This window comes from Stenella coeruleoalba, assembly GCF_951394435.1.
Source record: "Stenella coeruleoalba genome assembly, chromosome: 4".
NCBI lineage: Eukaryota > Metazoa > Chordata > Mammalia > Artiodactyla > Delphinidae > Stenella > Stenella coeruleoalba.
This window is the reverse complement of record NC_137149.1, coordinates 136,031,965-136,104,053: the sequence shown is the minus strand read 5'-3', so window position 1 is coordinate 136,104,053 and position 72,089 is coordinate 136,031,965.

Here is a 72,089-nt window from a genome sequence, read left to right as displayed (position 1 = left end):
TGTAACTGAAATGACTTATGGGAATTATTTGTTTGAAGTTCTCTTAAAAGTCATTGTCTTACTTTCTTATCATGAACATGAAAAAAATTCCAAATTGGCTTTTGCTTCAACCTGAATCTATTGAAGAGTATCTTCCCACCTATCCTCCCTGTAAGTTGTGAAACTAAAAAAAAAAAAAATAATGATGATTTAAAACAATAAATAAAAGAATCATTTTCAGAACTTAGGACATTTATTAGTATTCTGAATAGGGTTAAGCGCTATGTTTTAACTTTGGGAAAAATAAGTGAAGAGTTCTGATGTTCACATGAAATAATATAATCAGGTGTTAAATAATAAAAAAAAGAAATTCTTTTGGAGCTTTTCACAGAGAGATGATCCAGGCCGAACATGCATTCCCAGCGATGCATTCCCAGCGTGGTTCGCCTGTTTCACGTGGTTCACCGAGATCCACGTGACTGCCTGACATCCTACTACCATGGCACAGAGTCCCAAATGAAACTGTATGGGTCACTTGCAGGCCATTTTAAGTAAACAATAAAAAATGTAAAACAAATGGCCATAAAGACTTCAGAACACTCATGAGGGGAATAGGATGAATTATTTTAAATAGACTCCCTATATTATCCATCCCTGTCAGGGGATAGCTTCTCAAACCATATTGTTGCCTATAACTTCCGTCTCTCAAAAAAATGAAGAAATGGGGGCTTCCCTGGTGGCGCAGTGGTTGAGAATCTGCCTGCTAATGCAGGGGACCCGGGTTCGCGCCCTGGTCTGGGAGGATTCCACATGACGTGAAGCAACTAGGCCCATGAGCCATAACTACTGAGCCTGCGCATCTGGAGCCTGTGCTCCGCAACAAGAGAGGCTGCGATAGTGAGAGGCCCATGCACCGCGATGAAGAGTGGCCCCCCCTTGCCACAACTAGAGAAAGCCCTCGCACAGAAACGAAGACCCAACACAGCAAAAATAAATAAATTAATTAATAAACTTAAAAAAAATGAAGGAATAAAGAGGCTTAACTATGAAAACTGGCATACTGACACACTTTGGAGTAGCCAACTTGGAAGCAGACCCTCCAGCCCTAGTCAAGCTTTCAGATGACTCTGGTCCCTGCTGTTAGCTTGACTGCTTCCTCATGAAAGATTCTGTTAGACCCAACCAACTAAGCTCATCCATGATACCTGATCTTCAGAACCTGTATAAACATATTGTTTACAAATGTTATAAAATGTTTTTGTTTTAAGCTGCTAAATTTTGGGGTAACTTGTTATGCAGCAATAGATAACTAATGCAATAACACTATTTTTGGAGGGTAGAGAAGGCATAGGATTCCAGGAAATGCAATCGATGTGTGTGTGTGTGTGTGTGTGTGTGTGTGTGTGTGTGTGTAAAAGAGAGTCACATAAAGAACAACCATAGATATAAACAGAAGAGGAGAGAGAGAATAGGAGCTTTGCAATATATATTTATTTTCTTTTCAGATTGTCCCTGGAATTTACAATCATTATTCTGTAACAACATATCCCATCGTTGACCAAAACCACTGCACAGATTCTAAAACTGTTTTGAAAAGCCACAAAATTATGTGAAAGTTAAGTGAAGCCCTGTGTCCAAATATTCACTGCATAAAGTATTGTTTCCAGGAGGGCCTCTGAGGAAGGGTCAATATTTTAAAGAGAAGGATGAGTGAGCAATGTAACATGGATCCATTTATCAGTTTAGCTGGTACTGCCTGGTCAGCAGAGGATGGAACACACCACAAGGACATCACAACACTAGGGAAGATGGGGACTGCACTTTTGAATGAGATCCTGCCCTAGAAGTGGGAACCCTCCTTGAGTAGCTCTAGTGTGGGGATAAAGGAAAGCTGATGGATAATAAAGGGCAGATAGAAGGGCCAGGAAAAAAACTGCAGCAATATGTGATGGCAATAAATTATAAGAGTGAATAAAGTGAGGACTCAAAACAAAGTAAGGCTATTTCATAATAGTTTTGAGATGGGTCAGATATTTATCAAAGTTTATGCTTAACACACATTTATAACTAGAGCAGAAAAACAAGCAACATTCTGGTTTGATAAATATTTTATAGGGGTGATAAAGAAAACCCATTTCTAGCAAGGCCAAATTACCCTTATGGTCTATTTGCTTAGCTAAGCAGAAATTACTATTCTTTTTAAATTGCAAGAAACTGCCTTGTTTTTAAAAAATATATGAAATATTTAATCTTTCAACAAGATAGATTAATGGTGCTGAAAAAGTTCTTGCTATGTCAGGAAACAAATTTTTTTATGTTTAACCTTGTCAAAGAAAAGATACAAAGATGGAAACCATTATCCAAGTAAAATGAAGCCAAATTAGGAAATTTAAAAATACTTTTCATACAACTTCTTAAATTTAAATATAGGAAAAATGGCTGAAACTTAAAACTCTTTATTTCTGAGGGCCAACAATGAGGGAGCCAGTGGTGAGGAGTCTTGAATTTAAAGCAGAAAAAAAGATTTCCCTTGAGACTATTGATTTTGGTTTGAAATTGGATTAATAAAAATAATATATTATTATATTTATTTTATATTGTTATAAATATAAATAAATAAAGGCCTCAAACATCTCTGTTAAATCTAAACAAAATCTAGCTCTGCAGATAATGGGAATCAGAGTCAGAGCATATTTTGCATAGTTTCTGTTTATTTCCTTAAGGATAAGGACACAACCTATTTACAAATCTATTCAAAATTTACAGAGACTGCAATTTTAAAGAATCGGTGTATATTAAAATATCTGCTGAAGGAATATTAAGCAAAACTCACCAAAAAGATCAAAATGAAAAATCTTTGGTAGCTTCCATTTTATGTTTTTGCTGTAATAGTCTGTCATAGATATGTTATTTAAAGAAAAAATACTTTGCATTCTAAAGTATTTTAATTAATCCACAAAAGTATAAATTAAATTCCTGTGATGAAGGAGTGAGAGGCCTTTCATTTCACATTTCCATCACAAGTTCTACTTTTCTGTTTGTTTTCCAAAATATTCGTGTATGAAATAAGTTCTAAAGTTTTTATCTGACTTTTTTTCACAAATATTCCTCCAATATGGGAATCATGAGAGACAGATGACTACTCACTTTTCAACTATATAACTTTTCAACCACTGAGGCAATACTAAGTTGTGATTTTTAGGTAGTAGTTTTGTCTCATTATTCGCCATTTATTTCAATATCCTATGTTTCTTTAGGGAGGACATGAAGACTAAAGAATGGAAATCCAGAATGGATGGTTCATTTTATCCTTTGTAGCATCATTTCACTGCATCATGTTCCCTGTGCTGAGCCCCATGGTACACATATAAATTCACCTTTCAGTCACTTGTGTGGGTTAATGACACTGAGTAATAGCACATTAGCAAAGTGCCATTCCAGACACCAGCCAGGCATGCCAAACAGATAATCTGACAATCGTTTCAGATTCATTTTCCACAAACAGAAACACTGTTCAGGCTTATTAACTGGCAAATCTGCATAAGGCACAGCATAGAGCACAGAGCCTCCATTAAAAGCAGCAATCCATCTCATTAATGTAATTTACAAGGATATTTGGCCCATTCTATTGTTTTAAAATATATAAAAAAAAATGCCCCTATTCAACAAAGCTGTCATTTATTTAGAGCAAATTCTTATCATGTCCCCTATGCTTCACTGAAATAAAAGGATCATAAATTGGTTAATGACAAAACTGTTACTCAGATATCTTATATTTTGCTGCCAACAGTACAGAGCATTTGGAATTTAACTCCTATTAGGTTCCTCAAAATATAAGCTGATTACAGACTCACCCAATGATAATTAATGATGAAGCCTTTTCTTTTGGTTTTGACTTTCTCCTTACAAGTTGCCTTAAAATTTGCCCTTGGAAATTGTGATCAGGGACCTGTTGTACCGCAAATATCTAAGACATGATTTTAATAAAGATGTGCTTGCCTAAGATTTCTGCCCCGTCCCCATCTGTTTTAACATCTACGAATGGGAAGTTCACTTGTGAATACTGAAGTTCTCACTATGTAGCTGAGCAAAATATGCCCTTTTTCTCTCTTCAGAGCTTGCTGCTTCTTTGTGCTTTATGAACAGTGTGTTGCATCCTTTCTTCCTTTTGCTGGGAAATGTCCCTGCATTTATCTTTAGATTTCATGGTAAGAGAAAATTCCATTTAGAATTCATGACTTTAACAATGGTATAATTTTCTTTCATTTTCTCCTGATACAAGTATAACTTTATGTTAAATTGAGGTGACCTGTTCTTAAGTATTCATCTTCAAGAAAGCTATCAAAAGATGAAATGTTACTAGAGATGGTCACATTCAGGCAGATTTTCAAAGTCAGTGCCCTATGCTGAAATTACTCCAGAAATATTAAGATCTCCACTCTTCTGTGGCATATTCCAAGTCTAACATCACTTGCACTGAAGACTTCTTCATGGGGGAGAGAGTAGCCATTAATGACTTAATTGTGAGAGAGTGAGGTCAATATAGTGTCTCAGAAGGGCAGCATTCTGGAAGGGAACTGTTTGTTAGGATAATAGCTCCCACCTGACAGTCTGTTTCTTTTCGCGGTCCAACTCCCTCACATAGATCACAGGGTTTTTCAACCCTGATAGGCTGCAATCACAAAACACATTTTTCCTTGGCCTTCAATGTTTTCTGTGTTGAAGACAATGATATTTCATATAATCAAATTGCTTACTTATATCACCTAAACCTTCAGCCATAAATTCTTCCTTCAATGGTTCTGTACTTGATATTTTTCCTTTCACTCAGAAAGCATTAGTGTTATTATTTTTACCCTCTGATGTTTATATTGCATTCCTCAGAGTTATTTGTCTTCTGTGACTGGTCCTCAGCCACAAAGTTGAGATGCAGTCCAACTGGGCTTGACATATACACACACACACATATATACACACATATATATGCATATATATATATATATATACACAAACATAGACATATGTATAAATACATAAACACACACACACATTTTTTGGTCATACATATAGTTAAAAAAAGACATGGAACAACAGAGTAAAGAGTAAAACCTAAGAACCAGAAAATGTAGAAACAAAGACATAATTATATACCAACAAAAACATAGAAATAAATAATAAAAAACACTTAGAAAAACACACGGATTATAATGTAGAGCTCATTAAATTACATAAATTGAACACATTTGCCCATACAGCACCAGAGCAAGAAAGAGGAATTTACCAGAATCCCAGAAGTCCCCCTCATGCTGTCTTCAAGTCACTACTCACAACATCCAAGTGTAATCACTATTTTGACTTCTAACACCACAGATTAGTTTTCCCCGTTTTTGAATTTTTTGTGTTTGCTTTACAATGCCTTGGTTTACCTACATCACCAAGCACATTCCTGGTGAAGGCGTTTCCACCTTCTTGTCTTCACCACAGCCTGCCCTGCACGCTAACAAGCAGCCGCAGCTGGGAGTCAAGCTGGGGTTCTACCTCCTGCTCTGTTCACTCGTGTCTGAGGTCAAATGTCTCCGCTTTCCCGAAGACAAAGGCATAATCTAATTTTAAATTAGGAGGTGTCTGTATACTCTGTGCTCTGAAAACTGACTTAAGGATGATAGAAACTCCAGGGACCCTGTGAAAAACCCATGATTGAAGAGAACATATGAGAACATGGAATACGAATCAGAGACCCATTTGGGGTCTTGCTTCAGTCATTCCCTCTTCTTTGCTCCATCTCCCAATCTATAAAGAGGAAGTAATAATGACACCCAATTTGAAGAGTTGCTGAGAGGACTAAATGATGTCATATATTAAAAATACAAGTGGCGCTATGAATTTTACATGCCGGGCCCTTTCTCTTCACTTTTGTTCTATGACATTAGAATATTCAAAAACAAAAACAGCAAGCACAACTTGCTCCTAGGAAACCTCCATGGTCAGTATTAATTTTTCATACGATTAATTCATTAGTTGTTTTCATTCTCTCAATGCTTGACCCTGAATAAAAACTACTACCAGCTTATTCATTCCCTGAATAGGCAGCATGATCACTAGTGATAACAAGAAGGTCCCCACTACACTTCTCAGAGGAATGAAGTACTTTTAAAAGTTCATGTAATTATGCCAGGCACATACTATGTTTCCCTGCATTACTACATACTATTGAGTACAGGCCAAGATTCCCAGTCAGATAAGCAAATACTTCTGATTAAAGATCATATGATGCATTGTAATAATAGGGCCCATTTTATTCACTTCTATTAATATTCACTAACTGAAGTCGGTTTGTCCAACTTCTTACTTCAAATGTATCATTCGATCTCACTCCATTTCTTGGCTTTTCCTTTTAAACACATCCTTTCTAGAATTAGAGAACTTCTCCCTGGGCTCATTGCAGATTTCTCCAGTAAATAAGCCCTATTTTTCAGCTGTTAGTTATGCTCTCTTGCTTCAGATCTCTGATACATGGATTAGCTTCTCAGTAAATATTTCTGTTTGAAAGCAGTTGGTCTCCAGTCTTTGTAAAGTCTTAAAAAGGCCTGGCATATATCATCTCCACAGGGTATTTTGCAGTTGTAAAAGGAATGGCAGTTTGGAGATGACAGACAGTGAGTTATTTTCTTTGCCCCAGAAGGTAACAGTAGATTATGGATAAAACATTGCACAAATGACATAAAATTTCACATAACCAAGTGAAAAACAATAAAACTTTTTAGAACTGGGGTGTCCATTAGTTTTGTCAGAGAACATTTCCTTTACCTCTATCACTTTTCCTAAATTTAAAAACACAATTGATATTTTGATATAGTTTCTAAAATGTTATAATTTTTTCATATGCTACAAAGAACCATACATCTCATATTAATCAAAAAAAAGAAAAAAAAAACCCAAAATATACCAAAAAGTCCTGTATGACATAAAAATTGCACAGGCTGAAAAGCAGCTGATGTAATGAGAACAGCCCAGGCCAGGCCTGAGTTCCAAGTTCATGGCCCTTCCTAGCTGTGGGAACTTGGGCAAGTTTCTCACATCCTCATTCATAAAATAAGAACAGGGAGACTTGAATTGCAATTTGTCATGAAGATTTAGCAATGGCTTATTTATCCATTGTTTTACATATATTAAGTTGTGTCTCACAACAAGATTAAGTGCCCAATGAAAGCAGACTATCATTTGTTACTAATTTGGGAACTTAAAACACTCAGGTGTTCGTATGTGAAAAAAATCCCCAATACATATTGGTTTGGGGTGGCATTCTGTTCAGATCAGATCAAGCCAATGTGATCACGTATGTGGTTAGTACTGTTTGGGAAGAGTTCCCCCCCCCTTTTTTTTTTAAAAAAACAGTATTGCTTTGAAGAGAAGTCATATGACTCTACTAATAAAAACTATACTACATATAAGATAGATAACCAACAAGGACCTACTGTATAGCACAGGGAACTCTACTCAACATTCTGTGATACCCTATATGAGAAAAGAATCTAAAAAGAATGAACATATATGTACATGTATAACTGAATCACTTTGCTGTACACCTGAAACTAACACATTGTAAATTAACTAATCAATTATACTCCAATAAAAAAAAGTTGGAGAACTGAAGTTCTGTAATATTAAGTAATTTGTCTAAGATCACATATTAAACGGTGGAGGTGATATGTGAAAAAAATTATAGTTGTTTAATATTAAATAATACATATTATAGCAGTAAGAATTTTTCCATACGTTTAAAAAAAAATCTTCTTAATCCTCCGAGCTATATACTATTCTTATCCCAAGTTTACAGAAAAGAAAACCAAGGCTGGTAGCGATAAAGTAGCTCTTCAGGGTCACCCAGAGTCTTCTCATCCAGGTCTGCCTGCCTCCAGAGCTTGTGCTCTTTTCTATAACCTTGTATGGGGAAAAGTTATCTGATACCAAATTCACTCATTTGGACATATCCAGGATCTGAATTACGATAGTTTGTGACCATGTGTATGTGTTCCTGTGCACACACAACAGGCACAAGTATGAGAAAGACAGCCAGCAAAACACAATATGGATTTTAACTTGAATAAAAATGTCTAAAGCTAACCATTAGGATGATTAAGTCAGACTGCTCATATATTTGGGGAAGGAACAGACGGTATAAGGATGCAGGGAGCCATCTTCCTAAAAACTGGAGAACGATTTTGCCAACTGGTTGTGACACAGATTAGGTACCCTCTTGAGATCCCTTTTCGCCCAGTGATTTTGTTATTCTTTGTATGTTACACACATAGGCAGACTACTAATTTGGAAATAAGATTGCATTGTGAGAGTAAAAACTATGAGATCAATACAAAATAGATCACAGGAAAGAAAACTGCAAAATTAAAAAGACTCCTGCTTCCCAGGCCAAAGACTTAAGTGATGATATAACCAAGAAAAGAATATGTCAGTGTAAGGGGGTAAATAATGTGGATCGAAGAAAGGGAAAAAGTCCGAGAAACTGAAGCTGGTGTAACCATGCTAAGAGTACTGTCTGAGGAGAGGGCTCTGTGATCTGCCAGACAGGTATACCCCGCATGAGGTGGAGACGCCGAGCTGTCAGAGCTCTCGCCACCTTCTAACCGGAACTCCTTTGGATGCTCCCACTCTGATCCATCCACATTCACCAGACAACTTCCCAAAAGGGTAGACCACACACCAGCCTTTTTCTTCGTCAAGTGTACATTACATTAGAACTTTCCTAAATTTAGAATAGTACTGTCTTTGCAAAAAGCATGATTTTTGTGAAAAAACTGTCATCTAGACACAACTGCTTTCAGGGGTTTTCACACCTAAGCGCACATTCTCCTACTTCAGAGCACAGGCTTTGTAGCTCAATTACCGGGGCTGGAATCGCAGCCCTAGTGTTCACTAGTCATGTGATCCTGACCAATTATGTAGCCTCTCTCTGGGACCAATAATAGTACCTAGTTTATAGACTGATATGCAATTTAAATAAGTTAATATGTGTAAATGCTTAGAATGGTGCATGGAACATAGTGCTCAATACATTTTAACTATTATTGTTGATATTGATACATTTTGTTGATACATTTAAACTTATTGATACATTTTATTAAATTTATTCATACATTTTGTTGATATTGATACATTTTAACTATTATTATTATTGATATTGATTTTATTGTTACTAGTCTAGATTTTTAATTTAGCTCAGTTCTACCACTCTCCAAACCCAATACCCAACCTCAACCCCTTATTCAGTCCTTACACCATCCCCTCTCTATACTGACAAGCTCCTACCTTTTGGTTTTTGCTCCCAAAGCTCCTTCCATCATGTCATTCATTCTCAATTAACATCACTTCTTTTCTGTAATAACCCTTGCTAACGAAGGGTGGGCCTAGTGCCTCTGTCATCAATCTTCCTGACTCACAGGACAAGGGTAAGAGATTGTCATTCTTCTTGTTTCTAGCTATCACTTTTCCCAAGGTCACTCACCAACCTCTCCTCTTTTAATATCTGTGCTACCTGACGTTTACTTTCCATAATCAGTTAATGATACTCTTCCATGTATTTCAGTGGTTCGGGACTGCTTCACATTCCCTATATAGCCCTCCTGTCAACTTTATGGACAATACTGATGATCCTTCTACTATCTGGGTGGTTGTTTCTATTCCACACCCTTGTTGTAAATTAAACTGATGTATATGCTCCCCCACAAACAGTTCAGTTAGTTTAAACTGGCACAAGTGCCTTTTCTTTAATTGATCTGGTTTTTATTATTTTATTATTTAGTTCTGTCAATAACAAACACAATGGTCTATGATGTCCAGAATCTAGGTTTATATTTTATTTGAACATCTACCTTTAAGAACTGTGGTATGCTTTTTATGGTCTGACTATGTGTCCCTCCTCTCCCCAAATTCACACGTTGAAATCCAAGGTGATGGTATTAGTAGGTGGGGCCTTTGGGAGGTGATGAAGTCATGAGGATGGAACCCTCATGAATGGGATTAATGCCTTACAGAAGAGGATCCAGAGAGACCTCTAGTGTTTCCACCATGTGAAGACACAGTGAGAAGTTGCTAGCTGTGAACCGGGAAGTGGCCCTTACCCGACTATGCTGGTGCCTTGATCTTGGACTTCCAGCCCCCAGAACCATGAGAAATAAATTTCTGTTATAAGCTACCACCCAGTCTGTGGTATTTTGTTATAGCAGCACAGATAAATAGCAGCTTTATTCTTATGTCTATTTGTATGCAGACTTACATGAATTTTTATTTTCCAGGTCATTCTTGATTTTAAATAGTCTCCCCCATTATCTTTATATGCACATTCTTTCTTGTCATGTGTCTGTGTTTTTTGGTTAAAAAAAACTTATCACTGTTCCTGTGTGAGCTTATATGATGTGGAGTTTTAGGCCACTGGATAGATCCCTGAGTGTATGACTAAAGATCATGCCAGAAGCAAGAGATACGTTTTGTATCCCATGATATGGGAAAGAAAGTCAGTCACTCTTAAGATGAATGACTGCTAAGCCCTATAATCAAGGTACAGGACAAAGAAATTAAGGTTTTACAGAGATACTCCTCAGGCTTGTTTTCCAAATGACTGGAGCAAATTTGGAATTTGGAATTTTCCAAATTCCACAGGACTGGAGCAAACTCCTCAAAGACACCGTTGTCTGCTTCCTGACATTGTCATGCAACACTAGAGTTTTAATCTTCTTTCAGCAGGAGATGGAATCCAAGCTTAATCTGGACTTGGAGGTGCTAAATTTAGAGGTTCCCTGAGTTGTCCAACCATCATGACCTGGGGAGTGTTTAGTCAGCCACTGACAGACTTTGTGAAATAATGATAGAGGTGAGAAACTTTGAAGTACTTGCCAACATAGCCTGTAAGAGCATCTGAGAGCCCAAGAATTGGCATTTATTTGACAAAGTGCAGACATTACAATCTAAGGAGGTGAAGTGGGACCTCTAGACTACCAGACAATACACACAGCACAGGGCACAACTTAAGCAGAAGGCAACTCACAGTAAAGGGCTGCAACATCAACTCTGGTTTATGGAATTAGGGGATGTCAATCCTGGCTGCCCACTGGCATCACCTGGAGGACTTTTACCAAACATGGATGCCAGGTCCCACCCCAATGAATCCAATTGTTCTGGATGGCAGACCAAGGCTGAGTATTTGTAAAAGCTCCCCTAGATAGTACAAACATGCAGCCAGGATTGAGATCTTGTAGTGTAAACCAGAGCAGAGGATAGAAACTAGGTTATCATTTGAGTGGACTGTATTTTCCCCCTTAGTTACCTAAATGTATATTTGAAACAATATGGCGGTTTAGAATGTAACAACTACAATACCCGGTGGAAAGTCTGAAATGCCAGATGAACTGGCATTTAACAGAGATGAGTCCTCATACTCTAAGGAATAGCTTAGTTTATAAGAGACCCAAGAATGTGAATGTATTTTCCACCCAGAAACCTTCCCTCTCCGCCAAAAAGTAATTTACCTTTCATGGATGTGATGGTTAATTTTATGTGTCAACAGATGGAGCGAAAGAGTGCCCAGATATTTGGTTAAATATTATTCTGGGTGTGTCTGTGAGGATGTTTCTGGAGGAGATTAACATTTGAATCAGTAGAGGTAGACTTAGTAAAGCAGATTGCCTTCCCCAATGTCAGTGGGGCTTACCGAGTCCTTCGAAGGCCTGAAGAGAACAAAAAGGCCGCGTAAAGGAGAATTAGCTCTCTCTGCCTATCTTTGAGCTGCGAACATCAGTCTTGAGCTGGAACATATACCATTGACTCTCCTGTTTCTCAAGCCTTCAGTTCAGGATGGGACTTTACTATCAGCTCCCCTGGGTCTCTAGCTTGCTGGCTGCAGATCTGGGGACTTCTCAGCCTCCATAATCATGTAAGCAATTCTTTATAAAAATCTGTTTTTATATATTGGTTCTGTTTCTCTGGAGAACTCTGACATACAAAGGAACATTGGTTTATTTCTTCTGAGATACTTGTTACTTTAGGAAACAGTTGCCTAAAAATACTAGCTGCCCTGTCCTCAGAAATGGGCAATAAATGCTACCATTTGCACGTATATATGACGGAATCTGGCTGAGAATTTTCTCAAAGATCACCCCCTGTCACTTTTCTGCCATTGCACACAGCCTGCTCGTTATGCCTCAGACGGAAAAAAAAAAAAGCATGTTAAGATGACCACAATGGAATTCGATGGAATAGCAGCAGGGAGTTCCAGCAGTTCCCACAAGCCAGCCCTTTATAAGCACCAGCCCATCACTACCTTGTTTTCAAGACCTCCTGCTAATAGTCAATGCCTGGGTTTGGTTCTGGTATATTAGACTGTCCCCTGGCAAAGAACTCAAGTTTCATTCAGGCATAATAAATCATCAGTCTCACACTAGCAAATAATTCACCCAGACTCCCTTCTGTCTTCCCTTCTTTGACAGTTCATCTCCTGTCAAGTGAACTAAAAAGGATATTAACGTTCTTCATTTTGCAACTATTAAAGTCAAATCAGCATTTTTCATATTACCTTTAACCCCTTCTCTTTATAAAATAAAGACGTACTCCTTAACTCTACCAATGTAAACGTGTATATTTAAAGGAATGTATATTTCTCTCTACTCGTTATGTTAGTTAGGAACTGCTTACTAGAAATCTTAAACAATTATAATTTTAAGTTGGTGGAATATGACATTAGTATAAAAAATGGCAGTGATAAGCTTTTCTTACTTCAACAGATACAGTCCCATTCTAGGAATAAATGAAATAAAGCTAAGAAAAAGATCCATTTATGGTTCTATATTCTATTAATGATTCTCTACGGCTCAGAAGCTACCTTAAAAAATCACCCCACATCAGGCCTCTGCTGACCTGCAGGTTTGCTCCCCTTGATACAATCTCTGAATAAAGTAAATGTACTCCCAGATTTTCCCTTGATTTCTTATTTTTACTGTTTTCACCCTGGATCCCATTAAGCATGGGGCAAATCTGTGTATAACTAATTTTAGTGATACCCTCAGAAACAAGGAAAAAAATCAAGGAAAAAAAAAGAAAATATGTTTCTTGAAGAATAATATATGACAAACAAATTAACTATACAGAGAAAATGAGATTCTCAATACAATTCTTAGGGGCAGCCCATTCATTCATTCATCCATTAATTCATGTTCTAACATGTCAGGCACCATTCTAGGCATTGGGGTGAAGTAAACAGAGTTCTTGCCCTTTTGTTGCTTATATTCTAGTAGTCAAGAGACAAACAATAAATAGGCAAAACCAACAACCATAGTACATCAAAGAGTGGTAGGTGCCACTGAGAAAAATAAAGAATGGTGATGAAGAAGGGCTTCTCTAACAAGGAGACCTAAAGGAAGTCAGGGAGTGAGCCATGCAGGGGGGTCTACGTTAGGCTTTGTGGTTCATAGTAAGGACACTGGTTTTCCCTCTGAGTGAAATAGGGAGCCATTCAATGATTTCAAGCAGAAGAGTGACATGATCTGACACATTAAAATGATCGTTTTACCATTCTACTGAGATTGTCTTGTACCAAGGAAGGGTTTGATGTTCCAAACAGGTGTAAAGACATTATCAGTGCTCAGGAGTTCCCGGTCCCCTTTTTCTGCCTGGGCATACAAGAAGTACATTTCCAAGCCCCTCTGCAGTTAGCGGGGCCACAGGACTGGGGTTGGACAATGAGACGGGAGCAGTAGTGGCCTGTGTCACTTTTATGCTCTAGGATTCTCCAGTCTCATCACCTACTGCTTCAGCTGGCGACAGTGAATGGTGCAGCCTCCATCAGCCTGGATCCCTGAATGACTGTAAGAAGTTGTCACCAGCCCCTTTCATCTTGTCGAAATAAAGTAGACATTTGTGAATAAGATATATGAATTGTATCAATAAAATTGTATCAAAAAATCTACAAACAATAAATGCTGGAGAGGGTGTGGAGAAAAGGGAACTCTCCTACACCATTGATGGGAATGTAAATTGGTGCAGCCACTATGGAGAACAGTATGGAGGTTCCTTAAAAAACTAAAAATAGAGCTAGCATATGATCCAGCAATCCCACTCCTGGGCATATATCCGGAGAAAACCATAATTCGAAAAGATACATGCACCCCAATGTTCACTGCAGCACTATTTACAATAGCCAGGACATGGAAGCAATCTAAATGTCCATCAACAGAGGAATGCATAAAGACGATGTGGTATATATATAAACAATGGAATATTACTCAGCCATAAAAAGAATGAAATAATGCCACTGCAGCGACACGGATGGACCTAGAGATTGTCATACTGAGTGAAATAAGTCAGAAAGAGAAAGACAAATATCATATGAGGGACTTCCCTGGTGGCACAGTGGTTAAGAATCCGCCTGTTAATGCAGGGGACACGGGTTTGATCCCTGGTCCAGGAAGATCCCATGTGCCATGGAGCAACTAAGCCCATGCGCCACAACTACTGAGCCTGCATGACCTAGAGCCTGTGTGCCACAACTACTGAGCCCACGTGCTGCAACTACTGAAGCCCCCGTGCCTAGAGCCCGTGCTCCACAGCAAGAGAAGCCCGCGCACTGCAAGGAAGAGTAGCCCCCGCTCACTGCAACTAGAGAAAGCCCACGTGCAGAAACAGAGACCCAACGCAGCCAAAAATTAAAAAATTTAATAAAAACAAACAAATGTGATATGATATTGCTTATATGTGGAATCTAAAAATGGTACAAATGAACCTATTTACAAAACAGAAATAGAGTCACAGATGTAGAAAATAAACTTATGGTTACCAAGGGGGAAGGGGAGGAGGGATAAATTGGGAGATTGGGATTGACATCTACACACTACTGTATGTAAAATAGATAACTAATAAGAGCCTATTGTATAGCACAGGGAGCTCTACTCAATACTCTGTAATGACCTATATGGGAATAGAATATAAAAAAGAGTGGGTATAGGTATATGTATAACTGATTCACTTTGTTGTACAGCAGAAACTAACACAACGTTGTAAATCAACTATACTCCAATAAAAATTTTTTTTAAAAGATATATGAATTTTTTTGTATTAAGCCAGTGAGGTTTGGAGAGTTGAGAGTCATTGCTGCAAAAGCCTGGTCTGTTCCGATGAAATCAACTAGTTAGGAAATATGACTCAGTCCAGCGATGCCAGTAGCTTAAACCAAGGTGAAAGGAGTGGAGGCAAGATTCTGGATAAATTTTGAAGGTAAAACCAAACCTTTTGACAAATTCCTGTTATTTTGATAAGAAATTATTTTTTAACCTGAAAACACTTTCTAAACTTTTGTCCTTGCTTACAAAATATTTAGCAAATGACAAATGTAATTCATCCAAACATATATAAATCTCTTTTGGTTGATGCAATGTAATTCCTATAAAGTGGTCTCAAAACAAATGCAGTGATGAATATCTGACATTTATATTCTGCCTTCCTTTCTTTAGTATGAGCATATATTTTGAAAAAAATACATAAATTTCCATTTAATGCAACATGGTATGTTATTAATTACATGTTCCAGCAACGATTTCCAATAAAAAGACATTTAATTTTTAAAAACTCACTGCACTAAACTGCATTGGGAATTACTAGATATCTTATGCTGAGACAGAATATGACAATGTCTATTATAGTGATACTAAGTGAGTTATGCTTAAAATTGTGCCTAAAGTTAAATATCATAAGCTATTTATTTAGCAAAAATGTAGTAAGGAAACAATTATGTGTGAGAATCTATGCAAGGCACATGAGTCATGATCAAATAAAAAATTACTGAACTTTCTAAGATCAATGCCTACAGCCTGAAGTATGTACTTTATGGTGTTTAGAAAAACACGATGTATAAGGACCTTCATGTGGTCCCAAAGTAAATTAACAGTGTCATAACATTATATATATAGACTCCCTCCTCACAAGTCAGTGGAATACTCATATTTTCTCTGTGCATTTCACAAGTACTTTAAAACTGAATGATTATGATATTGATGATTATAAAATGGTCCTAAATTAGTAGAGGCCAGATATGCAATACATCCTGAGTTTTAACTATTTTTAAAGGGGAAAAGAAAAGAGATGTTGTTTTGATGTTTTGTCATCATATTTTTCTATAATTTATTTTGAAATTAAATCTCAGCTATGGGTTTAAAGGTTCAAGGTATCAGCTAGGGTTCTGTAAACTACATTTCTGCTTTACCCAGATGGTCACTTTTATGAGTAATACTAGGAACAGAATAACCACAGGTTCAAACATGCATTTAATTATACAACCTTCCATTATCTTTTCCATTAAGAATATTGTTATAGTTAAGAAAATGTTAGATGACATTAACTGATTTTATAAATTTATGTCAGAAACGAACTCTAAAAAATATTTTTCTGAAAAATATCAGGTTTCTTAAGGGGCACCCTTTGCTGAAATATTTTATCTGATTTAATCAGCTTTGATTTTTTTAAAAATCAGTCTTTACCTTTTTAGTTTCTGATTTGTTCAATTTCAAAATGTCAAATATACATGAATGAAATTAAATGTATAATTTCATAATTTATAACCATTACAGAAAGTTTTAATTATTTTAACCCAGTGTACAAAATGTTCCTGAAAATACTGCATACTCACCACTGACAATATCCCCTCCGTCTAAGTTTTAAACTATATGTAAGCATCACTTTCTAGGCTATCTTTTCCTAACCTATAAAATACAGGCGTTCACCATCTACAGTCTCTTTCCTCTCTAACATTCTTTGACTCCAAATCATTGCCATGCCAACACCCTTTGGCATCCCTTCTTGATATTCCTACTGCAACTGCCTTCATTCAGATTCTCATCACCCAAACTTGAATAACACAGAGGTTTCCCAAGCATACTGTGTTCTTATCTCTAATCTGGACTCATCCCCATCAGCCGCCACATTGCGATCAGAGTTATTCTCTAATGCAAGTCTGATCATCTGAGTTACTCCTTGGCTTAAAAAGTCTTTAATGGGGCTTCCCTGGTGGCGCAGTGGTTGAGAGTCCGCCTGCCGATGCAGGGGACACGGGTTCGTGCCCCGGTCTGGGAAGATCCCACATGCCGCGGAGTGGCTGGGCCCGTGAGCCATGGCCGCTGAGCCTGTGCGTCCGGAGCCTGTGCTCCGCAACGGGAGAGGCCACAACAGTGAGAGGCCCGCGTACCGCAAAAAAAAAAAAAAAAAAAAAAAAAAGAAAGTCTTTAATGTATTTCTTCTTCCAGATCCTGGAAGAACCCAGATGGTCCTGGGTCTTACCACCTCATCTGAATGCTCCTCCACCATGACCCCTGGCCCCCAGTATATTTCCCTTTTATAGAATTTATCACAATGTACTATGATTGATTTATTGCCATCCTTCCTGCTAGTCTCCTTGAGAGTGGGTAAAACATTTGATTTGGGATCCTTTGTGTTTATCACATTGCCCTGTACCTGATAGTGAACAGTATGTGCTTGTTGAATGAACAAAGATGTGAATGAACAGACATCTCTAATACTTGAATACAAGGTTTTCATAAAGGACTGAAGTACCATATTCTCTAAGACGCTACAAATATTTATTCCCATTTGAAAATACGCCCACAAACCTCCAGCACATATTTTGCCACGAGAGATACAAAAGGGAAATACCATATAAACACTACACTCTGTGGTATACTTTTTAATATTCATACATAAAATCACTCAAAGTAAAACATTGCTTTTTGCCTAATTTATTCTCTTTAGACAAAGAAACAAGACTGGTTAGATTTATGAGATGGTTAAACGTGCTATGTATTGATGTACAGCATTACACTTACGTGCCACCAAAGTTTTTCTTTTTAAGAAAGAAACTACAAATGTTAAATGATATATTAGAGAACTCCTTCCTACCACATCCTAGTTATTTTAAATGGAACCTAAATATGGGGTCTAAATTAAGAGAATACATGTAAGTTTCATGCAGCATAATTTAGAACAGGAAGTTTCCCTGGTAACCATGTATAAGTTGGCAAGCAGCAAAAGAAACTATAGCCCTAGGTTCTTGTAAAGAAATAGTAAGTATACTTTATGACCTTGAATTCTTTATTGGTTAACTCCTTCCTCCTGGTGATTTTAAGTTTGTCTTTTTCATTTAAATTACCTGTTTATAGGTAGGTGGAAGAGACTTTTAGTAAATCCCATCCCATTTTCTTTAAAACTTTTCAGATGTTCTGTGATAACCTTTCTTATTTCTTCGATTAATACACTGGTCCAATCAATAAAGCAATCTTTAGCTTCCTTCAGTCAAACTACAGTGAGCCCAAATGATTTTTTAAATACTCTATCCTGGAAATATTCTGGAAATAATGAAGGCAATAGCAGGAATACTGAAATTAAACTTATTTCTTTATTTATGTTCACATTAAAGAACTTCAAAAAATACTGTACTACTGAATGCAATATGCTGCTACTATTATTCATAATATTATTATTCATAGTAACAAAGAGAAATATAATGTTCTGAAGAGAATTTTCCATTAATTTATTTGATATAAATATAAGAAAAGAAAAAGATAAATGAATTACACTTTATATATTCCCTAACAACAATAACCCAGGTCTTCCTAGCTTTGTTTTAGGAGATTTTTAAAAGAAATTTTTCTTACGATCAAACAGTGCAATACTTCCATAACTTCTGAAAATTAGTTCTTTGCTAAGAGGCATACCTAACATGTTTTTGAGTACTGCAACGTCAATCCTTTGGAATCTGTGATTCTTCGCAACCAGTACTCTAATTATTATATATGATTTTTAAGGAGAAAAATGCATGTACAGGCAAATTCTACCATTAGCAACAGGAACTCATAACACAAATTAATGGTAGCACACGCTCCTTAGTGGTTAATATAACATTTACAAAAGCTTTTTGTTAACTGTAGCAATATGCTGAAACTTCAGGACCATCTGGAAATAATTCTATTCACAGTCTCAGGAGGAAGCAAGAGTTGTTAGCACAGAATATTTCAAATATTTAGATAACTTTAGATAACGATAATGTTAGGTAAAGTAGTAGCTCACTCTCACATGGATATGCATGCCCTCCAGCTTTCTGCGGTAGCCTCAGAAAAGATCAGTTAGAAAAATGAGAATTTGACTAAACCATGCCATTTGGCAGGTATTTATTTAGTCTCTGCTACATTAAATTGTGTTATGAACAAAGGGGATGAGGGTATAACAATGTAAGAAAAATGAGAGAATTCAGGAAAGGAAGAAGGTAAGGGAGGGAGGGAGGAAGGAAATAAGTAAGAAATACACTTTTCAAGATCTAAGAAGTTATGATAGAGTAACGCAATAGTGATGCCTGTTAAGAAGGCAGAGGTCAATTTCTGGCGACAGGGAACTGCAGGCAGAAGAACCAAAGGCTCTAGGTGCAAAGTACAGTGGCATTTATAAGGAACAGAATGAAGGCAAGTGGAGCTCAGTGAGAAATGGTGAAGTGCACAGGGAGAAAATGAGGAGTGGGATGGGATGCAGAAGACGAGTTTTGGGGTGAAGGAAGAAGGGAGAGAAATCAAGAATTCTGTCATGGACAGCCTATTCCAGGTAGAGATATCAAATATGCAGTTGACTATATGATTCTGGATTTCAGGCTGAAATTGTGAATTTAGGAGGCATCATAGAGTTGAAATTTCAATCCACGGGACTAAATGAGATTACCTAAAAAAGATAATCAGAGTCATAGCACACAACTGAAATAATACATGCGGAAGCCTTAATACATAGATAGAGACAAGAGACGGACTCAGGATGGAGCTCTCAGACCTCAACACTTAAGAGTTGTAAAGAAAAAGAGGAGTCAGAAAAGGAGACTGAAAAAAAGATCTGAGAGGTAGAGAGATGGAGGGAAACATGAAAGGAGAATATGATTTCAGAGCAGTCAAAAGAAGTATTTCAAGAAGATGGAAGGGGTTGAAAGGGTCAAATTCAAATATAGCAAGTTACCAAAAGTCTTTATAGAAGCAACTCAAAGGGGAAAAGCCATTAAAATGTGACAATGCTAAATATTTTGAACTTTTCAAGATATTTCTGCCAATAAACATCCTGAAGTTCATAGTGAAATAAGCATTCAACCACATTTTATTGCTTACCTGAATTGCTGATCCCATTGTGAACTTTTAATTAATACATAAAAGGAGCCCCTACATTAATTTATTCTAATCCTTATAAAGTAATTAACATCTTGACTATGACTCAGATTCTGAATGTCTATATGTATGAAATAAAGCATAATTAACATTATTATTAGATTCATAATCAGCATTTTAGTGAGTGACCTTATTGCTTCAATAAAACCTTACTGAAATGTCAGCATAATTACAAATATAAATGGAAAAGAAAATTACCATTCAGTAGTTATCTGTCAATAATCTTCCTACTAAGAGGAAAATTTTGTTTCTGAATACATGTATCCATTAGTAATATTGATTAAAAGAACATCTAAGACCTAGTCCATTGTCTCAGTTTTTAATTTGTGCTAAAAAATAAACAACAAAACACTTTAAAAGATAAAATATTCTGTAAGTATAAAATGCTTTAAACTGAACAACTACTGAATTACATACCCAGGCAGGTCTCATTTCACTGTACTAGACCAATTATAGAATATACTTTATTTCTGTAATTTTTATATATTTCCTCTTTCTCCCACTAGATAAAAGGGTCTTCATGGCAGCAACTAGGTTTATCTAATTCCCCAGTGCTTAGCTCATGGGATAGAGTAGGAATTAATACACATCTGGTGAATGAACAAATGAATAGGCAGGTGGTACCACAAAAATAAGAGGGAATATACAAATTGCATCCTTTCTAAGGTTATAATATTGGCAAATAAAACATTTTTCAATGACTGGCCAAAAAAGTGATATATGTATATTCTATCTATCTATTCTTTCTTTCTATCTATCTATCTATCTATCTACCTACCTACCTACCTACCTACCTACCTACTTACCTATCTATCGGGTTGGCCAAAAAGTTCGTTTGGGTTTTTCATACTATCTTACAGAAAACCCCGAATGAACTTTTTGGTCAACCCAATATCTATCTATCTATTTGCATGAAACAAGGAAAAATGTGAACATAGTAATATTTAACTTGAGACTGACAGAATAATCACAGGCACAAATGCAGTATAGTACTGTATTGCCATTTTAAAGATGGAAAAGGGTCAGTATTTCGTAGAAGTGATCTCAGTCACTCACTGATAGGGAAAAAATATGCAGAATTTAGGATAACAAACATTCAGAGTTTCGGCAAAGAGGCCAAAGATATGTGATTTTCATGAACATTTTGAAGACCTATATGCAGAAAATTGGGCAAGTCAGAAAAAGGCGTTCTATTTCTGAGACAATTCATTCTGTTTACTGTGACGTTGTGATAGAGAGAGAAGACCACTAGATAATCACAAAGAACATGTACCCAAATCCGGATTCATTCACTCGTCAGTGAACCCGTTTACCAAGCTGTCCAGTGAGAAATGATAATTATCACCTAAGATAGTTTCAGAGATCAAATGAGATAATTTACATGGAAGTACTCTATAAATTATAAATATTGAAATGTTAGTGTTGAGTTCCAAAGAAAATGATTTTATTTATGCATTTTGTTTTGTTCCATTTTTTAAATAAGACATTCCTGAGACAGTTACTGATTCGTTCTACTCTCAAACAGAAATTGCCAATTGAATATCAATATGTGTACAAATGTCATTATCCCTGGCACTGTTCAGTTAACATCAAGATTAGCGAGAAAATCTTGGCTTATATCAATATGTGCGTATAAGATTAAGGAAATATACTGAAACTCTTGACATTAGCTCATTAGTTATCTAGTTACCATTCATTGTGCAAAATTTTATAGGAAAGTTTGCTTGTGTCTGTGTGTGTGAGGGAGATGGTGTAGTTGTGAGAAGAAAGGAAATGAATGACAGAAATAAAAATCTGATGTAAAATGGGATATATTTCCTATGCTGTTTATATAGTCATAGGGTTTTTGGATGAATTATACTTTTATTTTATCTTACCCACATTATTTTAATAAAGTACTTTTTTTCTTGCACTATCTGAGTAGCCAAGATTATGATAGCTCAGGACTCTTTGTGTGTTTGTTTCTATCATGCTTCCACCATTTATTGTTAGCTTTTTTAAAAAAGACTGTTTGCGATACTTTGTTGTATAACTTAAAAAGTTGTTTCTGCATCTTGTTAAAAATAATAGGTAATCAACTTAGCAGAAACTATCCACAGTTATGGGCCTTCTTTTTCCAGCATTAGAAACCTGAATTTTCTGCTCTTTTTTTTTTTTTTTATGATACTCTCAAAACATATACCATATAGCTTAAAGATTTTGTCTTTAGGTAGCATTGTGCCTTAAACATTTTTAACCCTGCTTAAGATTGAAAAGTATATTTTATTCAATGTAGGAAAAAATAAATTTAATCTTTCATCCATGTTATCATGCAAAAAAAAATGTGAACTTCATCTTTAATGCACATTAGTTTACTAGTGGAGAGGCCCATGGTGAAGTTTACTGTTGTTCTAAGATAAATTCATCACATAATGAAATCAGCAGAGTAAATTCCTACAAATGCAATGTTTAACTTAGAACAAGCTTTTCAATTAACTTAGATAAGATTTTTAGGTTTATTTTACTTCATTCTCATTTATGTATTAATTGTCCGAGGATTCCTATTAGGTAGTACTCGTATGGCTAGACATATATATAGTAGTAAACAGCTTTATTTCTTTTACATTAATAAATAATTCTGATTTTGACTGATTCATACTAATCTTTTCAACTAGAGATTAGCTCACATATTTATTAAACCGCTATTAAATGTTGGGATATATGTTGGAGAGAATTTATAAGTACATACGACGATTTACTGGGGGGGCAGCTTTAGAGGTGCATTAATATATGGTAATATAAGCTTAATCCCAAATTAGAACAGAGATAATAATTGCAATATAATTTCAGATAAACATGAAATGACAATGGGCTGGGGATAGCAGCGATGAGCTGCTCCCAAAGCTAGAATCTGAGGCCATAATGGAGTGGAAAGAAGGTGCGAAAAATTCCAAACCAAGAGTAAGGACACAGTTTTGAAGGAGGATTTCACAAAACCTCTTTGGAAAACTGTGAGTACAACAATCCAATTACTATGCAGACCTTCATGGTTGGAAAGATGGCAGGAAATGTAAGTTAGAGACAGACTGTTATACACCAAATTTCAAATTAAGGTTCTAGCGTGTACACTCTTTCTAAAGAGGGATTCACTTTGCTGTACACCTGAAACTAACACAACATTGTAAATCAACTACTCCAATAAAAAATTTAAAAAAAAATAAAGAGGGTTTTCTAAATGTCTTTACCCAGCAATGCATTTTTTAGTCAGTGGACGAAAACAATAGATCGTGAGTTTTATTAAACTTGAACAGCTTTTTTAATCTGTGAAAAAGCCAATAGTAATATAAATGGTAAAAATTAAACGCACTACTTGCTTTTCAATAAATCTTTCTTTTAATTTCCAACATGTACTGTAGGGCAAAAGTTGTCTACATTTTTAAGGCATCTAGTAACTGGGTTAGGAATTTTTAAAATGTTGACAAAACTTGCTGCATATTCCTGCTTGTTTCAGAGATCTTTGCAAGCCATTAATTTTTAAATTCAAAGTTAGATATGTCTGGCTGATCAACAATATTCCAACCTGAAGGCCAATCCTGTTATTAATAAACAATCTAAAAGCAAATGATAGATAGGAAATCTCCACTACCATTCCCAGTTAGTATTCTATTTAAGCTACAATGCCATTTTTTAAGTTTTAAAAAATTGAATCTGGGCTTCCCTGGTGGCGCAGTGGTTGGGAGTCCGCCTGCCGATGCCGGGGACACGGGTTTGTGCGCTGGTCCGGGAGGATCCCACGTGCCGCGGAGCGGCTGGGCCCGTGAGCCATGGCCGTTGAGCCTGCGCGTCCGGAGCCTGTGCTCCGCAACAGGAGAGGCCACAGCGGTGGGAGGCCCGCGTGCCGAAAAAAAAAAAAAAAAAAAAAAAATTGAATCTGCCAAGGATGCCAAATATATGGTGTATTTTATGATTAAATCAAAAGTATGATATCAAAATTCAATAAGGAGATATTAAAACTGCAGGAGTCAGTTATCTTGACTCACTCTAAGGTTCTTAAAAAATGTTCCCCAGATTGAAAAGGGCAAGAAAGAAAAATCACTCATATGGTCAGTGAGTAAAAAAAAAAGATGATCGACTAAATAGAGCTCAAATCACTGGATAGGCTTTAGGTACTATTTGCAGAATGTAAAAGCACAAATCAAATGATATTTAAATCCATTTAAATTTTATAAAAGAGCAAACCATTTATAATTTAATGACAGTGTCAAGGTGGGTCTGTATATTCAGATATTCAACTGGCATATAATAATAACCCATAATTCATTCAAAGATTTCAGAAACTGTAAAAAAAAAATTACTATTGATGAGATTTTTCAGATGTTAAAAATTAGGCCAAAATGGCCCCCATAATTTGCTTTGGGCCTTAGAGATCTTTTTCAGATCTTGTTGCTATTCCCCACCCCTCCACCTTTATATATAGTTAAGAGAATTCAATGCTTTTATCAAATAAAGTGTGTGTAATGTATGTCTGTTTAGAATGCTTTCTCACATTAAGTGGAATTCTCAAAATTACAGATGTAAAATTTAGATGAGAAAAAGCAAATTTGATGAAGGAAGGAGGGGTGTTTTCTGTTTCAAAAAGACAATGCTAAAATTAAAACTTATGAAACTAAATCTTAGCTAAACTTAAAACATTTTAAAATCCAGTTTTAAAATGAAGATGTTCATACAATGTATTCGTATGCTCTTAAAGTGCAGAATTGATACAATTTTTTAAGTCAGTACCTATTGTGAGTGTCTTCATTAAACTTAGTACCCGGAAGTAACTATTACCTTTTTTTAAAACTGATTGAAAAAAATTGAGGAAAAGGTGATTTCATTATAAATTAGAAAATTTTATAATAAAACATATGGTTCCCATGTATAGAGCTATTTGGAAATTAGATTTATATAGGATATTTCTCCAAATGTAACAAAAGTGACCCACTTTTATACACTTGTGCATGTCATTTGTACGGGTATTTCTAATTATTTTTAATGGAAATCAGCAAGTCATTAAGCTGGAAAGAAGAAAGTATTGCTCTCTATTTTTCTCTTTCTACATAATACTGTATTTTCCAAGCCTAACTGAAATGAAGATTGTAACACATTTCCCACTCCCCTGTATTGTGAAAGTTCTTAACAATAGGATATTCCTTTTGGATATCACCTGTAGCTTTGGTCAGTTTTAAGACAGACAAATTGTACCAGTATAGAGGGCAGGTTCTGCTGGTCTATAGAGGGTGCCCTGAAATTGACAAAGCTGTTGTCTCTAACACCAGAAGGGAGGAGTCTGTCAATTTCAAGATTAAATTAAGCATTGACTTTTTTGGGGGGGGCATTTATAGAACCTCTGAGGAAAAGGGTGGACGTTATATGGAGTTGAGATCCACATATTTAAAATAAAACAGATAATAATTGATATGTACTTATCATTAAGATAACATTAGTTTCATATATACTATTTCTCTGCACTTTCACAACAATATCAGTGAGTAAATTAAGACACAGGTTATAATCCATATTTTATGGACAGGGAACTAAGACTCCAGCAGATTAAACAGAAGCCCAAGTTTGAACAGTTATTAAATGGCACATCTAGGACTTAAAATCTGGAGTTCTGACTGTAAAACTCATATTCTTTTAGTGGCCAACTCAAGTCATCTTCATTTTTAAATTATGAATCTAGTGGAAATCTCTGTCATAAGCAGCAACAACATAAAGGGCCAAAAATAAGAAGCTTTAATGTAAGGATTTATCAAAGTTCAAATGCATGACAAAGGATCCAGATTACAGGCAACACTCTGTAATCTGGAGAAATTAGAAATTATTCAGGGACATAATATTAATATTAATAGCAAGACTTTTCATTTGTATAGGACTTTGTCCTTTCCAAGGTGTCATACATACATTACCCCATTTATATTGCACATAGGAGCAATTCAATAAATGTTAAAGAAATTTTTTAAGTGGAAAACTACTACAAGAAAACTGAAAATCCAAGGCCTGGGATATTACACTATTCTGGAGAAAAACAGTATTGGCCATTCTATAGATAAATTAGTTTGCATAAATCCTTACTTATCAACTTAGCAGAGTGGCCTCCTCTGTTGCCTGTGTATGCACACTACTTACATGCTTTAGCTTTCCCCAATTTTCAACGGAGACATTTAGTGAGCCTCAGAAATTAGGATTTAACCAAATGTGTCTAATGGCCTTTTTCTTTTCTCTTTCAAACTAGTGAATAACCCAGATGGGCCAAGAAAAGGTATATTGGTATCAGATAAGAAATTAAAAGTATTGACTGTATTTCAAACTGTACCATATCTGAATATTGTGGTGTGTTAAATACCTGAAGAATATAGAACTAGAAATAATTATAGGTTGTTTTTATTTTAATTAGGAAACTATAAACTGCACATTTTCAGCCCATTTGTAAGGTTTAACCTAAAATATTTTCAAGTTTGCTACTAACAAAAGAATCACTTTTAGCCCACTGTAGGTTTAAAATAGAGACATTATTCATATCCAGGATAACTCTAATTTGATCAAGTGGCATAAACACTGGGCACTAAGTGACAATAGCATTGAAAACAAGTATAACAAGAAATATATATTTATATATTTTTTGAAATACAAACCCATACTGATATATGTAATGTAAGGCATTTATGAGAGATTATATTCATTAATTCTATGCTTATTCCATGAACTCTGTATTGTTAATGAGCTTTAAGAAAGACCCTCGTTTATTCAACAGTGATTCACCTGGGGTATATTTTAGTGAACACTCTAGGCCATGCTGGATCCTGGATCCCACACTCGTGTGGAAATCATTAACGGTTTAATCATTAAGGGGTGCAAACAAATTGTAAGGCTTAATGTAGTAAGTGTAAACTCATGGTACAAAAGGCACACAGGAAACACAAATAATAATATTCTCCACACACTAATTAATCACTCAGCCATTTGATTCACTTATTATTTAAAGATAGGTATTTATGAACAATATAATTTAATGATATTAAGGAAAATTTAGAAGGTACAGCAAAGAAAAAGCATAATACAGAAAGTACTTTAATCTTACATGTTTTTCCCCAGTCTTTCTAAAAATATGCATTTTATTTTCACCTACATTTTTATTTACTCCCTCATAGGCATTTTCAGATAATCTCACATAATTTTATGATAACCTTTTAAGTAGCTACATAATATTTCATTCAGTGATCAGATAAATGATAATCATAGAATAATGCTAAAACCACAATCTTTCAATCTCACGGACCTGGGTTTAGATTTCGTAATTGCTCCACTATCACTTAACTGGACTGTTTTCTTCTCTATAAAATGGGAATGATAATATATACCTTTCAGGCTTCTCAAACATCAGAGACTATTAATTTTTGAAGCACCTATCGCAGATGCTGAAACTCAGTAAAGAACTAAGAAACAGCAGCTATTACTTACTATTATTCCCTGAATGTTGTAGAATTAGATTACAATATTTTAAATAATTATTCCTTTTAGATTGTTTTATTGAGGAACATGCATAATTTTGCCTATCATTTTTATAATCACTGAATTTCTTATTTTCTAACCTCAAATCAGAAATATATTATAGTAGTTATTTTGGCAAAAAGAAAGATCATTCAGGGAGTCATAAGGGAAGAAGGACAAGAGTAGCTGTACTTAAAATACAACATTCCTCCCTGACTAGTTGACAAGTATTACATAAGAAAAGCATTCTATCTTCTCTAAAGATACCAAATGATACTATTTGTCAAAGTGCTCTAAAAATTTTAATGTGTACACAATTGTTAGCTAATACTATCATTTAATTGTAGCATTTTTTTCTCCACAGATTGGTTGTAGCTCAAATTTTGAGCCAATCTCTACATATTTGGAATTTTAAAAATCTGTGAAAAAAATCTCTTCTGTTACATAATTTTATTTCTTCCAAAATATTTTCTGATTGGGAAATATAATTTTTTCTGGGGTCATGTATCATTATAACCAAGTTCATATTTTACATTTAAATATTTTATTTCAGAGTTGATTTATGTGACGTGACATGTAAAACTTCATGAAAACTCAGGTGGGGCGAGACACAGAGAAATGCTACTTTAACTGCTGATACTTTTCTATCTTTTACTGCCATAAATCTGTTGTCCTTTTCAAATGAAAAAAAGCACTTCTCTGTGCTTAGCGGAGAAAAAACAAGCAAGTTTACAGCATTCTGTATTGGTAAAGTGTTTTGCTAGTAAAACCTCTTTCCCCTCATGGAAATGGAAGCAAAAGGTTAAGTTTATCAACTACAAGGTGAAATGCACTCAAGTGAGGAAAATATTTTCAGACATAGTTTCAAAACGTACTTCTTATTCTAGGTCAAATCCCATTCATTATGTTATTTCCAAGTTGAAAAAGCACAAATTCCAGTGATTCTCAGAGTTCAAGGTGGGAGGAATATTCTGGATGTAATGGATGGAGGTTAAAAAGTCAGCTTGATACCCTTAGGCAACTGAGGATCTGGTCAGTGTCCCTTTCAGGAATGTTTTGAAGGCCAACAAACCACTCGCCTGCTGTTTTCCCTTTATAAATGATTCCCACAGGCTATGGAGAAAGGCTGGATGTGGCTTTCAGCTTTCTTGTGGTTACCTGAGTGTTCTCAGGTCCTGCTTCTGCACAAGTAGCCCACATTTCTGTGGGAAACCCCAGTGATCTCAGGGAGGGTGGCAAGGGCAAGTGGCAGGACAGCTCTCTTCCCCTAGAAACCTCACTCCTGTGCACTGTTCATGCAATCAATGAGGAAGGCAAAGTCAACAGACAGCGTTCATATAACAGATTCACTTAACTACTGACACTGATCTGGGCCAGGGAAGTGAAGCTGTGGGGAGATGGAGGGAGGAGCACAGCAGTTAATCACAGGAAGCCTAAACGCCTGTAAGTCTTGTAAAGAGGTTAAACGCACTCCATATGCCCCCTCTCCTCATTCACGGACATTTGCCTAAGCCATTACGGTGAGTTTACAGTGATGTCCAGTTAGAAGCTGGTATGTGTGTGCACATATGGAAGGTGAAGACGCTGGGGAGGAAAAAGCAGGAGTGAAAGGACAGTCATTCACTGTGATTAACATGACCAGACAGGGCTGTGTTTCAGAAAGGTTAACTGGCTACCTCCTAGGCCATTAAGTGCAGACCCGCATGTCAGAAAACAGAAGGCACATGAGGGTGAATCCCTCCATCCTCCAAACACTGAACACACCTTTAGTGTCTGACTCATTAGTAGCTAAAGTACTTTAAAGGCAGTCTGTAAAGCCAGGTGACATGGAGACAATATAAATGATATAAAATTTGGAGGTTTATTTTGTTTTTGGAGCAGCCAATCCTTTAACCCCTAGTTCACAGAGTGCTGTAATATTTTCTTTTTAATAGAAAATTAATTTCCATTATGGTTTCATTCTTAGCACTTTGTTATGCCGCAAAGAATATTAGGCTCTCCAGTTTCAAAGGAGTCAAAAGCCTCTACAAGCCTCATCCTACCCATTCAATGTCCTCCCAGACAATAAAATTCATGAGGACCAGGGACTATAAGTGTTTTGCTTACCATGACAGCCCCAGTACTTATAGCACAATAAATGGCCTACATTAAGTCCTAAATAAATAATCTGGTTAATGAATAGATGATTTCCCAAGAAACCATGTCTGTCATAGCCACATTAGTGTTTTTTTCCTAACTTTTTATACTTATTTCATTGGTCATGTTTCTATGGGTTACTTTTGATTTGCCATAGAAATAATAAAATGAGTACCCCTTGATCCAGGGCTCCTCCGCTGGATAAACAACAACTTGCTCTTATTTTGATTAAGGAGAACCATTATATGTTTTTCCTCAAGCTATTAGTCTTTTAGGAACATGCTGTAATTTATAAGCTCTATCAAAACTTTCTCTTTAATGAAATGAATAGGAAATTAATGCAGTCAGGCAGAAAGCTCTTTTAGCTAATAGTTTTTAGCACTTTCTTCTTTGAAATACTAGAGAGTAATTTTCATTTACTGGTTATTTAAGGAGGGAAAATTCAGTCCTATTGATATCACCTTGATTGGGTTTACATACAAGTATGGTATATTCTTTCCCTTGGGCAAGCTATGTGCCATAACATGGAAACATAAATTTTCCAGTGTTCTAATATTAATAGCTATTACAAATAGAACTACATGACCATTAGTGAACTCCCAGAATAATGCTGTTTCCTATGTGCTAATAGGTATTTGCAGAATTTAGGTAATTTGGGTTAGAGATAAAAAACCTTATTCACAGACACTAAAAGAGATGTGATTCTAATTCTGCCTTGACACAGAGGGACAAATTAATGTACTTATTTTACTTCTTGGAAAGTGCTTTGTGTTTGAAATACTGAAATAGATAGTACAATTAGATTTTCCTTCTTAAAGATATATATACAGCTAGTCCTCTGCTCTGTAATGTGCCTGTGCCCTTTAAAAGAAGGACCAGCTCGAGGCAAATTTCACTGGCTCAGCACTGTTAGGATCAGATCATTATATAGGGCTTTTATTGTCAGCAACCATTCTATAAATATGGTATTTACATATAATTTTACTATTTAATTAAGACAAGTTGAAAGGAGTTTGCTTTCTAAGAAGTCTAACCATCTCCACTTGCAACATATTTTTTGTTACTGGTTAGCTTAATGAACCCTTTCATAGCTGAAATGTCATTTCCAGCCTGTCAAATATTAGTGTTATTACTGATACATACTAAAGACTGTAAAAATCTCAATCACTGTTGTTAAATTAATAAATTCTTTGACTCTTGTTAATACATATATATCTGCAATAAAATAATTTTGAAGTGAAATAGCTTTTAAAATACCACCCTATAACTTGTACAAATATTAAAAAGGCAAATCAGAATCCTAGGAACATGAGTAGGACCAAGGATTCTTTTGTCTATTACAGTTCCTTTTTCAGGATTCAGCTTTGAGGCAGTTTTGAATTTCACATCTGATACCACCTTTGACAATATTCTCACAGTGATGAATGACTTCTTCCATATAAAACAGTTTTTGAAATATATGTACGTTTAACAAAGCTCCTTTCCTCTTATGTTGGAAATGCTGAAATGTTTATTTCTTGATTGGAAGCCTGTGGTGATGCAGCCACACATAAACCCTACTGTAAGAGGAAAGAGGAGATTTATTTCCTTCAGTTTATTAAAAATGTCAAGTAAATATTACAAATGAATCCTACGCTTATTCTGACAAATTAGGGTTCTAAGAACTGGTCTTTTTTTTAATTCAAAAACTGTGGTTCATTAGTTTGAAGAATACTCATATTTTCAAATTCTTACCATGGTGGTGTATTCAAACTTCATCACTAATTTTGACACAAGTTAATGAGCACTTACACTTGATCTTTTACTGACAAATACAATTTTTCCTAGTTTGTTTGATTGTTTTATTACAGTGGATTTGATTCAGCCCTGATCACCTAGTAAAAACGGGATCAGAAACTCTGCTAGAAATGTAACAAAAATAATTTTCACATAAACATGTTTTTGACTTATACATAATTGCAAACTGTTACATGACATAATTACAGAACATAATTACATGATGACCTCTAATGTTCAGCACAGGCTTCACTGCCTGTGGACAGCACTCAGTATATACCTGTTACCATTTTTAGCATTATTAACAATGGAAGTAGACATTTTCGTTACATTGAATGCTTAATAAAATCGTCCCCCATAGCTTCCTTTTAGGGTAAAACATAAATTTCAGTCCAGATTATTTTGAATATTGTAGTGTTATGAAATGTTACCACCAGAATCTTTAAAATTTCCACCCTGCCAAGACTCCACACATCTCCTATCCCAGGTTTTTCAAATGATGTTATGCTGGATTCTAACTAGTTTTACATTTCCTCCTTCTTCATAAAAAAATTCATTTGACCTTTATTAATATTGCCAAAATGTATTCCATATCTTAACTTCCTATTGAGGAAAAAAGTTTAATTCATATGTCTTCCATTATCTTCAAATTTGTAATTATTGGACACTACATCTAACTTTTCTTTCTGAACATTAATAGGTTGACATTCATTTAGATTCTTATTGTAATTTATTGTCTGCTAGAGTGATTTGACATAATTCTTCTCTTAATGCAATAAATTCAGTTTCTTTTTTTTCTCACAGTGTTTGGCTGCCATCAGGACACAAACCTTCTGAAAGTTATTGCAGAACAGAAGCCAAATGAAATAAAAACTTCAGCAAATTTATTAAGAGGCACTAAAATAATAGAATAGAAGCCATATGATTTATGTACTTTTTATTTTATTTCTGCTCTTTTCACTTGCAGAATATGCAAAACCATCTAGCCAACTCTTAAAAAGCATAAAATAGCACGCCCCGCCCCCAGTCCTCTAAATTCTTTACTGTTGTTTGACACTGAACACTGCTTGTATCCTCTCCAATTTCATTTTGCTTATACTCAGTGGAAATTTTTCACTAGTATCCTTATGTAACTTTAGTTTCCGACCTATGGCATTTTCTTCTCTTTCACCTCAGCCCCTAATTATCACTTCATATCAACCTAAGAGGAACTTCAAATTAACGTTAATCAATCACTGTTATCTACTATCAGTAAGAATCCTGAAATTTTACTTCCTACAGGTTTTACGATATATGATTTTATCTCCCATTCACAATATACAGTAAAGCCAAGACATTTGTTCTTGAAATCCCACTGACATTTTCTATGAAATAATGAACATTCAGTGTACGGTAATACAAGATGGCACTTCCGGTTCTCAGATCCTGGAAAAAGTTCTCCATTTTTCTCTGCCTTTCTATACTAGGGCTTCTTCCCCTTTCTTACTGCAAACAGAATTCCCCTCTGAGCAAATTTCCCCACCACTCATTTCTAAACATAGCACAAAATAAACTGAAAATTTTAAGCATTTCTTTAACCTCCTGTCTTTAAATCCCCAGTTGTCCCTTTCGGGCACCTCTCATTTCCTCCTGACCCCATGTCTGCGGCAAATATATATAAAGGACATATACATTTGTTATATGAATCACATCTTTGTGAACCCAACTTCTTAGTAGTACTCCTGAAAAAACTAGCATGAATCATAATCACAACCATGGTATTGAATAATTTAGGGAGTATTTCATTACTGATTTCCCCTATTATTTGAAGATAAGTAGAAAAAATGTTTTTAATGGGAGAAAAACACACACTACTTCGTCTACACACACAGTATCAAAATCAAGCTGTGGTTTCAAAAGAGATGCTGACACATAGGGAATGAAAAGTTAACCCTTATGGCAAAATTTTTAAAAAATGTATTTTGCAAAGATATATATGCATATATGTATGCAATACACTCACGTGAATCATTGACTAATGTCTGCTTCATGATGTCATATATTTCAGTTTACATTTGGGGGTGGTCTGTTTTATAATTTTGATGATCTTTTCTTATGATATTTAATTTTTATTTCTTTTACAATTACTTTCAACAAAGGATTTCTATATTTTTTGAATTATTCAAATTCAAGCAGTCTAAAGCTCAGGGGCTTAGCTTATTTATCCAAATACTCCTGATATTCTCCTTAAAAAAATGAAAATAACAATGCTAGATATGGCAGGGACTCAAAGAGAAAAATCAACAAATAGTCACTTCTCAATTTTGAAATTTTGCTCCCTGCTTCAATTAGTCCATTACTAGAATTTGATTTTAATTATTTGTTAACAGAGAACAATTTATCACTATTTATCGATTAAGAACAGTAGCAAATGAACAACTTAAGGCCCCCAAAGTGTTACCACCCTGGTACAGGTCAACAGAACTAGGCAAACAAGAGGCCAATTCAAGAGTTCCTGCCCAATTTCCTTCCACAACCAGGTCTTTATGAGCAAGCAGTCATGGAAAAGATCCTAGAAAAATAAACTGTGGAAACATTTCAGCAGCTTAATTGAGATTTTGCAAGGCTCTCAAAGCCTGCATTGTTACAGCCCACTCTCATCAAAGACCACGATTCAGCTTTAGAAATGGTGCTATTCAAACCCTGCTGTATTAGCCATATATCTTAGGAATTTACTTCCTAATTATGCAGTATGCCTTATAAACACTTTTTTTTTTCCTGTCATTGGATGACATAATATTTTAAGCAGGTAAAGCAAATTGGTTTGATCATTATTATGAAAAGTTCCTCCTCAACACGTCAAATTTAGGTTATGGGAGCACATTGTGTTTGTGTTCTAGAAATTTTAATGATATCCAAATGAATTTATCACTTACTATGCTACTGGGGGAAAATATGTGTCTATATAACCTTATATCTAATGGTGAAACTGCTGCCCCTCTATTTGAAATATAGGGGATGTTGAAAAAGCAACACCATCTTTTCTGCAAGAAGTGAGAAACTATGTCTTCTGCAAAGAGGAAGCATTAAGGTCACAACTTTGATTTTATCTCTTTCTCTGAGGAAATCCAAGAGCAGATTCAAAGAACACAAGACTGAACTCATTTCAAGGGTGAAGAGTCACTCTTAAGGGCTTTCTTTCTTGGGAATGCTAGAGAAGACTAGGCTATGTGCTGACCTGGATCCTTTCTCCTAATAGCTGGCAAAAAGAAGAGGACGAAAATCATGTTTCATTTATTTACTTCACTCATCGAATTTGTATTTTCATTATAAATTCATTGTAATCGCAATAACTAGCTAAATTTATTTTTATGGACTTCCCAAGAAATACAGACAAAGTAAAAACATTCTATAGTTATATGAAAATAACCAAAAAATAATTTAGAAGCAAAACCACTAGGTACTTGCACGATATTCAACTCTGGGGAGCTAACTTCAGAGCAATAATGCTATGAAAGTATTTGTATTTACGATGTTGCTTTCATCTGCCTCAGATTCAGTAATTATCATAAATTACTACATTTGACTGATGCCCAATAGTGCAGCACATTCCAGTCAAAATATGTCACCAAACCATCAACATTGCATGATGCTTTTTGCCCCTAGGTGATAGTGATATTAACCCTAATACTCAGTAGTAATTCATCCTGTCACTCACACATTTGAAAGTTGCTATTTTGAGTGGTCTTTGGTGTAATAACATATTAGGTGTTACTTATATTTTTTTAAAAACCCAGCATGTTGAGTAAAGGCTAATTGGAAAGAAGACCTAACAAAATGACTATGTAGTTGGTCTACACAGATGGTAGATCTGGGGAAAATTAATCAGAAACCATATCATCAATCTGGTTTTTTTTAAGTTGTACTATATCTATAAGAAGAATGAAATAGAATAAAATGCTTGCTTATGTATATGGCAATGATAATATCCAGGATATATCTCAATTTCTTCCCTTCTTATTGTCTTCTAATGTCTTCATTCTTAGATTCTGAGTGCAAGTATATTAATAAATATAATACAAACAAGGTATGAGTGACATAATAAATGGTATACTTATATAGGTGTGTACACAACACATACATATACACTAAATAAATAGAAATTGCACTCTAACCAATTTTATTTTGAGGTACAGGTTAGGAATTCAATAAAGATGTAAGAGTCCAATAAATGTCTTGCATTTTTCAGTTTCCAAAGTTTTTACTCTCATGAATTTGAGACTATCGAACATACCAGAAAAATAAAGCATGCAATTTCATTTCTTCTCTAATATAATATCATAGTGAGCAAATTAACTGACAGAGACAAAGGACAGTATCATCTATTTAAACTGCCTGAAGAAAATGAGCTAATGATACACCATTAGATAATTAGGATAGATAACTGACAGCTGGTAACTCTGGAGTGACTAAGTTCTTTCTAATGACAGCCAAACAGACCAATCAATGAAATGGCTTAACCCTTCCTCCCTCATTCCAGTTCTGTCCCTTTCCGCACCCCCGCTTTGTCCTCTTTAACAATGTTGGATGTCTTCACTTTAAATATCTTTTTTCTATGTAACCTCTGCAACATTACATTTTCTGTTTTCTACACATTCTTAGTTTCCTTCTCTGATTTTTCTTCTTCCACAGACTTGTAACACTGAGCAGATCCCAAGACCCCTTTCTCTAACCTTGGCTCTTATCTTCTCCTTAGCCTTAAAAAAGCCTCATGCCTCCAGTGGATCTCAATTATCACAATGGTGCTGGTGACTCCAATTCTCTTTGTATAGCTATTTCTCCCTCCCAATATACAGTCGCATGATTCTAGTATGCTGACGTCATTTCCAACTACAGAGCTTTAAAATTCAGAGGCATCATTTTCCCCTATAACTATTTCATCTGTATGAGTTCCTCAGTTTTGTCAGTGGTATCATAATTCTTCCCATCATCTTGTTCAAAAGGCCACAGTCAGCTGTAACTGATACAGGGAACTCCTTTATTTCCCTAGATCAATGTGAAGCCATCAATTAAGTCAAAATATTCAGCATTAATGTTTTCTTCTTAGGATCTCTGAACTTCACCCCTTCCTGTACATTTCCACTACCGCCACATTAGTGAAAAATACTCTGTATTAGGATCTCACACTTGGTTTACTAAAAGAACCTCTGAACCGACCAATTTTTCTTCCAGTCTACTTCCACTTGTAACCAACCTTCATATGATTCCACTTTAATCTCCTTATACAACACTGTTTTTATACCATGGAATAGAGTTTAAGAGCAAAGGTTCTGGAATCACACTGCTTGGGAATGCATGCATGCCAGCTCCAACTTTCACTAGGTTACTAATCTTGTCAAATTTACTTGGTATTTTGTTGCCTTATTTCCTACCTGCCACTTCCTGTCGTTGAGAGAAATACATGGGTTAATACAAGAAAGGCAATTAGAAAAGTTCCTAAGACAAGTGTTCAATAAATGATGACTACTTTTATCATTACTATTATCAATTTCCTCATTAAAAACGTTTAACAGCTTACTGTACACAGTGTATGAAGTCCAGATCCTTAATCAAGGCTCTGGACAGTCTGGCCCCTGTTAACGGTCCATATTCAATGAATAGTATTTGCTAATATAAATCCTCTGGTCCAGTCAGGGTGAACTAATAAAACATATTGGAAATTATATTTTCGTTCTTGCTGTGACTCTGATGTTTCTCTCTTTACTTAACATTTTTTTTTCTGTCCACCTTTACTACTCTTTCTTCAATGCCCTACTTAAGTCTTCTTTGTTCCTAAAGAGGGTGAACCAGATAAGCATTTCTTGCGGCACAAAGTTTCTAGAAAAAGTGTTCCTCAAACTTGGACAGAGCTGTATGTTATAACCCATCTTGGAGTTTAATAATGCACATTACTTAATTAAATATTAATATTATTGTGGTAATAATAATCTGTGAAGTCCTACCATAAACGGCTTTTATTAAACACAGTGTCCCAAATTTATTTGAAGATGAAACATTTTTTTCCTTCTAGAAACTATTAGAAATCTGGATACGAACATTCAAGAAAGAGTCAAGAAAAGAACTGAAAACCTTTAAATTTTTAAACTGTTGTATTCAGTTTCTCACTATAATTCTAAATTTCAAAAGTGAGTTCAAGTAAATCCTAGAGAATTGAGAATGTGGAAACAATTTTCAATTCAGTAAAAGGGTCAACATATCATATGACACAAATAAAAAGTGTTTAATAACATTTAATTAAGTATACTCCTCACTTATGTTACTATATCAATTAAAAACTTCGGAAGCCCAGAGAAAGATTTTTTAAAAGCTTTCTTTTAGTACCCATAAAAATATCTGCCCACATTTTTCAGTGGAATTATTTTGCTGTATCTGATGGCAGTCAGTCAAAGAAATATAATCCAATGTTTATTACAGCTAGGAAAAAATCCATCTTTATTTCTATTATATAAGCTATAAACTGAAGCAAAGAAAGAGATTTAATGAAAATTTGAAGATTGACATCCAGTCTTTTAAATAACTGATTCAACCACTGCTGCTGACTAGAACTGTATATACCCTGTTATTAATTCAATTAAAAAATAATTGCAATTGTGTAGACTAAAGACAATTATTAGACAATTAGAGTCGTTAAGAGAAAAACACATTCTTCATAACATAAATTTTTATGAATGTTCATTTAATTTTATTCTCATTAGATTGTTATACTTGTTAGACTAGAAGGCCATTTTCATCCAAATAATTATTTGCATAATAGTAACCAAACATGAACAATAGAAATAATATTTAAAAAACTCAGTATTAATTAGCCACACTGGTGTCTAAACTGTCAGTAGTTTTCTAAATATCTATAATCAGAATATTCCACAAGAAGAGTGTGTTTGCATTTCATGTCTATAATTACAATACTGTGTTAAACAGATTTTGTTTTCCACCTGTGAAATACCTGATTGATTCTTGCAAGACATGAAACACAATTTGAATTCCATCTATATTTTTTGAGGCACAACAAATTGGGGATATACCTAAAATATAATAATATCAGGTTTAAGATATCAACATCAAACATAAAATATCTGCATCTTTCTAAAGGGAAAATCCCTTTTTTTTTTTTTTTGGTTTCCCAAAGTCTCCCTGATATCTTTCCCTGCAAAAATTTTAACATTGTCAAAAGAAAATTTTATTAGACATATATTCATTAAAAATTAAAATGACCCTACTATCCATCTATAAATACTTTATATTATCAAGTAAATGTTCATCTTTTAAAAGCCAGGTTAAAGTTTTATTTTCCTATTTCATTGAAACAGACCACTAGAGGGCAAGCAACACTCTGATCTCAGTTATAAATAAGTAAATGGATAGAGCTCTTTAAAAAAACTAATTATACCTAATGCACATTCTTTCTTTCCTTCTTCGCTTTATTATTTCATTCAACAACTATTTATTCAGTGCTTACTGTGTGTCAGACACTGGGAATCCAGAATTAAAGCAATCAAATATGGCTCTCTCTATCCTTGGGTCTCTCTCTCTCTCCATGTACATATATGCATATATATTTGAAAAATGTTTTTAATACATTCCTTCAGTGTTTTTTTATCCCTTCACAATTTCTTACTTTTAAAATTTTATCATAAATATAGTATGTGATAGCAAAATCAGAATTCAGACTTAGCAGACAGGTTGTAGTAGAGAAACTCGGACGTCGCCAATAATGAAAATCAAAGAGCACCTTTTGGTATCAAGTTTACTAATAAATAAAACCAATAGCCCATAGAACATTCTATAACCCTGTACAAAATTTGTACCTCAGCATTTTCCTAAGTTTGTCCCTTATTTTATTAGGTGGTCCAGAGAGATAAATTGATATACAGAGACAAAAGAGGTTGAGTTATTGTCAGAGATAACTCAAGGTTTCTTCAGGTCCCCATCAGCCAGTGCCCTGAGAAACGGGGGAAATGATTTCATAATTCCTAGTGAATATAATAGGACACTGATACCCTGGACCGGGATACCGGTCCAGAAAAACAGAAAGAAGAGCTGGAAACTCTTTCAGTGACAGAAAAGCTAATGATTTTGTGATTCACTCAAGAGAAACTCCTTACAACCCTTGATAACCGCAAGGCAGACAGTGCCATTGATGACCCTGTCAAATTGGCAGGAGCTAAGAATTCCAGGGTAGAAGCCCAACCCAAATACCGCAAAGGAGAGTTTAGTAATACACACATATTTTTAATTGTGTTCGCATGTGTGTGTTTTCTCTAACAAGAGATTGCTGTTAATTCTTATTCATCTCAGGTTCAGAGCGTTTTCTAACCTCAACACTTTCATGGCACACTAGAGTTCTAGACTATCTCTGCCAAATGACTAAGGAAAATGGAATCTGCCTCTCTTCCACATGCCAACAATGAAGCACACAGAACTAGTGCTGTAAATGTTAAAAATTCAACGTAATTGAATTACCTAGGGAGAAAAAAGCCCAAGATGTAGAAATTGATAGAGAAATGTTTAACCACCAGACAACAATCTACATTTGTTTAGCTAGTGGTTTCTTCACTTAATATTTACACTGATTCATACCTTCAGAAGATACGTACAGAACTCCTGGTTAAGTTCTACGGACAGCAGATTTGCTCTCCTGTCTACATCCTAGAGAGAGAACCTGTACGGTCTTCACTAGATGCACAAGATATAAACGGATCAAATGGTCCCTGGTCCCTTCCTTTCAAGGGTTTCCTTGCACGTGTGGGAGAAAGACACAGGGATTCAGAACTATGCAATGGAAAAATTGAGAGAAACAGCAATGTGTACCAATGACTGTGGAATAGAAGTGGTGGAAGTTTTCTTCTGAGGGGTTCAGGGGTGTGGCTGGGGGTAACATTCTGGGCATTGTCTGGAAGATTGCTTTGTCAAGGGGGGGACGAGGGACGGAGATTGCTTTGTCAAGTTCATCCTGTTTGGGAAGAAAATTGAAGAATGAGTGAAGAATATATGTTAGACAGGGAGGAAGCAGGATGCCAGGTACTGGGCACCAAGTGGTTGAACAGCATAGCGATACAAGTGGAATATGGAAATAAAAATGGGGCTGAAAAAGAGGGCAGGAGGCAGGACCGGAATGTGAAGGACCTAGCATGCCCCATGACTATAGGGACCTGGGTCTTCATTTAGTTGGTGATAAAGGACCATTTTAAGATTTAAAGTAGACAGTCAAGCTTGAACTTTATGAGGGAACACATGAAAAAAATAATTACATTTGCATTTCACATGCACAAAAAAATACCTTGATGAAAATATGAAAAACAGATTAGAATCAGGCAGTTCTTCCTATGCTTACAGATCAGGATATTGACAGAAATTGGATGGGCTGTTTTCAACCAAGCATGGAGAATTTCTCATTCACAGCCAGCAACTGTCTAATCCTCTTCCCCCAGACAATGTAGTGAGGGAAACTGGGCATGCTTCTGAAGAATCCAAATATAAAATAAGACAGTGAAAGAAATTCACCCTTCATCCTCAAAAATCTTTTGATATTCAAGTCACCCCCGGGAGGAAACTTTCCTGAATGATTTAAGTACATTTAAATTGATATCTGCTTACACATAAAAATAAGATCTCCTAAAATTTACCATTTCCTACATTTCAATAGGGTTTAAAGATTCTCTACCTGAAATTATATTTGTTTTGTTAACGACTATGATAAACTAGATGTTCAACTTTTTCATGCCAGGTTCATAGAAAACTGCTCGGGTATGTGCCACTACCACTTAAAAGTAATTTTGTTTTGTTCTTAAAAATTAGGTTAAAACAAAAATTACCTTTTCCGGTAACAAAAATCATTTCTCAGAAGTGCTGACCCAGAAATCTAGTATTTTTAAGGACATAAAAATCCTTCACAAATTAATTAATCTACCTTATAGATGCTGTGCGTATATGTTCTTTACTCTCTGGTGAAGGTGTCCCTCTGGGAAAAAATTTAAAAACCTATTTTCTTGATAGAGCCTGGTATCCTGCCTCCACAAGTGGTTTGACAGAACTAGTTCTTGTCATGGTGCTAAATATGTAAATCACACTGAATGACCGAGGCTAAAAGCAAAGTGACAGTTGACTGTGACTGCCATTAACCATGGATCACATCCTGGCAGGTAATGCAATTATGTGGCAGGAAACAACTAATGTGGGCTGCTCTGGTGGGAGAAAGGCGAAAATATTGAATTCTTCTTTGTAATCTATTTACATCTTGCAATGGGGGCATTAGTCAGATTAAGGTGCAGAATGCCAGGCGCACACAGACCTGGTGTGCTAAGTGGTGCTTCCATTCATAACGTGATAAGAAGATAATGGTTAGAGAAACAAATACATTATGATCCAACTGCATCAGGGAGCAATTTTCTCTCACAAACTTCCCTTTCTGTAATACCATCTCAGGATGCAGACTGAAATCTTTCAGAGACATAAAGATCTGCCAGCATTACTATGTATCAGTACTACTTTTCCTTTTCCTTCACAAGCAGACCCGTCATGTTAAAATTTTAATAGTAATCCATATTAATTTCTTCACAAAGTTCAAGCTTATTATATATTTATCAAGACACATGAACCAAACAGTATTGAAATGTTCATCTCAACGATTTTATTTCTATAGCTGAATATATTAGATAGATCACACCGAATTTAAAAGAGAGACAGGCAATGTGGGAAGCAGAATAAGGCAATAGCTGTAGAACAGCTTGGCAAATCCCTTTGGAATATTCTGGGAGTTTGAAAATTCAAGCCTCAGGATGTTTTTCTTGGATGCTCAGGCACTGCCAATCATCATGACAAACCTCTTAACTTGTTTCTCCAAGCAGCTTTCTGGGATTAACCAGTTTTGCCAGTCCCAGTACCACTTTCCTCATTTTTCCATGGTCTCTTTCACCAGAAGTTATTGATACAGGAAAATCATTCAAAAATTAGAGAGAGCATATAATAACTCAAGATCAAATCTGTTAGAGATTAGCTTGATTAGCTAAGGAGTAACTCAACTAACAAAATATGCATTTATATTTAAATGGCTATATACAGTTTGTGTATCTAACTTTTTAAAAAAATTTATTCTCTGAATTAAGTACAAACAGAATAAATCCAGACTTCAAAAACATATGCGTGACCTTCGTATGCTTTGACAAATTTATAGAATTTTATAGTAGTTCTACTGGTCCCTGCAGTGGATTGGAATTCCCTGTATGCTGGGTTAATTCTTAGAACTCTTCTAGGGGTCAAAAAGCCTCCTCTCAAAAGTCTTCCTAGGCAGTCTCTACAAGTTATCATATGTTTCTATAATTTACTGTACTTTTCCTTCAAGGCACTTACCACAGTTGCAATTAAATCATTTTCTGTATCCCTCTTCACTGCTTATTTCTTACATTACCATAAGGGCAGGAACTACACATCAGTCTTATTTACAGTGACTCCTTAGATACAAGAAAGGTGCCAGGCAAACAGGAGAGGTTCAATAAATATTTATCAAATGAATAAACATATGAATGCTCATGTATTCCTTGATAGTTCCCCCATTTTAATAATGTACTCTTTTAAATGTATCTAATTTCTTGTTTCTGAAGGAAGTAATTCTTACACACAGACTGTGTGGTTCAATTTCTTGAGGCATTCCTCAATTTGTAGAGAAAGACCAGAGGACTATTTACATACAGATGACAGGAAAGAAGTCAATTGCTTTACATAAGTAATATGGAAAACTAAGAATAATTCAAAAATAGCATTGAGAATATTTCTCTTATGCAGTATATCTTCTACTGGTATACATGCAATGAATTTACTGATTGTAATCCAATTCCATAGAACACGCTGCTTTCACATATGTCTTCTCAATAACTTATCACAAGGGTCTTAGGGTAAGGTTTTATGGTTTCTGTTTTACAGATGGACAGACTGAGTCTCAGAATGTTAAGGACCTGCCCAAATTTAAACAACTGGTAAGTGATAATGACAGAATGAAATCTGCACAGCCTATATTCTGATTGAAATCCCAACGACAGAATTTGAAGAGTATTCCACAGTTTGCCCTTAAAATAAGGTATTTGTGCTTAGCCTCTTAGGTTTTCCTCAGTGAGCCAAAGTTTTAGTTAGCTGAATAAAATGGATAATTAAAAGCATCTAAAATTTCCTTTATGATAGAGAAATAAATGAATGTTAAGAATGAATAATGCTGGCTTCCCTGGTGGCGCAGTGGTTGAGAATCTGCCTGCCAATGCAGGGGACACGGGTTCAAGCCCTGGTCTGGGAAGATCCCACATGCCGCGGAGCAACTAGGCCCGTGAGCCACAACTACTGAGCCTGCGCATCTGGAGCCTGTGCTCTGCAACAAGAGAGGCCGCGACAGTGAGAGGCCCGCGCACCGCGATGAAGAGTGGCCCCCGCTCGCTGCAACTGGAGAAAGCCCTCGCACAGAAACAAAGACCCAACACAGCCCAAAATAAATAAATTAATTAATTAATTAAAAAAGAAGAATGAATAATGCAGTTAAGTAGCTCTAATCATCTACTATGCATAGCCAATAGTGAACAGATGTTCAACAAAGATCTAAAGGAAACAACACCTTGCATGTCTAATCGGATTGCACCTCAAAAAAAAAAAGGACAATTTTCACCAAAAAATAATAAATTTCAGCAATTCTTATACTTTTAGAGGTCTCGTTTTTCTATTGTACGGCTGTATCGTGGCTTCAGACAAGTAAAACTTGGCTGTCTAAAGAGCGTATATAGATGTTGCAAAATTTTTATAAATATTAACCAATCTTTAAATGATGTGGCATTGTGCATGTATACATATTCTATAAGTGCATGCATGTGTGCACAAATTAAATTTTTTATTACAACTTATAAACTGTGCCTACATAGGACAACTTAAAATTAAGCAACTATAACTGTCTGCGCTTTTGGTTTGGATCACCTATGCAGAAAAATCTTCATTATGTTTTTCTCAATACTGTAGTAATAATGTTTACCTAAATGTTCAAACCTAATCCTTAAAAACAATTGCCATAGTCAATCACTTTATTTGGACTAGAACAAAATGTAATTAAAATTAGAAATATTTGATACTTGCCTAAAATGTGATGTGATATCACAATTTGACCCCAAAATACAGCTCACAGAAAATTTTTATATATAAATTCTGGACTGGAGGTTCTAAATATTAAGCAAATGAAAACAGTACTGACAAGGACAGAATATTCTATGGTTTGGAATAGCTTTTATTCATTTAACCAAAACATAGTCAGCAGTGAATATGCAATGAAGAGTAAAAACACATGGCCCATACTTTTAGTGAAACTGCTGGAAGTTGGGCCAGTTTTTCAGATTATGAAGATCAAGCGCCTTGTTTTCTAAGATTTTCAGCTGGCTGACAGTAAAAGTTTGGGGAGGAGTGTGTGTGAACACACAGTGCCGGTCAGCTGCCCTGGTCAGAGTGGGCACATGACCCTTTAGAGCGGAGAAGTGATGGATTTGCAAAATCTCCCACTGCTCCCAAAGCTTTCCCAAGCACTGCCTCTAAGTCCACTGTCCCTGCAATCAAAGTAACGTGCTCGTCAGCCTGGATAATCATTGTTACATCAATGTCTGCATCTGGTGTTTACCTCTTGGAGAGCCAAGCAACAGAAGGCTTCATTTCAACCCCGCATTTTAAAATCTCTACTTGGAATGACACTTCCTGTGTGTCCTAAAGGACATACAGTGAGTGCCAAGTTACTGTGTTTCCCATGGCACATCCACATGGAGGGCACTAGGTGAAGAGTACTGAAGTCCCCAGCATAGAGGTTTATAGGTCCCATGAAGTAATGAAAGAGTGTAAGAAGGGAAAGGATGTGTACATGGTTCAGTCACTCACTGATCAGTTTCCTCCTCTACAGATTGGAGGATAATACCTATTTTACCTGACTCAAAGATTAATTAAGAAGGTTAAATGTAATAACATATAGGCATTGCTTTATAAATTATAAAGTTAGATAAAAAACTAATAGTGATAAAAATATTAAAGTGTTCTTCAAATGCAAGATACAAGTATCTTATTCCTTAAATCTAACTCAGAAAATTCTTTGAAAGTTGCACCTTCCTCATTCTGTTGTTGATTTATGTTTTAATCTATGAATTAGGGGGTTTCTAAGCTCCAATGACCTTATGTTGGAGTCATGGTTACTACATATAGATATATAACTACCTGATATAGGGTGCCTAGCATATACAATAAAAAGGAAAAAGAGGGTGTTCCATCTGTATCATAAACAGACACACACACACACACACACACACACTCCTAAAAACTGAAACAACATAGAAACTTGAAACATGACCAAAAAGGATAACTGTGGTAAAGTCCTCCTAAAAATATCATGACCAAGACAACAATTTTGAAAATTAAAATACTAACTCAACATCACAAATATATACTCTTCCAGGTTGGGATTATGCTATTTCTATCCTTGTACTGGAAAAGAAAAATATTTTATAGTCATGAAAAGTTGGAACTGGGGCACAGTATGGAAAAAGGGACACCATTAAGAAGAGACATCATTTTGGCATGGTCACGCTTCTGTTAGGGAGTGCAAATACATTCTTTATGCGAATGTGCCATTGACTACATACTCTGCATTTTAGCACTGTTTCTAAACATACTGTAAATTATGTTAAGTAACTCACTGAGTCTCTGATTTAGCTTTTTTTCCCCTCAAGCAGAAAGATAATGTTTGGTCCAAAAAAGAAAAAGCCAGTAGACAAATCACATTTATAAACTCTGCAAGTGACGTGAGTGACGTTAAAACATCTGGGAGATGTTAGAGACTGCATTAACTCTAATCATGGATCACATTATGGCAGAATTTTTTTTCCTTAATGAGGAGAAAAGACTGTGATAGTGAATGTGTTACTCAACATAACCCTGAAGTCCTTGTCCGAGAACTGATAAAGCACTAGAAGAAGGCCTTGCCCCACCAGATTTCCAGAACTAAGGCCACACAATCTCCTTTATGTTTGGCCTACATGTCACTGGTGATGGTGTCTGAAAAAACAAGGCCCACTTTCTTACTGCAAATAAATCATCAGCTACCCAGCGTCCCATATTTACACTGAACAAGACGATGATCTTTGTTCCCTTTCTTCGAGCAACACTTCATTCATCTGTTAACTGACTAACCTAAAGAAGAGGTCACTACAGACAAGACTCCATATACAATGATAAGATTTAAGCTCTTCATAACATACACAGAAAAACCTGACTTAGTAATTATGCTACGAAATATAGTTAAAATATTTTAAAATATTGACCTTAAATATGCACATTTATAGAGAAAACTATATGAAGATCCAATGTCAGGTATGTAAATATGGAGGAAGGCCTAGGAAATTAACTACAACTGTAGGAGCTCACTACAGTTGGAAGAACTTTGTCATTTTCAATATGCAAAAGAACAACCATCTCACTTTAAAAAGTGCTTTTCAGCCATTTAGTCTAGAAGAATTATATTTTTATTTCATTTATAAGAAAGTAATCAAATAATATCAGTTTTGTGTAGGGTTTACTTGGTGACTGAGTTCAAAGAATAATTAAGTAAAGTATGACCATTCCTTTGATGAAGAGGTTATTTTCCTGAGGTATAAGTCTGTATAAACTTATGCAATTTTTTTAAAGGAGGCATAGATGAGACTCTAGTGAGAAATATAATTTAATATTTAAAAATACATGTGCAACACACACAAAATATAGTGACTTGGGTGTCTTAGGGATAGAGAATTAGAGAGATTGGTTCAGAGTATTATTTCGGAAAGTGTCTTATTTGAAATTCATTTTGAAGCTGAGAGAGAAAGAGTGAAAGAGACAGAGAGAAAGAAAGAGAGAGGGAGAAGTTTGGCTAGAGAATCAGCTCCTATTTCCTAAGGGTCACACACTTTGGGAAATGTAGCTTCAAGGTTAAACATTTGGGGAATGTTGCTTCAAAGACACAGAAAAAAGGGAGTTAAAGAGAATTTTATGATGCTGCTTGGGTATACTGTTAACCTGCAAGCAGCTGGTTAAGAAAAAAAACATTCTAGGAGAGTGGTAATTGACACCTGAACCCACTGAGAAGTGGGACTGGGTGCTTGGTTTTCAAGCAAGGCCAGAATCCCCCAGACAATTAAGAATCATTTGATGGGAGAAACTAGAGATCTCCCTTCAGGCCATAATACCACCTTATCATTCCAGAGTGATTAAATGATTTCTCCCCTTTACAGACCATAAAATAGACAAGATTATTTCATCAACACTACCATTACCATTACTTACACCCAATGACCCAAAACATTGCTTCACTTACTAGTTCAGAAAACTTCAACAGAAAAGCAAAAATAAATACACCCCCCCCCTCTCTCTCTCTCACACACACACACACACACACACACACACACACACATTTTCTTTCTTTTTTTTTTTAAACATCTTTATCGGAGTATAATTGCTTTACAATGGTGTGTTAGCTTCTGCTTTATAACAAAGTGAATCAGCTATACATATACATATATCCCCACATCTCTTCCCTCTTGTGTCTCCCTCCTTTCTTGTTTAACTCTCTCCTCCTTCAAATGATGATTCAGGCAACATTTTGACTGGAATTCACTGGCATAAAGTACAATCAACATACCTAATTGCCTCACAGCAAACACTTTCCTATATCAATACAAGTGATGGAATTAATTGTGGGAGCATTCAATAAATGTCTTAATTGTCCAGAATGCATAAGGGAGCAGAAAGAGGAGACTTTTATGAACTTCCCATTTCTTCCACTGTCTGCCCTACTTACCTTCAAACCTAAATTGCAAACATAGCTGAAGGTATTTTTGTCTTGCATAGTTCCTAATGCCTGCATCTTTAAAAGAAATTATTTATGAAGAGCTTTTGGAGCATGCTGACTTCATAATAAAGAAGCTCTACTCCCAGAGGAGTCATTAACCCAGACATCACCAGGGCCTGAACCACTGGGAACCAGTGGGAAACTATTCTGTTAGTGATGCCAAAATGGATTCTTAGCCTTTCAGACTTGCTGAAGTATATAGGGACCTCTATCAACTCCCTAAAACATTGAGATGGATGAAGAAACTGAGGCTCCAAAAAGGTAAAATAACTTGCCCAAAGTCACAGAGCTTCTCAGGTCTCTAGATACCCAAACTAGAAAGAGATATCTAGATCTCTTTATAGATCACACCACTTCCACATACAGAATATGAAATATATTTACAGGTGTATTGATGCTTTGTTATGTCATTCTTCTAAGATACTCCAATTAATTCAAGACAAAAAGATAGTTGCTATTTCAAGTAAAGTTTAAACCTAAGTCAAGAGTAAAATTCAAGACTTATCCTTTTCATTTTTTATAATTAATTGACTCATTGTATTTGTTCAGGTTATATTAGTTACTAGAACAAACTCCAAAATCCAGAATGGTGAAACGTGATAGAAATTTATACCTGAACTCTGATATAAATAGCTTGATCTAAAGAAATATTCATTATCTCTTTGGATAAGTGACTAAAAATAGAACATGAAAGTGAGATTTCTTTAGTCATTGAGGAAGCTGCATTTTAAAAACTATTTTCAGAAAAATTTTTAAAAGTAAATGCTGCTTTTTGGTAATTTGGGTATCTTTTACTATGTACCCTTATAAAGCAATAATTCTCCTCTCTGTCTTGGCACCCTAAGTAGAAATATCCACGTGAAAAATGCAAGAAAGGTACGTAGATCTTCATAAATTTCCCAAAATACTTGGTTAAAAATATGAACTCTAGGGCTTCCCGGGTGGCGCAGTGGTTGAGAGTCCGCCTGCCGATGCAGGGGACACGGGTTCGTGCCCCGGTCCGGGAGGATCCCGCATGCCGCGGAGCGGCTGGGCCCGTGAGCCATGGCCGCTGAGCCTGTGCGTCCGGAGCCTGTGCTCCGCAACGGGAGAGGCCACAACAGTGAGAGGCCCGCGTACCGCAAAAAAAAAAAAAAAAAAAAAAAAAAAAAAATGAACTCTAGAAAGAAATAATTGTTTATTTTTAAAACTTCCCACCCATCTTTATATATTACAGAATGCAAGGGAGAACAAAATGAGTAAAATTATGTAAAAGTAAACATAATTCTCTATTTAATTTTATCATTCAATTTGATCTTGGCATGGTGAATGAGAAAACGGCAGCTACAAATTATGTAATTCAACTTAATGAATATCAAACTGAAAATAACTGTCAGAAATATGCATTTTTTCCTAAGAAAAAAATGACCAAATTTCTTCTAGTAATTTATTTCTGAAATAATTTAATATTACATTCTATATCATATTCAATTTTCCCAGATCATCGACAAATAGTCCCTGGCTGAACCAATGCATATGAAAAAAGATATTATTTAAGTATTTTATTAAGGTATAGTTTATATATTTGATTTACAGATATTAAATTATATGTAAAACAATTTTTGTAAAATACCTTTTTCATAAAAGAATTAAAAACAAAAATCCCTCAATTATTTATATATTGGTACCTTAAAATGGCCAGAGAATTTAAATGATCATTTTTAAAGTGCAATGGTAATATTTCTTTAAGTAAAAATAAACAAAGCTGGATGAAAGGCATTCTGAAAGAAGGTATGAGAGAGAGTGAAAGGTGTGTATGAAAGGAGGTGAGGGTGGTAGAGGGGGGTAAAAAGGAGGCAAAATGAGAAAGAGGAGGGAGAGAAAGAGATGTTTGATTAAAATTTTAACAACTTCATCATTACTAACAAGTTATTAACATGAAACACCACTACCAAAAAACCTGTAATTTTTCTTTTTTTTTGCAGTTGTAGTAAATAAAGTGTTCTGCATTTTCAATCAATCATTTAAGGTTTAGAGTTGAGAGTCAACATCCAAAATCACAGTGGATTCTGTTATTACCTTCAAAACAAAGGGCTCCTGAAATCCCCAGCAGAATTCTTAAAATCACTTCAGTATTTTCATCTTAACCTTTCTTTTTCTCCTAATAGTGGATTTGTATCTCTATTAGAGACCACAGAGCAGAAGAGCCTGTGTTTCAAGCCATATGTTCTCATAACTGTTGTATTCAAATACCCCAAAGTCTTGTATAGTTTCTAATTTTGAACACCACCAGGGACCAGAGCAAAGCACAAGAAATTAAAGGGCTCCTCACTTGTAGGCACATTTTCTAGCAAATTACAGTGTATTTCAACAACACTGATGGGTACTCTTGTGTCTTCTTTACCTGGATTCCCTCAGAGAAGAGCCTGATACAGGGATTCCTATGCCTTTGATTCACTGAAGGACACTCTCAGAAGAAATGGAGTTGAGGGAGCAGGACAGGGCAGAGGAGGAACTAAGCAAAAATCTGCTCTTAGCTAGAGTCAGGCTTCAGCCTTGCGGACGGGGAGCATGAACTGCCCCACAGTGCTGTTGCCACCTTGAAGAAACCTACAAGGCAAGGCAGCTCCTGCTTCAGCCAATGGAAATTCTTTGGAGAAAGGGACAGCTGTAAGCCTTTAGCCGCCAACATCATAGCAGCTGAGGGATGCGTGCACTGGGCCAGTAAAGAAGATCATGACAGGGAACCAAGATCATCCACTGTGGTGCCCATTCCTCAGAGATCTCCTGTCACCTCGCTTCTGATATAACTGATCATCTCTGCATGTAGCCGAAACAGACGTTAGGACAGATGAAAAGTTAAGACTGTTGTTGAAATGAAATGTGCCCGTGCAATTAATTAGGGATATACGTTGTGAAAGAATGTGTGGCCATGCTTAGAGAGAGAGAGAAGATAATAATAAAAATATTAGAAATAAATTTTTAAATGATTCTACTAGCTCCACTAAACTGACAATGACAGTACTGTATTCAAAGCTGAAAGATCAAAATAATAACAAAATAATTTTTATAATTTCTTTTAAAACGAAGTGCAATAAAACAACAAATGTGAACTTAGAGTCAGAGTTCCAATTCCAAATACATAATAAATCAAATTGAAACAATGTTACCTTTAGCAATAAGATGTCAAAAGTATCAGTCGCCTAATAAGATTTTTAAAAGCCTGGATTTCATCTCCATTACATGTATAGAAATAATGTATTAATTTTTTTTTTAAAAAAAAAGAAATGTGTCATCCCAGCTAGGACTCAACTAAGTAGCCAGTTAGAAATTTATTACACGAGAGATGTGATTTAAATTCTAGAAATTATCACTCTCCATGTTTAAAATAATTATTAGTTTACAAATGTAGCTTGTTCACCAGGCCAAATATCATGCTTTATGCAATGTTACCCAAAATGCTTTTTCGATAGTGATAATTCAATACATGTTTGAAAAGCTGAGATGAAATGGACATTGGAAAACTCTGTAGATTCACCAGTAGCTTTAATTCAACCAGTGATGGCTGAACTACCAGGGAGGATGTAGGGTGTGAGAATAAGATTAAAAGCTGTGGATCAGACAAGGCTAGGCTTCAATCCTAGCCCTGCATTTAGCTGTTGGACTTTGGAAAATGACTTCAAACTGTCAGAGCCTCAGTCTCTCACCTTCAATATTTTCCTGGGATATCGAGAGGATTACAAGACATAATGTACAAATGGTGCCTTGTATGTTTTAAACAACAGGGCCTATTATGACTGCTGTTAGGGAAGTGAGAAGCATGCACTGAGATGGAGGTTGCAATCTGCAGGCAGCTGGCAGATGTCCACGGGAGTGCAAGTTTTCTTTGGCCTGTCCTGCCCGAGAAATTTCAAATAAAAATTGAGATTTCTGGCTTTTCTTGAAAAACTGGAAGCCGTCACCATATCAGGCCCACACTCCTTCAGTGAGGACTAGAACCTTCTGTCAGGCAGGATGTGTGCTCTCTGGTGTGCCACACTCCCCAGCAGTATCTGTCATTCTCCACTCAGCCCACTTACGTAACTTCACTGGTCCCAGTAGGCACTGGAGCCTGTGACTGCTGGATCTGCCGAGGAAGAATAAGACTCAGAGGCATGAAATATAAATCTGCACAGGGGCAGTTGCAGATGCAGTGCTGCATGGTAGAAAGCAGCTGGAACCACAGGAGCCAGGGGACCTGAGTTGTATCCCCCGTCTACATTAACACCTGTGTGAACTCTGGGCTCTATGGGGGTCTGTTTCCTCATCTGTAAAATATATGTTCTGGGTAGGTCAAGTTTCTGAACACAAGGCTAGTCAGTTCCCCATCTGGGTTTCAGCTTCTCATGTGTTCTTTTTTAAAGATGATGCCAAATTAGTGGGTCACTGAAGCCTGGCTGAATTAGAGAAAGCCCTCCCTCCACATGCCCCTGTCAAAAAAAGAAGCATTGCACACCGACTTGATGGAATACATTTGGAAGCTCAAATGCCAAAAGGAAGTATAATAGACATAATAGTAGCAATTTTGAGAATGCTCTCCCCTGTGTTGCTGGCCTCACGCATTAGTTTTAACTGAGTAAATATAACTAATTGTTTCCCCACATTTATTCTTCTTCCTAAAATACTAATGAATGCTCAAGTACTAAAGTAATTAGATCAGTTTTATAATTCTTCTTGGGGGAAATTCCAACCTTATCCTCCTATAACTTTGCAGAACAACCTTTTGAAACTTGATGATTGTGTGTGTTTATTTGTGTGTGTTTTTCATTCTAGAAAATTTTAATAAAATGACTTTTGTAAATTCCACAAGATAAAAAGATGTGAAACACATGTAGCTCAAATATGTTTCACCAAAATTTTCATCCAAGGTAAGTACTGTTTAAAAAAACAACCTTATGCAATTCTCATATCAGTGAGCTAAGACTGGAAGACATAATACAGTATATGGCAAATATATCTTGCCTTTGTCCATACTTGCTTGCAAATATTACTTCTTTTCAGTTCAAAAATGCATTTTGTTCCTTTCAGTTGAGTTTCAATATGCTCTGAAGTAAAAATCAACAAAGACAAATAAACCAACTTAGAGAAGGTTACTGTCAAGGTTTTCTCTGCTTTGTGTTCTGTTGTTGAGTATCTATGGAGCTGCCCAAAATGAACGTGTTGACAGAGCCTCTCAAATCGTATGGCCATTCGGTGACAATTCCAAGCAGTAGAATGACAACTAACAAAAATGGGAGAAAAGGGGGCAAGACCAACCCTGGCAAAGGTGTTTTAAAACAAATCTTGATTTTTAATACTTTTTGAAAAATAATCTGTTACTGGAAGCAATCTGTTTTACGTCCTACATACATTTAATAAAACATTCAAATAGGTTTTATGAAAGAGCGAAGGTGCACATGTAAAGCACACTCTATTATTTGACACAGGCAAGAAAGTAGCTATTCTGGTTATCTATTATTTTCTTCAACATCAAGAAAGGGAAATCACTTCAAAAACAGGGAATAAAGTATATTTAATTATAAAACCACTATGAACATAAACTAACTTTTTAACCTAGTGATTTAGAAGGTACTGCAGGACCCTGCAGTGTCCTGGTAGGGTGATTATTCATCCTGTTAACCCAGGACAATCCCAGTTTATGCTTGTTTCCAGAAATAATACTTAATAGCTTTCCCATTCATTCACAGAAATGACCTAGTCAGTAATTATGTGGTCTCCGTACCTCCGGATCATTGTAATGAATTTAGTCTTCCATTCAACATGCTGCAGATAGACAGACATGTAGGTTCAGTGATAAAATTGCACCTAATAAAAGAAAATGCTCAATAAAAAAGGTTATGATATAAAATATAAATAAATATACGCCTGTACAAATTTTAGTTAAGATATACTTAAATTTAGGTTAGTTCGATAATGAAAATAAAAGTTTTTAATGAAGAATGGTCAGAAATAGTTCAAAATAACTAAACTAGTATATAATATAAGAACAAATGCATTACTTGCAATATCTATGAAGTTTTAAATTTGTATCTTAAAGTCAAAATTAAAGCCCAAACTATTTAAGTAATCTCCACAAAAGAGTTATATTCCAAAAACTGTATAATTAAGTCAAGTTTTTAAAGAAGTTGAATATGTGCCCTAAACGGGCCTCTCATTTTCCAAAGTTGAAATGATATTCTCACAATAAGCCAATTTTGTTCTGTGTTGGGGTCTCTGAAACTAATCATATGGATTGGAAAATGATCCTAACATATAGTTATATTACCAACATTAGACTAACAATGAAGGTGCAGAAGAATAATTACTTGAATTCCCTCATGAATAAAAGTAACTGAGAGTTCAATTTTAGTTTTTTTAAAAGAACATGTAGCACTGAAGAAACCAATAATAGGAACCAAAACATATATTTAATGCAGATATGGTATCACAGCTTTTTAGGATAAAATTTTGAGCCAAGTGACAATATTTAAAATTCAGTATAAAAAATTCTACAAATAAATTCAAATAAACAAAATCAAATGACAAAAATTGACTGAATGTAATGTGGTCAATTTCGATTCCAAATATTTTAACAACAAATGATAAAAACACACACATTAATAAACAAAATATATCTGTATTTTGCATATTTTACACTACTTAGGACTCTTCATATTTTTCCATGCCTTTGACATTGTTTTATACTAACTACTTAATAATTATATTTATTGAAAAATAATAGATTAACTCACTTTTAATCACAAAGATATGCTACAAATTAGGGTTTCTGATCAGTGTTATCAAATTGAGTCAATACTGTTAAATTAATGAAAAACTCCAGGTTCTTGTTTGGCAAGCTGTGCAACCTTAGGATTTTTGAAATACTGGAGTAGCTCTTATCCTCCATATCTTTCTTCATAGTCCTGAAGTTGGTATTCTATAGAGCTATCAGTATCAATATATATTTTTATGTATATCATTTAACACAGTAAAGCATTCATAATTGCTCTAATGACTGTTATTTTCATATATTTAGGAAAATTGAATTGTCTATTTTCACAGACTGTTTTTCATTAGTGGGACAGATGAGAAGAACAGCAGTTGTTAAAAATTATGAAGACTTCATCTGAAAGACTATGAGGTGGTTTTCTTATTAATCTAAAACATGAACTTTCTTTATATGTATTTTTTAATCCAGTTATTTCAGAAACTTTTAATAAGATCCTACCACATGCATGGCTGTCACACTATACTGAAAAATCACTTTACAATAATCTCCCACATTCTTCCCACATTTTCGTTTTCACAATTCTAAAACTGGAAGATACCAGAGCTTCAGAAATATTCATTGGCATCCCATATAGTTTACCCTAGCAATACTCTTAGTTTCTCCAAATGACAAAAAGCAAGTGAAAAAGTTAAAAAGCCTTTAGTAAAGGGAGATCTAAGGAGTAAGAACATTAGAGTTCTAAAAATTATTATACTACCTAATTTAAAATTAATATCTATCAATGTATCTATCTAACCATCTATCTATATTTTCAAACGTTTGTGAAAGATGTTTGGCAAGATATTCCTATGTTTTAAATTTTAAATCAAAGTTTCAGAACTGTTCACATAGATCCCTCTGGCCCTTTCAATTTAAATTTACCTGAAGAATTTTAGTTAAGTATAGAAGGCTCTACAATTGACTTTGAAGTAGTTCTTCAGGTTACATACGCTTAACTTTATCCATTTTCCCACCCTGGAGATTCATGCAAAAGATCCTCCTCCCCTTCATATATCCTTTATAGAGAAGGGCAAATATCTGCCTTAGCAATCGTCTACCTTCAAGCACTGACATCATTTTATAAACATCAGAGCACCAAGGAGACCATTACTCAAAAGCCAAACAAGTTTTAAAACATGTAAAACTGTATTTAAAAGGAGACAACAAACCTGTGCAACTTGACAAACTCAAACTCTGTTGCTGAGAGATGCGGTAATGTCTGGCCTAAAGTAGCTTGGCTACAGAGTATGTAATAAAACAGCTAAATTTGGATTGGAGACTCACTTTGCACTGAAGAAGTGTAATGTAGCCCTGGGAGAGCAAAGGCAAGAGCTACTCAAGAAATCAGAAACCAGGTCTCTGCAACTCCTCACTTCAAGGCAAAGACAAGTGCTGTTAATAGGAGAAAGCCCGAGGGAAGAATTGCTCTCAAAACTGAAAGGGGAAGAAAATGGGAAGAGGTGAAGAGAGAATAGAATCTTGCACAGCTACAACAAAACATTTCCAGTGGTCTCTAAGTTAAGTGGCAGCGGTACTTATAAAATGGAATGGGATATGTTGCTTTAATTCCTTTCTTAAAATTGGCTAAGAGTTTATCCCAGCGGAAAGTTCTAGCACCAAATCACATTTATCTCTCCTTTTATCTCTTTCAAAATATTTTTATTTGCCATCTTGTAGTTTTGTATATTTTATCTGCAATATTCATCTTCCAAACAAGATTTTTAAGTTTCTTAAAAACCGGTACCACATCTTATTCTATTTTATCTCATTTATCTCTATAGGTTACAGCAATTCATACTTCCTAAATTGAATTGATCTCAGCTGTACTGGAATTTTTCTCCATTAAAAAAAAAAGGTTAAATGGAACTGTGGTTTGAGAGGATATTACATGTTAAAATAGTTAGAAACATATTCTAACTTACACATCCACCAGCTCTAACCACATCTTTCTCCTCTACATAAATTTTAAATTTTGTTAGTGAGAATGCAGATAAGTACTTGGATGCTTTGTTACACCTATATAAAATGAGCCCTATGTCCAGCTTGGTTTAATTTTACTTCACAATCTGAAGGAAAAGAACTCCAGATAAGTCAAAACGTGCAGATAAATTTCAAGTCATAAAACTATTATTTTCCTTGTTTTTATCCATCCGTTTTTAGGTGATTCTTGAATCTCTCTTCCATATTTGGGGTCCACCTTGAACAAGGACTGATACCCTCTACAACTTACATATATATTTTTAGATGGAGTTATCTTAAGCATAATGCATCAAGTGTGACTTATGTTTATTTTAATTTAGCTACAGAGATCTTTTCCTTCACATTTTTGAGGGCTGGTCTGTGCTGGTAAATTTCCAGAATAAACCTTATGTCTTCCTTTTAAGTAGGGCAAAATCTTGACATACAAGTACTGTGGGAGCTGAAGGCATTTCTGGCAAGAGCAGTGAATGACTGACTTCTCCACATGTTTTCATAGTGGTAAATATATGGTTAGCATTAGGCAGGAAAACAAATATTCCCCAAAATACATACTAAGCACATCTGAGAATGAACGTGGTCTTACAGAGATATCATGACTCCTCTCAATTAGAAGGTGTTCAGTTCCATTCAGTTCATTCACTCCCACAACATAAAAACAGCCAAAGTGTATGCTTACTTGGAAAAGAAAGAAAAAGCAAAACTTCCCGTTTAAAAACGTAAAAAGCTACCCAGGCAATTACGTTTTGTTGGTTTCCTTTAGTCTGTCTATGCCTCATAGAGTAGAATTTCCTTTAATATAAACCACAGCCTTTGGTCTACAGTTTAAGATGAAAGTAAAATATTGAAATAATAGTGCACTACCAAAACAACTTAGCTAAGTGCATTTCTTAAAGGGGAATTGGCATTATAAACCTACATTTAGCATCTGTTTTATAACTTGATTACAAGTTTTTATTGAATATAGTTTATCATACAGATCTTTATTCCTTCATAGTACCACCCAGAAGGGATGATAATATTTTATTTCTTTTGGAAAAAGATGAAAATTGAAAAACATTATCACTGAAGGGTGAAATTCTGTACAACAATTGACAAATGTGTAATAAATTAATATATAGTAAACTAGTAAAATGTATATTAAGGTTTTGGTTCCCATTTAATACTGAGTTTCTTTTGTTTTTATTCTTCAAATTAAAAGTTACAATGGAGAAGACTGTTAACTTATATAATTAAAGTAAAAACTTTTGGTCTTATATGATTATGGAATCAATGATCCAGTGTTCTTTGAAGCCATGAACATTCATTTTAGAAAAACTAATTTTTCATTCAATTTATTCATGTGATACTTTAAAGAGCAAAGCTTTTGTTTACACCATAAACCTTTTAATAAACAAAAAATGTCTAAAGTTGTTAAATTACCCCTTTTCTGAATATGGAGTCCAGTCCTGTTTCAGACTTCATATCTTGATAATACTTCGGCATATGGAAGAAGGGGTTAATCTGCATAAAAGGAATTTATTACATTTTCTTTTGTTTTCAAAGAAGCATTCTTTTAATACTGCTCTCAAGCCAGTTTTTATTTAGATGTCTTTTGGTCTAAATTGCCAGTCTTGAAAGCTTTCCTAAAGTAATATTTGCCTCTTTAAACATCTCTCTGGCATTCCATTATGGGCACCTGCTGCTGATAATTACAGGTCTGTCTCCTAACCACTTCCTCTGCTTTATGTCAAGGCAAGATTCAGGCTTCTTGATCACATACAACTACCAGTTAAACACCACTGCATAGCTCTCTGTGGTAATTACTCAGGGCAAGTTGGGCCTGTGTTTACTGAAGTCTTAACAAAAAGAAGTAGTTACTTGTTATAATTTCCTCTTTGCTGGCAGTGTAGCATAATCCGTAACATATCTTGGTGACCTTAAAAGTGCCTATGAGGACTTCCCTGGTGGTGCAGTGGTTAAGAACCCGCCTGCCAATGCAGGGGACACGGGTTTGAGCCCTGGTCTGGGAAGATCCCACATGCCGCAGAGCAACTAAGCCCATGGGCCGCAACTACTGAAGCCCATGGGGCCTAAAGTCCGCGCTCCGCAACAAGAGAAGCCACCACAATGAGAAAAACGCACAGCGCAACGAAGAGTAGCCCCTGCTCACCTCAACTAGAGAAAACCCACATGTGGCAACAAACACCCAACGCAGCCAAAAATAAATAAATAAATGTATTAAAAAAAGAAAGTGCCTATGAGAATATCTGATTCAATAATGCTTTATAATGTTACATTTCACTGTACTATTTCCTAGTCCAAGAAACAAAATATCCTGCCTCAATATAATAGACTGTGGTCCTAGCAAAATAACTTTCAAACAATAGTCAATTACAGGAAGACAACTGGTTTAATACGCACTCCCAAACAGATTGATTTTTCTTGACTCTGGGCTACTCTTCCCCCTTCCCCCGGCCCTCCCACCTCATATTCATACTATCATACTGCCACAGCTCAGATGCCACAGCTCAAATTTATATGCTGAGTCCTAATCCCCTAAATTGATGGTTTTAGGAGGTGAGGCCTTTGGGAGATACTTAGGTTGTTAGGGTGGAACCTTCATGAATGGGATTAGTGTTCTTACAAAAGAGACCCCACAGAGATCCTATGCCCTACTGCCATGTGAGGACACAGAGAGAAGATGGCTGTCTGTGAACCAGAAAGTGGATCCTTACCCACATGACCATGCTGGTGTCTTGATCTTGGACTCCCAGCCTCCAAAACTGTGAGAAACAAATTTCTGCTGTTTATAAACCATCCAGTCTGCGTTATTTTGTTATAGCAGCCTGAACAGACTAAGACACATACCCTGCAAGAGACTGATTTACTTTGTAGTGAAGAGAAAGAAGAAGAAATACTCAATAGGGCAATTTTTGACACAATAATCCTAATATAAAACAATTTCATCACCCAGTAGAAAGCCTATTTTAACCATATTCCATACGATAGAATTCTACAACTAAATAATCAGAAATGTTCTCTGGGGTGTGCTAGGGTGCTGTTTTGACTTGTAGACCTCTTTAACTCCCCATTCTATGTTTAGGCAACTTGACCAAAGCGGTTAACAGTCTAGTTGTGCTCACACTGCTTACCCATCAATTGTCTCAGGTTTATTTCCTTCAACTATATGAGAATCCAAGTTCTTCATTACTTAACAGCCCCAAATTATAGGGCAGATGATCTGGATGGATTTCTGAATGGATCAGAATGGATTTCTGAAAGCAGGGTAAGGAGACTGGTCTTTTAGGCACCTAAGAGATGGTGAACTTTCACTCCTGAGACTGTCCTTTCCACCTACAACTTCATAGTCAGCTTACTCTGTCCAGTAGCTCTCCAAGTGGGTGATGGAGGGAACCTGGAAAGTCCCTGCTAACTCCACCACAATAAGTAGTCACCAAAAGCCCTTCTACGACGTGTTATTTATGCATGAACCAATATGCATTCATCCAACATCATTCAAAAGATCTATACTGCATGTCAACTGTTTGTGTGAAGCACGAGTTTACGTGCTAGAGATAGCACAATGAAATGGTTCCTGCCCTCCCCATGCTGACATGCTAGCTGGGGACACAGGGAAAAGGAAAGAGTGTTGCCGTTGGGTGTGAAAGGTAGCTTTATGAAGAAATAAAGATCTAAACTAAACATCAAGATGGAACAAAAGTCAGCCAGCAGAAAGTGATAGAATATGAGGATTGAACACTTGTTCACAGCAAAGGAATGAGTGTAAGCCGCATACTCACTCACTGCCAGCTTGTTAAAAATACCTGAAGGATGTCCCCTTCTAGGGCTGCACTGGAACAACCTGTGCCAGGTTTGGGAAAGGTGCATGGTCAGAGGAGACTATAACCACAGAGGAGTTCCAGGAATGGAATTAGAGGTATAAGAATAAATATCTCCATCAGCTATGTTAAGAAGTTTAGATCTGATTCTAGAGGCAATGGAAAGGCATCAAAGGGTTTTCAGGAAAAGAGCTTTACTGATGATGTTTGCTAGGATTTGCCTCACTTCTGTGTGGGGAGGATAGAGGAGAGTGGGGCAGGACAGGAAGCAGGAAGAACCTTCCTTAGTGATCCAGTTGGGAGAAATGGACATATTCGAAACAGGTTTAGGTAATGTATATCATCTTTGCTAATATAACATCATTAAAGGGTTGAATATGTTTAAATGCAAATCTCTAAATATATGAGACTGAAATAATTTTGTTTGTTTTAACAACTTGGCTTTCTAAATTGCTCCTCTCCTCCCTCAATATAATAATAACAAATAAAAATACATTCTGGCACAAAATAAATACTGTTGTATCAATTCTTTTAAAACTCCAAAACCTCAATAATCACATGACAGAACTCCCTAAGACTGTTTAATGTTCAGAAAATTAAAGTTTTGAGAAGTTTGTCTTTATTTTAAAAAAAACAAATAAACAAAAAAACAGGTATAGCCTAGAAGAAGGGGTTATAAATACAGTCTCATCTTTTTAATGGTTGATTTCCCCTGGAAATCTTCAAAGAAAACTACTACAAACCAATGCTATATACAGCAGAAAACCCAAAATAAGCAGTTTAATCAATCATTAAAACATAGGTTGCTTCTGTTGGGTTTTTTAAATGGACTAAGATTCTATAAAGATAAGAAGTATTCATAGTTACGTAGGAACTAAACCACGCTGTTGATTCCAGAGTTCTTATTAATTTTATCTTTTAAAAGTGGGATGCTTCCTACAGTGCTGGACTTGGGCAAGTGAGGGGGATGTGGGGGGAGGGCTGAAGTTAAAAACTAAGAGTGTTAAACTCTGCCTTTTGGACAAAGAAAAAGGTATAAACTCTGCCTTTTGGACAAAGAAAAAGGTATAAACTCTGCCTTTTGGACAAAGAAAAAGGTATAAACTCTGCCTTTTGGACAAAGAAAAAGGTAACGGGATCAGTGTTCAGTGGGCTTTTTAAAGTGCTTCCTGTGTGGGTATCATTTTAGTGCGGTGAAGGAGTTATCCTTGTTTATTTAGTTAGTTAATGCATCTATTACATTCTGTTTGCTAAGGGTCCATAATTGCATTATTTTCCGTTATAAATATTTTGGGTTATACTCTTCCTATCAAGTTGACACATTTTGAGGAAAAAGTTCTCTATGTTTTGTCTTATTTTAATTTTAAAATGAAGCATTTTAAAGAGTATTATAAAGAAGAACAAACAAGATTATTTAATGACACAGTAAACTAAAAAATATAGTACTGAAAATTGTTTATAGCTGAAAGCATTTTCTATGCCCACTGTTTTCAAAATAGTTGTTACTTAAGCAACAGTACACTTTCATTTTATAAATGCACACTAGAAAACTTTTTTCAAGCAAAACTATGATCTGCACTTTTTTCCCCTTTCCCTTCTTATACTTCATAATTAACATGTGTATACCTATGAGAAACTATGAGTTCAGCTACAGTTTGTTCATGAACTAATCCATTAGAATAATACTTTATTAAATGAAAGTGTCAATCACAACATATACATTTAACAGTCTGGTATCTAATTTCTCTTTCTGCCTATATTATAACATGTCTCTTGCACATATAAGAACTTTAACTTTGCTTGGAAATTTCAGTTTAATTTAATAAATCTTGCTTCCACCTTAGGATCAGTAAATGCTTTGCTATATTAAAATTTCTAAGATAAATGAAGGTTGTTTCCATTCCTCTAGGAAAAGTTTAAATTAGCAAAAAGTAAAGAATTTGCCCCATACACAAAAATAAACTCAAAATGGATTAGAGACCTAAGTGTAAGACCAGACACTATAAAACTCCTACAGGAAAACATAGGAAGAACACTCTTTGACATAAATCACAGCAAGATTTTTTTGATCCACCTCCTAGAGTAATGGAAATAAAAACAAAAATAAACAAATGGGACCTAATGAAACTTAAAAGTTTTTGCAAAGCAAAGGAAACTACAAACAAGATGAAAAGACAGCCCTCAGAATGGGAGAAAATATTTGCAAATGGATCAACGGACAAAGGGTTAATCTCCAAAATATATAAACAGCTTATGCAGCTCAATATTAAAAAAGCAAATAATCCAGTCCAAAAATGGGCAGAAGACCTAAATAGACATTTCTCCATAGAAGACATACAGATGGCCAAGAAGCACATGAAAAGCTGCTCAACATCACTAATTATTAGAGAAATGCAAATCAAAACTACAATAAGGTATCGCCTCACACCAGTTAGAATGGGCATCATCAGAAATCTACAAACAGCAAATGCTGGAGAGGGTGTGAGGAAACGGAACCCTCTTGCACTGTTGGTAGGAATGTAAACTGGTGCAGCCACTATGGAGAACAGTGTGGAGGTTCCTTAATAAACTAAAAATAGAATTAGACCCAGCAATCCCACTACTGGGCATATACCCAGAGAAAACCATAATTCAAAACGACACATGCACCCCAGTGTTCACTGCAGCACTATTTACAATAGCCAGGTCATGGAAGCAACCTAAATGCCCATCAACAGGCAAATGGATAAAGAAGATGTGGTACATATATACAATGGAATATTACTCAGCCATAAAAAGGAACGAAATTGGGTCATTTGTAGAGACGTGGACGGATCTAGAGACTGTCATACAGAGTGAAGTAAGTCAGAAAGAGAAAAACAAATATCGTATATTAACACATATGTGTGGAACCTAGAAAAATGTGCAGATGAACTGGTTTGCAGGGCAGAAATAGAGACACAGATGTAGAGAACAAACATATGGAAACCAAGGGCAGAAAGTGGTGGGGGTGGGGGGGTGGGATGAATTGGGAGATTGGGATTGACATGTATACACTGATGTGTATAAAATAGATAACTAATAAGAACCTGCTGTATAAAAAAAAATTTAATTAAATTAAATTCAAAAAAAGAGAATTTGCCAATTGTTTTTTCCAGTCTTTGTACTTATATTTGTCTTTATAAGTATAGCCAATGTATAGTAGAGAAAAATATAAACTGATTATTTCCTTAACATTTATTAGATACTAGTTTTAATGGAATATATTCTACCTTCAGAATCTAGCATAGGAAAAAAAATCATCTAAAACTTGTCCATAAAACCAAACACACCTGTGTTGAGTTTCCACATAGTTTTAATGCACAACTAAAATCTGATAATTTAACAGGGTATTTTTAAATGTGATTTTTAAATCTACCAATTCCTTTTTAAGTATTTCACCTTTGGCAACATGCTTTTGTTGGTTCACGTGATGTTCTTCCACCTGATGGTACCCCCAACTGAGTGCAATCCTCTCATTCTTGTGATAGATTCAATTATTTTCATAATGGTGCCAAGTGAAAGTTGTTGTATGGTGTATAGACTTACATAATGAAAATACAACAGCAACAGCAATGACAGTCGCTAATGGCATTAAGCGCTTATCTGGTGCCAGGCACTGCTCTCAATTCTTCACTTTTGATAACCCTGTTAATCCCCACAATTCTGTGATGTTAATAGTATTATGATTCTGACATTCTACTTACAAATGTGGAGTGATGCTAAGGGATTTTAAACTTGTACGCAATTTTCAAGCTTAGAGTTTAGCACAGTTTATTCACTTTTACCAAAAGACTTATTTATATAAAGGTTGCATTAGTATTTCCCTAGCATAGTTGCCAAGAATACTCTTGATTATAAACAACTGATTTGATTGATTCATTTTTTTCAATGCATTTTGATTAATTTCCTATACCAGGAAATTATCAGACCCACACATACGTGCATGTATCTAATACGTTTTAATTCTCTAACAGTCAAAGAAACGTTAAACAGAAAAAAAGAAAAAAGAAGTGATCTAAACCATTCACTATTCTAAACACAGCCATAAAATCACAGTAAAGAATAGACATTATTAAAGATTATTTTAAGAAAAGTTTTCCAAGCATAAATGAATGAATTTAGCACCAAACCAAACTATATATTGTGTTCACTCAAAATTTTTAAAAATGTAATTCTTTACCCAAAAAAAGATACACTGTAAAACTTCCAAGAAAGTAACAGTATATTAACATTGCAAGGTAATGTTTTTCTAAAAACTGTTCCAATAATAATTGTCTTATTTCAATCAGTCTAGCATCATCTCGTAATTTTCAACATAATTCAATTTCACAACACTCGTTCATAGATGCGTACAAATTTACTGTGCGGCCAAATATTATGGCATTCTCTTTTCTTCCTGCAATAGATTTATGCAACAGAAAAGGAAAAACATACGGGAAATAGTCACTTTTAACAGATGTCTTAGTTTGAAAAAACTTAAGTCAGTTTAGAATTAAAAATCAAAGCCCACTGGTTGAACTGAGGCATATTTGCATCTGTTATTAATGTTTGAGTTACATACTAAAGACAAGATTATTCATCAGTCCCTCATGCAATATGTTAGTAAATGGGATTTTGGTTAGGAATTTAATTGCATAAAGTCTGTCTCTAGAAGCTTCCAATTCATTCAAAATAAGCCTTTACAGTGGCCTGAAGTGAATTAAAACAGTTACCAACACCAAAGAGAACTTCTTGATTTTATTATGAAACGCTTGTATGAAAATCTGTGAACATAAAAGGGAGATCTCTGCCACCCCATGGTGATTAAACAGTAGTCCTTTTCTTCTTTTTTCCTTTTCCTTTCTTTTTCTTTTTCCCCCCTTTTCAAGCAACGCAGGGTTATGTGAGGTATTTTTTTAATCATGTAAAGAAAACTGAGTTAACTTTAAAATAAAAATAAACAAAAGATGTGATATCTCAGGTTAGACTTATAAATAAATTCTCAGGTTAGAATGACAAATAATTCTGAGTACTACAAAGTGTGATGAGAATTCGAGTGACCATTCTGAAAATATGCACGAAGCTTATACCCAAGTGATTAGGGTCATACGCTTAAGCAGAGCTCCCCACTGTTGCCTGTACAGGGTTTTACTAATGGTCTGATAATGGGGAGGGGTGGTCAGCATGGAGGTTCTCGTAGTACTTTATAGTGGTGTGAGTACGACAGTCACTCATTAATTACTGCCCTCTTGTCAGCTCACACACTAGATTACTGAGCAACCCTCACTGTCTTCACAATGGTCTCACAGTTACAGAACACTGTCTTAGAGAATTCTTTAAGAGGAGTTATTCAAAATTCTTGGATTCTACTATAAATTTGCAGTAAAACTTCCTGTGTTTCAGAGTATTCAAATGGAGATTGGGAAATATTCAAAGGATGGAAAAACAGGATGGGGGAAGAATATCAACAGTTCAACCTCTGATTGCATTGTAGGCAGCATTAATAAATCATATTGCTTAAAAATAGTACCACAGTAATCACCTTAAAGGTATTAACACACATGAAGTTATATCTCTGTTTTCGCCTTTTCACTCGTTTTCCTTTTTCAATCCCCTTTTACCGCCTCTCCCCACTTCCCTGCCATTTACACACATATCAGGGTCTAAGGAGAGGGCTCCCTGTTGTTTCAAAATACACTGCGATACTAAACTCTGAGGCTGACAGTAAAAAGTCACTTCACTTCAAATGAGCATCTCTAAGTAGTGCACATTAATATGCGCTTCTATGGAAACAACTCTTTCTGGATTTCAGCTTAAGCTTCTCCATATGATTTTTCTCAAAGGCTCCCTTTTAAAACCATCACTACCATTTATTATCTTCTTGTTATATAGACTGTTACTTTTGTTTCATCACAAATCTCTGCCTGCTTATTAGCAGCCCTGCCACTACTATCAGATGACATTTGTTTTACTTAATGCATGTAGTTTTAGAAAAAAATTATGGAACTGCTATTACTGCATTATATGAAAAAATTCCAAGGTACATTTAGCTGACACTGCATCAGCTGCTATTTAAACTGGGCTTAGCTAATGGACTTTTAATGTCAGCAGGGTTACGTGCAGTTACTGGCTATTAGCAGAAATGGCTCCTTTCTATAAAAATCACTTTTCCTCAAGTGTGTTGTTTGAACATTCCTTTCCCTAATTTAGTGACTGTCACTGAATGCAAAACAAACTCAAGGACTGTGGAATCCACTCTTATCTTTAAGACCCTCTTTTTAACCTTGCCATTCAGCATTCAACAGGAAACCTCTCTCATGAGCATTTAGACTTGCAGTCAGAAAACTTTGTGGAACATTATTATTACCTTGCTCTTCTTAACAGAGTACTACATATTTTCTTATGAAAACCCCATATCATCCATGAACATACGATATGTAAGACAGAGAACACAGGAAACAATTCCCTGCACACTAGAATTTATTGCATCTTTTAAAATCCTAGCTCATAAATGCCAAGTGATGTGGAAACATATGGCAATAATTAACATTTACATACTGATGTGTCATGTAAATATATATTAATCTGCATTTAATATAATATTAAAAATAAGCAAGAAAGTACATTATCCCTCTACGTGTAATTAAATTTTTTATATTCTTTCATTAGTAACAACCTTTCTCTTCCCCCCTCAACTAACTTTATCTTTATTCATTTAAATCAAGGTATCAATGGATGTAATGGAGACATCTGGAAATCAAGCCACCTGTATGGCACCTGAGGGACTCCAAGAAAATTAAACTTTCTGCAGCCTGGAAACTTAACTCCATTTTATTTTTTATAAAAAAAAAATTATTCAAATCATCACCGAATTCAGGGAAAAACAACACAACTGACTTTGCCTTCAATCAGCCCGATCCTAAGAGGTCACCTCAGGCAGGGTGCTTACCAGGGGAAACTTTGTCTCTCCTGAAGAGGGGGTTCCCACATGTAAATGAAGGACTTTACTCATGCACACAGGATAGCTGACCTCCTTTGGTCAAAAAATTATAGTCTACTGGGTAGGAAAATACAGAAGTTCTTCTCCACGTGTTTGAAATAAGCCAGTGAACGTGGAGATCCCCCAGTCTCTGTCATCTGGAGGACAGGAAGAAATTGTTTCTATCAGATAAGCCACCACATGAATGAGGCAGAGGTATCTCTACTGTATGCTATTGTAAACAACTTAGCTACTGGTGGACAACAAGGCACTTTTTCCAGAAAAGAATATAATTTTGCAGTGAGAAACCAGTGATGAACCCTGATTCCGTATTCAATGACTACTTATGAATTTTTTTTTATTAAAAGTTTGTTTTCATTTCTTTGATAGGTTTTGCTGTTTTTTAAGGATATTGCCAAGGCTGTTTGAAAATAAACTCTCCTAAAACAAAAAGTTACACACACAATTTGTGCAAGCATATGTGTGTGTGTGTGTCTGTGTGTGTGTGTGTATATATATATATATACACATATATATATATATGCTCACAGAGAATTACTGAACTATATATGTCTACTTCTTATAACTCTTTACTCCATTTCTGCTTGGAAATACCCTGCTAGGAAATAATTCCATAGTTATTTAATTTGATTAAAAAATATGTAGATCTTTCATGTGATCATCATTTCTAATAAATCCAATAAACTGATTACCCCCATCCCTATTGGGAAAACATATCTATTGTTAAAACTTTTTCTAGCCATCTTTCTTCTCTATTTTTTCATCAGGTTATAGTAAGTAAGCTCTAACTTTCTCCACTGTGGGTGTGTGTGTGGGGGGGGGGGGTGGTGTGTGTGTGTGTGTGTGTGTGTGTGTGTGTGTGTGTGTGTATAACAAAAATAAACATATTTTGATCAATATATAAGAGAAAGATATTGGCAACATTTCCTAAAAATGTAATTATATTAAAGATAAAACTCCATTTAAGCAAATTCCTTTCTGGGACAACTGTCCCTAATAACTCCCATATAATCCTAAGAATGCTTTTCAATTTCTGATGTACAGGTGAGATTTAACAACGCTGACATTATTAATGACACTGTTTAAGAGGTGAGGAAATATCAATGCATTTTATAAAGACCTTTGAAGGACGCTGTGTATCAGTATACCACTGATTTAAGTGTAGATTTCTCAAACAAGTACATCCTACTCAAACAGGTTCAAGTAAACTCCAAACGTCACTTCTTTCAAAAATACAGCTTTTAAATACTTTACAAACTCGTTTGCTCTGTTAATTGAAGTAGGTGTGTATCAAGACTCTATTTATATAAAGGTTCAAGTCAGAGTGCCCGCTGAATAATATTATGATGAAATACTGATCTTAGGTCTCTATTCCGATAGCACAAGCAATAAATCATTTGAACATGCCTGTTTTTCCTCAGCTTCTGAGAGCAGTTTCTGAAATGGGCTTCTGTTTTCCACCAAGTTGCATGCTCTGTGGGTGATGGCTGTAGTAGGTTGGGAGGAAAATGTCTTAGGCTCTTTCAATCCTTGAATTTGATCCTTAACACATTTTTAAAGCTTATACCGTCTCATCACCTTATGGAGATACAGAAGGAAGAAGGAAAGTTGCTAAAGAAAAGGACAGGTAACGTAATTACTGTTTTATTTAGAATGACTCCAAGATTGCTGCTTGCCAAACTTGCCTCTTTCCACTGGGTGGCTACAATGTGGATACTCGGCAACCTCTTTATTCAACGGAAGATAAAATATATCATTTTCCCTTAGCAAAAGCTAAATTCAAATGTCAACATATTTCACACAGACATAATGCTTAAAGTGAAATTACCATTATTTACTATGTCTTTCCAATCATAAAGTTTTTGTTGTGGTAGTAATCTGGTTATTTGTTTGGTTTGGATCAGGGATAACACAGGTCTTTGACAATCACATATAATAAAACAGCAACAGTGCTTTTTTCACTGACTGTCACTTTTTGTTCCTGTAAAAGTTAGAGAATACCATTTGTTAAAGTGTAGTCTTTGATCTAGATCTTGAAATAATGTTTTTAGGTTCTTGAAATTCCAGAAAGATATTAGAATCATCTAAAATATTCAATTTGAATACAAAAAATGAACTTGCAAATTCATAGAGACTAGAATAGTCCCAAACTGTTCCCCTTTACTTTTATCTGATACATGAACATATTTCACTATGCCTGTACTTTATAAGAGGATATTATTACACCACATGCCCTATCACATTGCACTAAACTTTTATTGTCTAAGAGAATATATATTATGCAGTATTTTAAAATAATTACTTTTCTGTACAAATGGTGTAATTTACTTCTATACTGCTCTTTCATATTTTATATTAGGCAAACTAATTTTCTTGAATTTTGAATCCATTTCTACTCATAGATATATTTACCCTTATAACTGGGCTACAGATGCATTTTAATGTGCAAGCACTAATGTGTTTTTACTGGAAATGAATGTTCATACAAAAGGGTTTTATTCTGAACAGAGAAAAAAAGAGAAGACAATAAATTACATTTGAGTTCAGTCAGTCCATGATTAAATAATCAATTAAGACATTGACTAAAACTGAGAAATGTTAGCATTCATCAATAAACTTGTTTAACGTGCTGAGGGAGTTTCTGTTGTTTAACATCCTTAGTTAGAAGAAGAGATAATACACGTTCATCTACATGAGGCGTTTTTATGGCTCTCATAATTGCTGAGAAATGAATCTAGCCACAGGACCCAAATGACAATGATTAATGAAGATAAAACCCTTATCCTCACAACATTTTAAAATAAATAAGACTGGAAACTCTGGAGTTAAATTTGATTAATCAGTATCACCTGTTAACATGATTATCTGGTGCCCTCACATTTTAAGTAAGAACTGTAACAGGCACTTCAATGAAATGAAGTCTCACCTGTCTCCTCTCTCTCTCTCTCTCTCTCTCTCTCTCTCATTCCACTCCCACACTGGCAATGAAACATGGTTAGTTATTTAATTAGAAGAGGGTAGTCCCCAAACATTGGAGTTTTCAGATGTTAGACTTATACTTTTGCCACGCAAAGCACTTTTGAATCACTACTCACTGCTCATAAAATGTATACTGACATAAGGACAAATATCTGCATATTTGGCATTTTCAAAGCTACAGCTCACTTTCCAAATTAACTTCAATTTAATGTCACAGTAACTTTAACACTATGTGTAGAAGGCTAGATATGTTTTAAGTACCTGGAGATACTCTTCTGTGTCTTTCAAAACCTCATTATATAAACCTAAGGGAGCAACTTTTTTGGGGGCAGGAATACTCAAAGTGAGAAACCACATTAAAACTTCAACTCAAAACTCGTTTTTAATTATAAAATTATAACAATATTTTCTAACATTTTGTTTATAAAGCATCCAAATATTTGCAACAGAATATATTGGGTTGGCCAAAAAGTTCCTTCAGGTTTTTCTGTAAGATGTTACGGAAAACCCAAAGGAACTTTGTGGCCAGCCCAATATGTTTTGGGTTAGCATGAAAAGGCAGAAATTCTTCTGAGAGTTCTAATCAGGTAGAGAAGAGGAAAAAAAGATACTATTTTTGATCTTGTTAGCTCATAAAATTATTACTATAAAGTTTTTAAAATAAAAATCTCCACAAATTTAGAGATTATAATATTTAAAATAAGAGAAACTATAAATTTTTAAATTATTGGATTTCTTTTTAAAAACTAGAAAAGAGGAGACAGTAGATCTATTAATATTGCTCAAGGCAAACTTACGGTACTTCAAAAAAGTCACATAAAACACAGCACTGAGTTTCTGTGAGTTTCTGTTCTAGTTTAAACATCCTTGAACTAAGTGAGTGATACTGGAACAATATCCAAGGTCTCAGATTCATGGAGCTCTCTTCCACAAATATATAAGCAGTAACAAAACCAAATACAATCTGAAATCAAAGAAGAGCCCA